At 41.8% G+C, this 69202-nt stretch overlaps 10 protein-coding genes across 10 annotated transcripts; 4 read left to right on the forward strand and 6 right to left on the reverse strand.

The window, feature by feature from the left end:
- The first annotated feature begins 933 nt into the window (after nucleotides 1-933).
- K441DRAFT_641789 (protein required for hyphal anastomosis) lies at nucleotides 934-4886 on the forward strand. The gene is made up of 6 exons (XM_067646664.1): nucleotides 934-2145; nucleotides 2206-2360; nucleotides 2416-3311; nucleotides 3361-3658; nucleotides 3716-3845; nucleotides 3894-4886. Exons 1-6 carry the CDS (start codon nucleotides 1232-1234, stop codon nucleotides 4648-4650), a joined length of 3150 nt encoding a protein of 1049 aa, XP_067500760.1. The 5' UTR covers nucleotides 934-1231; the 3' UTR covers nucleotides 4651-4886.
- A 407-nt stretch (nucleotides 4887-5293) lies between these two features.
- Nucleotides 5294-5738, reverse strand: K441DRAFT_664907 (uncharacterized protein). The gene has a single exon (XM_067649423.1). It carries the CDS (start codon nucleotides 5647-5649, stop codon nucleotides 5380-5382), a length of 270 nt encoding a protein of 89 aa, XP_067500761.1. The 5' UTR covers nucleotides 5650-5738; the 3' UTR covers nucleotides 5294-5379.
- Nucleotides 5739-5949: 211 nt separating this feature from the next.
- Nucleotides 5950-7754, forward strand: K441DRAFT_664908 (uncharacterized protein). The gene is made up of 3 exons (XM_067649424.1): nucleotides 5950-6154; nucleotides 6203-7516; nucleotides 7595-7754. The coding sequence occupies exons 1-3, from the start codon at nucleotides 6127-6129 to the stop codon at nucleotides 7699-7701; spliced, it is 1449 nt and encodes a 482-aa protein (XP_067500762.1). The 5' UTR covers nucleotides 5950-6126; the 3' UTR covers nucleotides 7702-7754.
- A 219-nt stretch (nucleotides 7755-7973) lies between these two features.
- On the reverse strand, nucleotides 7974-12354 carry K441DRAFT_616453 (ARM repeat-containing protein). The gene is made up of 4 exons (XM_067645744.1): nucleotides 11666-12354; nucleotides 9769-11528; nucleotides 8558-9709; nucleotides 7974-8441 (listed from the first exon to the last, which is right to left on the reverse strand). The coding sequence occupies exons 1-4, from the start codon at nucleotides 12009-12011 to the stop codon at nucleotides 8436-8438; spliced, it is 3264 nt and encodes a 1087-aa protein (XP_067500763.1). The 5' UTR covers nucleotides 12012-12354; the 3' UTR covers nucleotides 7974-8435.
- Nucleotides 12355-13182: 828 nt separating this feature from the next.
- On the reverse strand, nucleotides 13183-15753 carry K441DRAFT_688982 (uncharacterized protein; the record flags this gene model as incomplete). Its single annotated transcript, XM_067652254.1, has 4 exons — nucleotides 13183-13580; nucleotides 13667-14831; nucleotides 14905-15543; nucleotides 15619-15753. The coding sequence occupies 4 exons, from the start codon at nucleotides 15751-15753 to the stop codon at nucleotides 13183-13185; spliced, it is 2337 nt and encodes a 778-aa protein (XP_067500764.1).
- An 885-nt stretch (nucleotides 15754-16638) lies between these two features.
- Nucleotides 16639-17173, forward strand: K441DRAFT_221733 (uncharacterized protein). Its single transcript, XM_067640595.1, has one exon. The coding sequence runs from the start codon at nucleotides 16820-16822 to the stop codon at nucleotides 17096-17098; it is 279 nt and encodes a 92-aa protein (XP_067500765.1). The 5' UTR covers nucleotides 16639-16819; the 3' UTR covers nucleotides 17099-17173.
- Nucleotides 17174-17248: 75 nt separating this feature from the next.
- K441DRAFT_575193 (cyclin-domain-containing protein) lies at nucleotides 17249-17995 on the reverse strand (the record flags this gene model as incomplete). Its single annotated transcript, XM_067644147.1, has 2 exons — nucleotides 17249-17774; nucleotides 17829-17995. Coding segments are annotated over 2 exons (693 nt in total), but the record flags the coding sequence as incomplete, so codon positions are not given.
- Nucleotides 17996-19328: 1333 nt separating this feature from the next.
- Nucleotides 19329-20078, forward strand: K441DRAFT_664911 (uncharacterized protein). The gene has a single exon (XM_067649425.1). It carries the CDS (start codon nucleotides 19604-19606, stop codon nucleotides 19916-19918), a length of 315 nt encoding a protein of 104 aa, XP_067500767.1. The 5' UTR covers nucleotides 19329-19603; the 3' UTR covers nucleotides 19919-20078.
- Nucleotides 19669-21790, reverse strand: K441DRAFT_664912 (uncharacterized protein). Its single transcript, XM_067649426.1, has 5 exons — nucleotides 21036-21790; nucleotides 20902-20987; nucleotides 20740-20844; nucleotides 20142-20683; nucleotides 19669-20082 (listed from the first exon to the last, which is right to left on the reverse strand). The coding sequence occupies exons 1-5, from the start codon at nucleotides 21334-21336 to the stop codon at nucleotides 19977-19979; spliced, it is 1140 nt and encodes a 379-aa protein (XP_067500768.1). The 5' UTR covers nucleotides 21337-21790; the 3' UTR covers nucleotides 19669-19976.
- A 1303-nt stretch (nucleotides 21791-23093) lies between these two features.
- K441DRAFT_575655 (putative histone deacetylase) lies at nucleotides 23094-25989 on the reverse strand (the record flags this gene model as incomplete). The annotated part of the gene is made up of 8 exons (XM_067644175.1): nucleotides 23094-23447; nucleotides 23512-23627; nucleotides 23691-23770; nucleotides 23823-23914; nucleotides 23964-24056; nucleotides 24110-24221; nucleotides 24284-25298; nucleotides 25350-25989. The coding sequence occupies 8 exons, from the start codon at nucleotides 25987-25989 to the stop codon at nucleotides 23094-23096; spliced, it is 2502 nt and encodes an 833-aa protein (XP_067500769.1).
- Between the last annotated feature and the right edge of the window lie 43213 nt (nucleotides 25990-69202).

Genomic DNA, 69202 nt, shown 5'->3' on the forward strand with positions numbered 1-69202 from the left:
CTGGTCTGCCTACTTAGCGGGTCGTTGTTAAAAGGCCTGGAATGGATTGATGTCGTAGATAGCCCAAAATTTGGGTTCAAGTCATTCATAACTTCCTTGAGCCTGAGGCAGAAATAATTTCAGGCAGCAGGAGTATGACTGCGCATTTTTAGAGGATATGTTTGTGGTTAGTTCACCTCGCAGTCGAAGGATGTTCGTGTTTACCTCACCGATGACGCCGGAAGCAAGTTAGCGTATAAGTGGCTTTGAAAATGGAAGCACATAACCTGTTAGAGGGTCACGAGGCTATGAGTTGATTAAGCTGAAGGATTTCGTAAAAGCTGCCGCATGACCTCTCATTGCATCCTGGTAACACGAACAGTGGGCAGCAATCTTAATAAGTCCATGCGGCTCCTTAATCGTGTTCAGCGTTATACTGAAACCTCTTGACTTCAGCATTCCCTGCTGACGCAGGACTTGTCCTTAGTTCCAGCGAGGATATGCTCTGGGTATCGGTTTGAGAGGAACAGAAGGTGGCATTTTGTAGCCAGCCTGTTGCGTTCTCCACCCACCGAACTATGGTTCAGATCGCCTTCCGTCTAGAGAGCCGCTCAGTAGAACACCTATTTTGAGAGTAGCTAGTCCAAAACTGGCTCCTATAAGAGACAATTTATCCCTAGAGAACTATCCCCAAAAAGACTGTACCTGGATATCCTGCGTACTACACTATTCCGTAACGTAAAGTATACTTGAATAATGTTGGATTAAATTATTCTAAAAGGCGAAAACAAATTTCAGGGCCCTATAGCAAAGGGCAAAATGGAGGGGCTCGTTTTAGGAATAGTGGGAGTGAAGATGAGGATAACATCAAGTCATATGTACGTCCCGGGACTAAGAAACTCCGGCCCTGCATATCCTGAAACAGAAAAATATGAGCTCAACACATTTGGGCATAATGAATAACACATTTGTTGTATCATTAGGCCTTGGAGGGTTCTAAATTACTTATAAGTTCCCGTGTAGTTAGGCCGACACACCAAGGGTCTTGGCAACGCCTTGACTACTAGCTAGACGGCCCGCATTCGAGTCTCGAAACATCAACAAGACGCAGCACGAGACACAGCAGCAGGAGCCTCAGCTCAAGCACAAGGTGAGATGAGGCAACGCTAATATCCGCGCCGACCATGCTGTACGCTGTGGATTGCCATTCCAAACTCACCCTGCCTTCTCCGAAGAGTCCACGGGTGCGAACATGGACTTGAATTACCTTCCAGAGGCGCCAGAAGTACCGGGAGTCGTAGATGAGGCAGATATGCTAGGGATGCCAGAATCACCAGCTCCGGGCACAGAAGCATCAGCTATAGAAGGTGGCATCAATCCTGGTTTGGACACCGCTGAAGAACAAAGCCTCTTCCTCGACGATGGCGCCAAAGGCCCCCCACCAAAAGACGAAGATGGAGTACCCATATCTATGCCCACACGCCCGAACCTAAGACGTGATAACTCAGTTCCCGCTCCAGCGCCTCTTCATCTCCCACCGCCAGCGCCGCCAGCGCCGCCTACGGAAACCAACAACCAAACGGACTCGCTTTCTCTAGCGCAACTGAGAAGGCTGGTCACGAATATGCCCACCGTCGAGCCTACTCCATATGCGTTCGTATACCAGGATGCATCAACCTTCGGGGAGGAGTTGGAGGAGTGGTTCTCATACAACGTGGAGGAGCAGGCCATGATCTTGAAGACACAGTCTTCCTTTGCCGAAGAGTGGGGGTCATACAATGACCTGGCCCTCATAAATGGTTCGGGGTATGAGGAAGGAAGCATTGGCTGGACTAAAACTAATGCGGGGCGACGAGAGGAATTTATCCGAAAGTTACTCGCTGGAGTCCAGCAATCTAACCCGAATGCTAGACTCAAAAATTTGGAGGCAATAGTGTATCTTCTTCTAGGTTGCTGGCATGAAACTGCAGGTTTGATATTAAATCAAGGCGGAAATGCTTCTGAAGCCGAGAACGAGTCGCCGTCGCACAAAACCACTACAAATCTAAGCTATGCAAAATCTGCTGTCCAATTAGAATGGATCCAAACCAACGTTCAGCTCCTATTGCATTGTGAAGGCCTTCCGATAATTTTCGACGCAATGCGAGCATCTTGCTCGCGAACATGGTGAGTCGAAGAACTACACGATAAATAATGGCGCGCAAAGCTGACATTTCCTACTTTAAGCGGAGTGGACTTGTCGGATCAAGACTCTCTTCGCGATGGAAAGGAAGCAGAACGTCGGGAGTTGTGGTGTACAATGACGTCGATGTACCTTTTTCTAGAGGTCGCTCGCATAAAAGAAGAAGAAGATGGGAATTTGAGTATTCGGGAAGCAATTTGTAAGAACTTGACAAGTATTCTATTGTTGGCAAAAAACTTACACCGATGCTGTAGTTAATCTCAAGCCGAACCTTCTGATGACTTTGATTGATTTAATTTCTCGGTTGCGCTGGGACGAAACCCTTGGATTACCTTTAGCAAAAGTGACTCTTCTTACATGGAAAAGTATCCTGGTTTGCTTTGGAGGACTAGTCGAGGTTGAAAAAGCAAAAGCATCATTCCATGACGAAAAGCTCGACAAAGCGGATACACGTGGTCGACCGCTTATTACCGCTTCACCACTGGACTATCATCTGTTCCGCCAGGAGATAAGCTCCAAGTACCCTGCATATAATCCTCCGCCATCTCTCTTTCCTTTAGAACCTGAGAATAACTCTATTCTACCACCGCTTAAAAACCATCCCAGTAAAGTAGCTGGCTCTCATGTTTTCGGTTCCGGGCTAGCAAATCTAAACGGGAACGGTACTTCAATATTTCATCAGCCGGTTCACATTGCCACTCCTGCACCTTCGCCTCCTCCTTCTCCAGCAGGCCCAGGGGGCAAGGGGGGAAAGAAGCAGAACTATCAAACAAACCAGCTTTTCCCTTTTCTATACCCGCCTCTTGATGAAACAAGTAATAATCTCGGCGGAAAGGGTTCCACCGATTTGCAAGATTTGCTTGTCGGACGGAAATGGGAAGGCTCGGATATTCCTGCATCAATTTTAGAGGCAGCTGAGCTTTTTGCCAAACGGATGCGAGCAACTCGTGCCATGAAACAGCTTTGGGAAGAGAGGGTTCAGTTCATGAAGTATGAGAGAGGATGGGCTGGCCCAGATGCGAATAACGATGTAGACCTTAATCTATCGTTGGAACCAAAGGAAGAGGTGGAGGAGGTCCGAGTTGAAAAGGAAGAACCTGCTCCACCAGGAAGCGTTGAAGAACGAATACAGGCTGTTGAGAGATTTTATGTACGTTTTTGGAGTCTATTATACGCCTCTGAACTAACATCTTTCGTAGGGGTCGGTTCTGCCGCACTTACAGTCCTTAGTAATTGTCCTTATCAAGGTCATTCTATCTCACGTTACTACACTCGTTACTCAAGCAAATGGACCGAATGGTCTACAGAGCGGGTTTCAATTTCAAGAAAATCAAAACGGGAATGGCTCAGCCAAGCCAGATGGCAATGGGGTTGGAGGCGGTCAACATGATAATGTTCCATCAAATGAAGAACTCGACGCAGTGAGGACGCAAGAAATTCTCGACAAATCTGTTTCAGGAATCCTCATACTTCTTCTTAAATGGTTCAAGGTTTCCCGTAGGCATTTCCCTGCGACCCCGGAGCGCGACGAAAATGATAACTGAGCTACTATAGATATCCTTAAATACGAGTATCTGACGCAATTGCTCGTAGACTCAAGTTACATTCCTCTGATCCTAAAGCTACTACAATTACAAGAGATTGAAAGAATAGTTAACTACAAATGCGACCGAGAAGACCTCAAGTTAGCCATATAACAACTCATTCACATTCGATTGCTTACCTGCCATAGTTTCTTCCACTTCTGCCGCGCCCACTCCCGCCTTGGTATCGAAGAACCCGAAAAGGCCGACCCACCAGAACCCGAGCCAGACTCCGATGATGCCGTACCACCACCCATCAAATTTCGCCGTGACGAGACAGCAAAAGCAGAGCCCGAGACACCTTGCGTCACGCAACCGCCAGAAGTCGACGAGCTCGGCTTCCCGACCAACGAACTCCCTACCGAACCCATCACCAACTTCTCGTGGCGTGCGTTCTTTAGCAGCATCAACTACCTGCGCATTATGCAGAAAGTGTGCAAGAACAAGGCGCACCGCAACCTAATGCTCGTCTCGTACAAATCGTCGCAGTTCCTGCGGAAGAGCCTCAAAGTCCCGCAGCCGGAGCTGCGCCTCTACACGCTCAAGCTGTTCAAGAATCAGGTCCCGTACTGCGGCCGCAAGTGGCGCCAGTCCAACATGCGTGTCATCACGGCCGTCTACCTGCACTGCAGGCCCGAGCTGCGCGATGATTGGCTCGCCGGCAGCGATGTCGATGCCGAGGTCGACGAGAGCGTGCCGCTCGAGCAGGCGCTGCGTGCGTTGACGCATTGGCATAATTTGAAGAGGTATCCCGAGGGAATGGGCGCTAGGGGCGGTGTGTTGGAGGAGGAACAGGACTTCTTTAGGAGGGAGCTGGAGAAGATGGACTGGGGCGACGAGGGTTTGATGGATGATGGTGGGCAGGCGGAGCAGCAGGGCTGGGATATGCAGGTGGAGGGATGGTGAAGGCTGGGGGGTGGGTTGGGAGGGAAATTGGTATTTTGATTGAGGCCGGTAGAAGGAGTTTGGGGTTGGTGGCCTGGAAATGGGGTGTATGGCTGGAAGCTATTGATTTGTTTCGCGTTCCTATATATAGTTGTTCGATGGAAGAATTGTTAGCGTTTGGAGAAATGAAATGACTTTCCAAGATGACCGCCAATTGGTGAATTTAGTTGGCATTCTAAGATTTCGTTACTATTGACAGTGTTTGGGAGGAACAGCTTTAGCTCACAGTGCCGCGCTCTGCCAACTAGTCTAAGGAAGCAATGATTGACTTTAGCCTGCTTAATATATATATATATATATATATCCTCAAACAATAGTCGGTAATATTTTTGCCAGCCAGTAAATCCTGCAAGGTGAATAAATTGGAAGAATTTGGTTGCCAGATCACGTTCAAGGACACGATATTGTTATCCCACTGCGTTTTAAGTTTGTGCTGCAGAGCTTGCGGAAACTTCTACTGTGATAGGCGGCGTGATAGGTTAGTAAGCTTTATTCAATCAATCCAGCAGGATAGGCACTGCAAATATAACTTGATAGCCCTAAAGACACTCGAGAGTTTAACGTATGTTTTGTATCATCAGAAGTTATTTCAAGATGTCATTGCCGAATGGTTGAGCTTCCACTAAAAAAAAAGAGAAACACTTCAATGCTGCTCCACCATGTATCTGGAACGATTCGAGCATATATTCGCTATCTTCCGTGCCTTGACACCAGTTCTGAGTCTAGAAAACGATACAGCTCGGTAGGCTCGTCTCTATTGCCATCGACGTTCGGTAATCGCTGTAAGTGCTCTTTTCCGCTTAAAGAGCCCTGGCGAGAAATGCGGGAACGAGCTTGAAAAGCAGTACGGCCACGGATGCTAGTATTGCTATTGCGTAATTCAAATAAAGACGAGGCTTTTTGTGTTTTATGTAACACCTCCAGCAGTAGAAGGCTCGCAGGTAACGCCCTCAGAAGCATAAACAGACCATCTTCCCAGAGGACTTTCACGCGAGATATTTCGTCTCGTCAGCTGGATAAAGGATAGCAGCGCCACATCTACAGTTCTGATCAATGGTTAGACGCGTTAATAGAACAACGATTTGTGCAATAGAACAGCGAGATTTTTATGAGGTCTTAAAGAGTACTGACGCCAATGGCTGGGGTGTCGAACGGCACGCTCAGAAAAGAAACCCGGACCGGCTTTCCCAAGTCGGCGTTTGCGTGTTCGGCATTTGACCGATCTCCCCAACCGCACGCTATCGTAGTAGCTCTTCGCAGGTTGGCCTTGTAAACCGAAGGAGAGCCATTCTTCCAACATGGCTGTCACTCGGTCTTTTACTCCGCATTGAAACTTTTTCATAGCTTAATTGCTGCACGACTAACCATATCTCTTTCATATATGAGCCCTCTGGCATAACTTCTACTTGAGGGACTAATTAATGCCAGTTATTCAAGATGTCGAAGGTATTCGACTATGCTGAAGGTCAGACTATATTTATGAGAACAACAATTTAATTGCTAACCTGGATAGTGTCCAAACACAACACTGCAGAAAGCTGTTGGGTAATACTCTACGGCAACGTCTACGATGTCACCGACTTTATTCCCCACCACCCCGGCGGTTCCAAAATAATCCTCCAACTCGCTGGCACAGATGCTACGGAGGAATATGACCCCATACATCCTCCCGGTATCCTCGAAGAAAACCTGAAGCCTGAGGCTAAGCTAGGAACAATCAACCCAGATACCCTACCGTCGACTGAGAAATCCCCAGCGGAAGAATCTCCAGAAGAGTCTGGGCCTCCAGATCTCGAATCACTGCTAAACCTAGACGAGATAGAAGAAGTAGCCACAAAGCAGATCAGCCGAAAGGCATGGGCATACTACTACTCAGCCGGCGACGACCTGCTTTCAAAAACCCATAACAATACCGTCTACCGCCAAATCCTACTCCGCCCGCGGGTTTTCGTCGACTGCACGAAATGCGACACCACGACCAGCTTCCTCGGCCACAAAGTCGGCCTCCCCATCTATGTCTCCCCTGCCGCAATGGCTCGCCTTGCTCATCCGGACGGCGAATACGGCATCGCGCAGGCGTGTGCTACATACGGTGCTATGCAGTTGATATCGAACAATGCGTCCATGACGCCGGAGCAGATAGTGGCGGATGCAGCACCAGGACAGGTGTTTGGCTGGCAGCTATACGTGCAGAATGAGCGGGCGAAGAGCGAGGCACAGCTGGCGAGGATTGCGAAATTGCCTGCTATCAAGTTCATCTGCTTGACACTAGACGCACCAGTGTCAGGCAAGCGTGAGGACGATGAGCGTAGTAAGAATATTGTGTCGAATCTGCCAGTGCGGTCCGCGATGCAGGAGGGCGGCTCGACATCGCAAACGAGTTCCGATCCTAAGACTCCTGCGCCGAAGCCCGGTGGGATTGGCCAGAGTCTCTTTGCGGGTACCGCCACGGATCTGACGTGGAAGGCGACGCTGTCGTGGCTGGCGAAGCATACGAGTTTGCCGATCGTGCTGAAAGGCCTCCAGGCGCATGAGGATGCTTATTTGGCAAGCTTGTACACGCCACAGGTTAAGGGTATTATCTTATCAAATCATGGTGGCCGTGCATTAGACACGGCTCCTCCGGCTGTTCACACACTGCTAGAGATTAGGAAGTACTGCCCTGAAGTATTTGACCGTATCGAGATCTGGGTTGATGGAGGAATTAAGCGTGGTACAGATGTGGTCAAGGCGCTGTGCTTGGGTGCGAGAGGAGTGGGTATTGGCAGAGCGGCCTTATTTGGCCTTGGAGCTGGTGGAAAGGAGGGTGTGGCTCGGATTTTGGAGAGTAAGTCCATATTTTGTGGAGCCTCCGATTTATTCAGGTTGCCAAATTTTGGGTACAACAAAGCTGACTTTGCCTTAGTTCTCAAAGCAGAGACGGAGACATGTATGCGTCTTCTTGGAGTTGAGAAAATCGAAGAACTGGGCATGCAATACGTAAGGGCTTACCCACTGCTAGGTCGTAACTAACGGCTCTAGATAAATACCCGCTCCGTGGAACGTGATATTTACGATGGGCCCGCCGGTCTTGAAAGACCGACCATGTGGGCTAAAGCAAGGGCGAAGCTATAGACCGCCGAGTAATCCCAAACCACCATCCTTACATATAATAGAAATGAATTGGTGTTTGGTATTACAACATGGGTAGGTGCTCGTATTTTAGACTGTTTTCTAGACAATTTAGGTGGCATATCTGGGTGATGCGAATAAGGGTACCTAGGCTGTAGGCTGGGTGTGGAGGAAGAAGGAAAAGGAGATGTAGCAGGAGGCAGAGAAGGGATTAGGGTATGGAAGCCGCGCATTAGCGTACAAAGAAGTTTCGGTGAATTAGGAACAGTAGCGATAGACAAGTATCTCGGTAGCATTATATGTAGCACTCCAACATTTTTTTAATTAGCCAACCAAAGACATACACACCACACAATCAATTTCTTCGTTACTCAAAACAACCAAGCTCATTACGCCCCACGGAGCCCAACCCCAACTTTAACTCATGCACCAATACGCCACCCCCTGCCCTTCCCCGGAAACCAGCCGTCCAGTGCAATAAGGAAGGAAAAAAAGAAGATTCCAGTAGATGACGATAACGCCAGCGCCCATGCACCCGTCAATTTTCCACGGTAAACGTCCAGATCTGCAGCTCCCGTCATGCCTCCCCTCCTGGCTCTCGCTCGTCCCTAATCATCGGCGTCGATTAAACCCCCTCACTCCCCCTCCAACTCCTATGCATGCCCCCCAACCCCAACCCACCACTCAACCCACCACTCAACCCACCGCTCAACCCCGCTCCAACCCCCCCCCCAATCCCTCCCGCTGCTCCCCCCACCCCCTCCAACAATTTCCCCATCTGCTCCGCCGCCGTCTTCGCGCGCTCCCTCGTATCCAAATCCTGATCCTGCATCAGCAACCTCACCCTCTCCTCAACCCCCAAGGCCCGTAGCTCCGCCGCGCGCTGCCGCGCGTTCGCGGCGTCGCTCGAGTCGTCCATCCAGGTCAGGTTGTTGACGAGCCAGACGCACGCGACGCGCATGCGCCGGTCCGGGTGCTGGAACAGCGGCAGGATGTGCGTCAGCAGCGCTGTCTGCGAGATCAGCAGCGAGCGGTGCGAGGGCCGCCCGTTGGCGATGTGGATGAGGATGAAGAGCGCGGCGAGCAGGATCTCGGGCGGGGCGTGCGCCGCGAACGGGTGGGCGTGATGGTGGGTGTGGTGGTGCGGCGGGAAGGCGAGGGGTTGTTGCGGAGGTGGCGGCGGTTGTGCTGTCAAGCCTGGGTGTGGGGAGCGGTTGTGTGCGGGTGAGGAGGTCGAAGCCGTGGCGCCGAAGGGCTGGGGCGGCGCCGCGGGACCCTTGGGTCGCAGTTTCGAGGCCATGATTTCGAAGAAGCGCGGGGCTCCGATTGTGCTTAGGAGGTGGTCTATCATTTCGCACGCGCCGGATTTGCTTTCTGCGATCAGGTTGCGGATGAAGTCGAGGGCTTGCTCTTGGATTCGGAGGTCGTCTCTCTCGGCTCGCAGGCGGGGGTCTTGTTCGGTGTCTTTAATAGCTTTCAATCTTGCGCGAATTTGTGAGGTCGTAGTAAATTGTAACTGTCGTGGTCGGCGTAGTGAACCGATACTATCGGCCATCGTCTCGTCGTCTTCGTCATCAGAAGAGGACGTTACATCGTCGAGATCCATGCTGGGTTCATCGACCGCGTTGAGCAAGTCGACCTGCTCCCCAGCTGCATTAGGGGTGCCCATTCCAATTGGTGTTGAGACCTGACTCCTCTCTTTCGGTGGGTGCGAGAAGTCTCTTAATTCACCGGTAATAGCCTGGACTAACCAGCCAGTACCTAATTCTTCCAAGCAGCTAATCTTGATATCATTCGGTGCAGTCAGCACCATATGTTTGAGAGCCCACAAGCTATTCAGACGCATAGCCGGGTTCGCTGAATGCGCATGCTCGCATATTGTCTTTAGCGAGTCAGCCTCAATGAGATCCTATATCAATCGGTTAGCATAGCATTCAAGAATAGAACAGGACCTAGAGTAGAACTCACATCTCTCATTGGACTGAAGTGTAGCACCAGATTACACAGCACCTCCGTAGCCGCAATCTGAACATTCATGTCCGGATGTTTCAGCAGAGCAAGAATAGGCTTGGCAACACCATAATCGATCAAACTTGTTCTGAGGACACTGACAGACCGCGACATCGAACGAGCAGCATGGCAAGCCGCGATAAGAACAGGAATGGGGTTCCCATCTTTGGCGTTTGTTGAAACACCATTTTGCGCGCCTGAGGTCTCTCGACTCGACTCTTCGGCCGGGTTCTCGGGATAGGAGAGTAGAGAATCCGTGATACAAGCCACCGCACCATTCTCGATAATAATCTTCCTATACTGATCCTCTTTATCCGCAATGGCAGCCAACGCCTTCAACGCACCCTCCCTAACCTTGAGTGCATGGGAGATCTCAGGACTCAACCCCGACCGGCCTAACGTCGACGATGCTGGATCGATCGTGGGGTCCTGCAGTGTAGGCGAAGGAGGTCTGGGCGACCAGAGCGGTTTTGACGACGACGAAGCCGGATCGAACGACTTCTTCAAGATCTGGCAGAGCTTCGTAATCGCCTTGGCCTCGACCGCCGCCTTTTGCAGCGCCGAGCTCTGGTCGATCAGAGCAGCCAGAACAGCCGGAGCTCGCTCTAGGATCCTGCGGCTGTCTGCGGCCTCCTGAGGATTCGACACGCGTGACTTCGGCTTCTGGTCAGGGGAGGGCCCGGCCTCCTCAATCATCTTGACGGTGAGCGGCACAATCAGGAACGCCAGAGCTCGCTCCCGGTTCTTCAACGACTCGTCCGAGGGGTATGCTTCGCTGAATTTCTTCAGTAGACTGAGCACCCAAGTCGCTGTCAGTCGGTCGTGACCCTGACCTCTCCTCGCAACGTGGATGAGCCACGTAAAGATAGGACTCTCAAACTCATCGCCGGATATTATCCTAGATGCAGGCTGAGACTGTAGGTCGGAATAACTCAACACGCGTGCGAATTCTCCGGTTGCGGTGAAAGATCCTAGCGCGGGGAAAGCTTTTGAGAAGGACGATTCGGTCTTGCTCTGCACGGCCTGGAGTCGAGGTAGTAACCTGTCGAACGACGCTGCTTGCGGGGTACCTTGCGAAGTAGAATAGCTATCGAAAGATGGCATCACGCCCTCATATCCGGCGTTTGACTTCATTACTGGGAAGATGTTGAGGATAGCCGGCGAGTATAGGAACTGCGCCGTCCGATAGTTTGAGTTCTGCACGATTGCCCCAATTGCCTCCAGTATATCAGCTAGGTAGATAGACGGTAGAACATCCCGTGAAGAAGTCCTAGGATCAGCCCCAACCGCTCTCAGCAAACTATCTCCAGAGGTAGCTATGCCCGCGAGCTTCGTCGCGAGCAGCTCCAGTATCCCCGCATTGAGCAGCATCCGCTGCTGCAGATCCTCCCGGCACGTTCTTGATATCAGCTGGGCCGTCAGGGAAATCTGTTGATGCACAGTCGGCGAAGGCGATGTCTGGGCCAGGATCTCCGCCAGACCATCCACCACTAGCTTCGTGTAGAGCTGGTCCGGGATTGACGCCGTAACAGAGGGCCGCAGCGGACCGTTGGCCGTCCCCACCCACGGCTTATCCAGAGCCGTCGCATCCACAATGAGGATCAGCGTGCGCAGCGTAGCCACAATCAGCTTCGGCGAGACCTCGCTCGGCGAGAGGGTTTCGAGTAGCGGTGGTAGGATGCCACCCGCTAGTAACGGCGCAACGAACGCGGGGCCACCTATTCAAGCAACGCAGTAGTTAGCAATCAGCTCTCCTAAGCCCACAACCATCCCCAATCCACATCAGCCAAACCCCCCCCNCCCCATCTCTTCCCCCCCCTCAAAACTCCCTCGGCTCATCCCAAATCTCACTCACCGAGCGCCAAACTCCCCACCACCAACGTCGCCTGCAACCGCATCTCCTCCTCACAACCCCACTCCCTCTCCCTCCTCTCCGGCCCCCCCGCCGAACTCCCCGCTGCCGCCGCCACGGCACTCCCATTCGCCACACTGCCCCTCGCCCTCCTCTTCCCCCCGCGGCGCGCTTCGGCCCGCAGGATCCTGGCCAGCGGCGCCACGACCCCGTGGCGCACCGCGAGCTCCTTACGCTGATCGTGGCCGACGATCTCGTTCTTCAGGTCACGCAGCGCCTCGACCTGCGCGGATGGCGACGTCGGGCTGCGCAGCTCCAGCAGCGCGGGCGGGATCGTACTGCGCGCCATTGTGGCTCGCCTGCCGGCCCCCCGGGGGTTTCCGCTTCCAAGGACGCTGCTTGCTCGGCCCGAGGGCACGCTTTGGTGGTGCTAGTGCTGGGGCTGGGGCTGGGGTTGGGAGAAGTGGGTTGTGTGCTCTTCGCCGGTCGTGGAGCTCTCGTGTCGGAGCTGGGTGGAGCTGGGTGGGGCTGGGAATTGCTGTGCTTTAGATGATGCAGGAGAGGCCGGCAGCAAAAGCGGCCATAGGAAGCTGGCTGGTAACTGACGAGCGGCTGCGTGTGAATGTGTGGGTGAGGAATGGGCAGACCCTGCACAGCTTTGCGGCAGGCCCGGGTGGTGGTTTTCTGGTGAGGCAGAGGCTTGGCTCTCGTAAGGTTCGCCGTGGGTTCTTTACCGGAGAAACTGCGGGTAGAACACCGGCGGTTTTGCTCGTCAGTCACCGCTTTTGCCGCCGCTCAGGCACCCGAGCAGAAGTCGTGGCAGACTTTTAGTTAGCCGGGGATCCCCACCAAAATCACAGGGGTTCTCTAAAACACGAAAATATCACCACAACGTAAGCCAAATAGGATGAAGCTTTATAGATCTAATCGCGATGGCTGCTTGCATAGAAATCTAAAGCTTCATCTTATTTGGCTTACGTTGTGGTGATATTTTCGTGTTTTAGAGAACCCCTGTGTGATTTTGGTGGGGATCCCGGCTAACTAAAAAGTCTGCCACTTCTGCTTAGATGCCTGCGCTACAGCCCACTATTCAGGCAAAGCAAAGCAAAACATGCACGTCCCAGCTAGGACGAGCTTGTGATTCGGAGAGAACTCGTGCATGCATAATTCCAGGACACTACATCCGCCGCCTTTCAGATATATAATATTATCACATCAATAAAAGAGAGAAACACAGACACACAGGCATACAGAGAGAGAGCGAGAGCACAAAAGATCCAAATGGTGACTTTTCCACCCAAGTTTCCATCCGCCGAATGCATCCAGAAACACCTCCTATACTTCAAAGTCCGCGTTCCGCCGTTGACCGTGGTATCATGTCGCCAAGTGCTCGCTCAGAGATTTAAGAATCGAATCCTAAACTTCTTCAGCCGTTGCCAATATATCTCTTCCTCGTCCAGAATAGCCATCGGGAGTTATTCTGCCAAGGTGGAAACCTGCTCGTTCATTTATTCATTCATTTATTCGTCTCTCTCGTTCGGTCGTCCACCTTCGGTGAAAATGACTACAGAAATACACGCTGCGTAAGCTTCTCTGATCGCACATGCCATACATGTCTCTTTAATGTTCGCAATGATGGCGCTGTGGCCCCAATGCGCGCACCAGGCTCTTGCAAACACCTCGTTGTCGCTGACGCCTAGCGCTTCTATCGCAAGGACTTTCTTGACCTGCTGGTGAGCGAGTTCGTTTGACGCTACCGATTTGCTGGTCGTGGTGACAGCCATTGACTTCCTTGCAGACGGGGAAGAACGCAACGAGGGAGGTGAAGATGTACGACCTGACTGGAATGCCCAATCGTGTATGTCCACTAGGCCACCGTCCACCTTGATTGCTTTATAGGCGTAATCGTAGTAGAGCACTGTCCCAGCATCTATTAGCAACCCAAGCCGAATATAAGTTTGATTAAGTTTGTCGTTTGAATAAATAAACGCGTTGGGCACGTACCATGCGGACCCTGGTGACAAGGAAATGCCGCTACGAAATCAACATCATGCCGCAACCTCATTGGCCAACTCTGGCCTCCACAGGCGAATATTATCGCCGCATCCCACGTTAGCGGTGCGCTTGCACCNATACGACTACTTGAGCTTGGTTGCTCCTTTATAGGCTGGAAACTTAGCTTCTCCATGCGAATGATGTCTGTGACATCATCCAAATCCGGCATCACGACTTCATAGTCGCCAACAGAATAGGATGTGTCCTCTGGGCCCAGAGGATGTGTCCGCACGTCGATGGACTCGACGTCTTTGGGGGCAAGTCTAGGTTCCGGGGGTGTAGACTGCCTGATCCTTACGCACTCCGTGCGTTTCAAGTCCGGGGTATAAATGCAAGGTCCGACCCAACCTGCAATCTGGTTGACTCCCCTTCCTGCGCCGAGGACCTTACCAACGATACACTGGTAGGACCAGTATGTATTTGCGCGATACTGAAAACCTGCTTCCGGGTGCATGTGGGTCAGGTACTTCAGCGTTTCTCCCGTGTCCCGATCGCAGTCTATTAAGGAATTCATGAGCAGCCACGGCAATGTTACTCCCGGCAGTATCACTCCTGTGAACCAGGACATGGCGTCTGCGGAGCGGTCCTCAACGGCTTTCTCCTTCTTGTCTCGCTCATCCAGGACGTAGTCTAATTCATCCATGTTCGGCCACTTGAGGGTTGAGGCAAAAGTCCGGAGTGCCTCTTTTTGCCTTTTCTTACTTCTGAGATCAAAGCTGAAAGTGCTTTGATTAGATGACGTACGAGACTTTGAAATAGACATGTTTTCCAGCCAGCGCTGGGCAACTGCAAGATCCCAAGCGATCTTTGGAGGGAGTTGAAGAAGTAGCTTTCGCTTTGCCTTGGCGGTATGACCACTGGAATGAATCCGTAGATAGAGTTCAACAGAAAGTAGAAGTTGATGAAAGAATTGTTGTTTTTTGCTGGCATCCGGCGAGTCGAAGAACTTGGCCACAACCTGATTCTTGGGTAATGTGAAATCAATCCAGTCCGGGTGTGTCAACACGGTGATGAGGTCCGCTATCTGCTGCTCCATTCCGAAGTGCGGGTTCTTATATCTTTCTGGGTCCTCAATGAGAACACTATACAGGTAGCGGTAAAGCTCGTCAGGGTCCTAAATAAAAACCAATTTGTCAGAGTAATGTACTAAATTTTACCTCGCTGGATTGAGAAAGGTGTGGACGAACGTCTTCCTCAAGCCCCGTTTCCAATTTCCGGAGGCGGTCCAAAATTAACAGAAGCTTGAGTTTCCGCGGCTTGACATTTCCAGCGAATTTAGTCACCGGGTGGATGCTGCCGGACTTGCTGACTCGAAAATTCAATGTTGTCGTCCCTGGGCTCTTTCCAAAGCAGTACGCCATGGACGGCTGTTCCAAAGATATCCAAGGAAATGTGCTGTCTACAGGCCCCGTCATAATCAAAGAGACTTCCTTGAAAGCGTCGTGCTGGACCCTCGCGCGGTCCGTTCTGCTACTGTGATCCGCATCCATGACGGCATAGAAGCGGTCGTGACCGGGAGGCGTGTTTGGTATCTCATCCCAGTATCCCTTGAATGTGGAGGCTCCCGAACAAATCAAGTCCTCCGCTTCTTGGGGGTTTAGCGTTTGGTTTGAGCTGTAACCTCGCGGCGGCCATCTTCTCGAGCTCCGGAATTCCTCGAGCGTTGGTGGGTGCGAATAGGACTCAGATCTTCTCGGTGGCAGAGGCGGTCGGAAAGGCAGCAAAGCATCTCCGCCGCTCGAGGTTGGCCGTTCTCTCGGGACATGGCGCTCAACTCGCGTGCGGGTGATAACAGGGCTCGTCCGAGTTCTTGGGACCTTCTTGGCCTGGTCCAGCAGCATAAGACAGTCAGCGAGTATTCTCCAGCGGTGAAGCTATTATACGGCGGGTGTAGTAGGTACCTGAGGGTACTGCGGCTGAGTCCAATGCGAATCGAATTCTCGTCGACTCGGCTCCCACCGACCAATGTCGCTGTTCATATCGTCTGCATAACGGTCGTCTATAGCACTACATACGAGCGAGGATCTGTCGGACATTAGCGCGTGATGGGGCGTCAAGGCCGTGAAAGTCTAAAGAGGATTGTTGGAGAGTGTGAAAGCACCAAAACGTCACTCTTTTGCTACGGACTCTGCAAGACTCGTGACGTGTGGTTGCAGGCGAGAATATGTCATTTCAGAAGAGCAAGAGGCATGCGTGGACGGAACTTACTCTCATCATACGGGGAAGGCAATGCGGCGCTCTTGAGTCCCGGGCTGCCTGTCCGTGGTTGGGTGAGAGGCGCCGTAGTTAGAAGACCAGAAGCCCTCGGATTGAAGGCTAAAACGTGTTCCGCAGGTATGGTATAGAGCCGAGATTAGCAAATTCTTTTGTGGAAGGACACGGGTGGTGGGAGGCTGTTGTGGTTGGAAAGTGAGTAGAGGGCTGTTTGAGCACGAACCGTGTAGATGGCTCGTTTCTGGGATCGGTCCAGATGGTCAAGGGAAATGGTCAAGGCAGAATGGTCAAGAGCAAATTCTCGAAGCTTGAAGAATGCCCACACAGAATTATCTTGGGTTCCAAATTCCTTCGCCTCACTTTTGGTTACAGCGATAGAACAGCAAGCAAAGTACGTGGAACTACTCGAGGCGTAACCAACCATTCACGTCGTGCCGTAGCAGGCGAACAAGGGCAGACCGGGCTAAAGAGTAAGCCGTGGACTTCATTGGCACCAACGCATACATTACGATTTAGCTTTTCTTAGCATTTTGACCACCGACAACAGGCCTTGAGAGGTTGATGCAGCAAGGGCATCTTTTTTTCACATGCGAGTTAAGACTCATAACTTAGCCCTAAGAGCAATTCTGGCACTGAGCACCCTTGATCCATGTTGTCTCTATACTCCACTTCCCGGAGAAACCGTCGGCAACCGCATGTCAAGTACATACACATATACACATACACGAAACGCTAAGGGAGCACTCAAACGACTGATCGCCGAAGCTGTTATCAGTCACTTCTTCACCAACTGAAAACTGGCCCTACCGGAAGAGGTGCCGTCTGGAGGAACGGGCCGCAAAAAGTAGGTCCGGGAAAACCCAGAACTGCTGGTTCGTCGGCCGCCGAATGCCTATCACGGCGTCGCGTGGGAGCACGAGGTTCCCCTTCCCTCTCAGTACCTGCGCACCTCTCACCCTCCACCTAAGCGCAGAGGCGAGAACACTCTCGTTCCGGCCGCGGACCGCCACAGTTGTTGAGTCAGAAACAAAGCGTGAACGACCAGCTCATTCCTCTCCAATCTGGTTCTCATCCGCTGGAACCACGGAGCAGTGCGCAACTGGAGTGGAGGAAGCGACGGGGTGTGGCCCTTACGAAAGCGGCGTGAGGGATGAGGGAATCCGGTAAGGGGGGAGAGCTCGAAGTACATTGAAAAGAACAAGGCAAGATGTAAAAAAATATCTGAGGGAAGCGCTGATGCCAGTTGCTGCGCGATGATGCTACTTGACCTAGTCGCCACCGTTCCTTTGTCCCTTTGCTCGAAAATGCCGCTCCGCTCTATGCTGTCCATCCTTGCTGCGCTGACCTGCCCGGTACCGGGCTGTCAGTCTCCATAGTGCTCGTCGCGAGTGACGTCTGCCGGTTGCCTCCCGCCACCGTGATGCTTTGATCGTCAGTAGCCATGTGCTGTGGCGCCAGCTCCGTTTCCTTTTCCATCGTGTATCCTTCCCCTCTTTCCACTAAGCCCCTGTAGTAGTCTACCAGCACTTCCGGTTTCGGGACTATGCGCCATTCTAATCGTCGTAAAAACTCCAGTTCCAGTAACGCCAATTCCCTCACGCTAACCCCGCCCACTCTTGCATATGTATTGTTGGTCCAAAAGCTATCGCTGAGTCCCTTCGCTGCCACCGTGACGGCCGTAATAAGAAACCGATGCACCGTAAGACTGCTGATGGTAAAAGCAGGGTACAACGCACATAACCTATCGACATAGTACACCATAGATAGAAGAATAGGAGGAGAAATCGTAGCGTGGACGATCAAACGGGAGAGGTAGTCGCGGACCGAGATGCCAGGAGGAGCTCTGTTGATTCTATAATCAGAGTCAATATTTCGAAGGCAGGAAAGCGAAAATTACCTTGAATGGAATCTCGTGAGCTGTCCATCCTGCAGCGGAATGCCATCATTCAGCCGCACGAGTTCCATTAACATATCGGATACCAGGACGCCCAAGTCCTTGATGTCGCACGTCTCGTATTTAAGCGGCATGACCTTGACGCTAGGGTCCTGGGGTCTTGCTCGCTTAGATGAAGAAGAAGAAGACTGTCTATTAAGTGTAGTATCCCCACTCTCTGCCTGCCCGGTCTGTTGTTGCCCCGCCTGTTGCGTGTCTCCCCCAATGGAGCCCTGTGATGGTGGGGCAACATCCTGGATAATTAGAGGCTTCTGCGGGCCCGCCCGCAGTTGGGGCTCTGGAGGCTCCGTGACTACAGGGTCGGAGGTTTCCCTCCGCTTTGCGCGTGTTCGTGTAGATTGTGGGGATCGCGTTGGCTCACATGCACTCGTTTTGGAGTTCGGAGGTGCAGACGAGGAGGGCTGAAAAGTCGGAGGGTAGCCTGGAGGGGTATATTGGGTACCTGCATCGACGGTTTCTCTCTTCCGCAAATGGGGTGACCTGGCGACACTCAAAGCTGGTGAATGAGCGGATACGGCCGCTGTAGGAGTGTCTGGGCGGCGAGACGAGCTGGTACCAGCCACCTGAGGGTGGAATCGTGGAGAGTGGGTCGCTGAGGATGAGGAGGGCCGGTGGGAGGCATGGTATGAACGGGCGTGAGGGTGGAATGGTGCAGAGGGAGAAGGCGAAGCAGAGAGAGTGGGAGAGGGGGATGAGGTTAACATGTCGATTTGATCGGCTTCTCAGCGGACTCTCCGAGTTCTTTTTGGTTCTCGCACCCGCTAGTGCCAAAGACGCGCCGGGGTAGAATCTCGGTGGGCATATTATTATCAAGGTGTGTTCTTAGGGCTGGAGGGAAGGAAAAGAGGTGGGAAAGCCATTGCGAAATGCCAAAAGGTTAGAATGCTTGGGGTGCTTGGGGTGCTTGGGGTGCTTAGGGTGTTATTGCGATGGCGGGACTGATTAGGGCTAGGTCTGGCCTCTGTACAAAGCTAGAGGAGCCTCGCCGTTGCGACTCTTGAAATCGCCAGTCGATACAAAACGTGATATTGAAGCAGCTCCCGTATTGGCTGACGACGGGAGTATCAACCGAGAGAGAAAATCAGGGCGCAGATTTGAGTTTGAAGCCTTGGTGGCGGCTGGGCGAGGCCTGAAGCAGCAGCCGGAGGTGAGAATTGGAACGTCACATTGTGTAGCAGGACTGGTGCTCCGCTCCCATAGTTTACGTGACAGCATTGTATGTAAGGGAATCGGGTGTTGGGGGCCACGCGAAAGAGGGCCCTAACAGCCAACGTGCCCTGCTCCGCGCCTGCCGCTTTTGGTGCCCCTGTCGGAGCTTTTTCCGCTAACTGCTCTGCGCTGTTTTCGACTGAGGGTTTAATCCCTCACGGGACCCAAGCCTTGACTGACTGTCCTGTGAGCCAAGGTGAAGGGTTGTCTTTGGACCTTCATCGTGATACAACAGCCCGACAACGCGACATCAACGCGACCTCTTGACAACAACAACAATGCGACAGCGCCAGCAGTTTGTGCCGTTCTTTTATTCCGCCTGAGCATGCAATTGCCATTTATGAAATATCTAAATTGTTTTCGAATTGTTCACCTGACTAGACAGCGCATGCCATTGAGGTATTCGTCTAATTATCATCTAGGTAGGCATCGCATATGGATCGGTATCTTTATTTGTAGGGGAATGACTTTCGGATTTTGTGTCTATTTCCAAGCAAAGCAACAAAGATATGAACTTGAAGAAGCTCATTACCAGCGTAACGCGACAGAAAGTCTTAGTACTGGCAATTGCAATTGTGGCAGAGCAACTCGTATTTGATTCCTTGACATGGCATTCCCCTGCCACTGATCTCGCTCTCTATATAATACAGTTAGGCCGTACAGTCATCAATGGTAGTGCAGCAGAGACTACTCAGCTACACCACCGAACTAAAATGATATTACCAATCGATGATGAAAGGAACGATGGAGTGCACAGTCTGATCGTCCATAAACCCTGGAGAACCACACTACCCTTCAAACAGCCTTCCCACCGTCTATGCTAACATCTTTTGATCCAATCCGCTCAAACGCCAGACGCTAGAAATCCAAACAAAATATCAGTCACATTCCGGTATCGTTGCGAGGTTGATGCACCGCGGCTGTACCTTCAAGCTCGTGAGGGCCCGGTGTTCGCGTGGGGCTGGCCAACTCGGTCTTCTCGGCCATTCTGTGAAATCATTAGCATCCGTCTTTCCATTCGCAGCCACTTCATATACGGCAACCTACTCGTTCACCGGACCCCCAAACTCCGACTGATTCGCCTCTGATGACGGTGGATAATTTTGGTATGCCGGCGGGTAATTTTGGTATGCTGGCGACTGGCTGCCCGTATTGCTGTTCCTAAAGTCATGCGGCTGCACAGGCACATACCTATGCCCGTACCCACCGCCCATGTATTGGTCGGGAGGCACTTGGTTGGCAGTGACAACAGTCCCATCTTTTCGGTCAATCACTTCCTTTAGTGTTTTCAACCTGCCGATGTAGAAGAACAGGGCACCGCAGAGCACAAGCACTACAGCTCCAATCGCAATTCCTGTAATTGCTTCACTGGGAAGACTGTGGTGTGATGAGGGCGAAGCTGGTGCTGATGCTGCGCTGCTAGTCACTGTAGTTGCTGAAGATACTGTAGCGGGAGAAGTCGTTGATGTAGGCACTTGAGTCAGGCTAGCCATGTCCGAGGCTTCGGGGGGGAATGGTTCGCCGGGATTCAACATATACGTCGAGTTTTTAGCATACGCTTTCTGCATATCTAGCGTTTCTATCTCGTTCTGTACCTGCATTAGCGGACGCGAGAGACGATGCTCGCAGCTCCTGACAGTCTTACCGGATTAATCACTCCTACCATCTGCTGCCTAATGCATGATCCAACCGCTGAGCAGTAGAAGAATATGGGCGAAGTGTCATTAATGGTCAGGTTCCATAATGGAGGCTGTTGATAATATTTAGCAACCAAACACCACCAAATATCAATATAGAATATACTTGCCTCCTCGGTTACACTAGGTACATAATGGAAGCCAGAGAAAAAGCCAGTTTTATGCGGTCCCGTCATCTCATAAGGAATACATGGGTCTTGCACTGGTCAGCAACGTATACAGAGCCAACGCGGTTTACACTCACATTCATACTCGGCACGAACCACAGTGTGGTTCGGCGGGAAGAACTGAAATTGAACAACATCTCCAACTTTTGCTATTATAGTGTCTGGGTTGAATTGCCAAGATAGATACCCAACCGTGACGATATGGACTTGTGTACCATTTGTAGCAGTGGCGGGGGGGCTCGCCGAACTCGATGTGGATGAAAGTGAGCTGAAAGGTGATGAAGTGTATATCTCCGGAGAGCTCTGCGCTACAACTACCGCGACAATCTGCGCAAGGGCAAGGAAGGTTGCGGCCAACAACCTGGTAATAAGAACCATGGCGGGATGCTGATTAAACGATTGAAGACTAAGGTGGACTTGAAACTCAAAGGATAACGTTTAACCCGCTTTCGCATGAACTTAATGTGGAAAGTAAGGGATCATAGCAAGACGTCGAGAGAAAGACAGAAAACGGGGATCAAATTCATCTATTGGGTCGTTAATGTAATCCATACCTCTACTGTCTGTTGCCAGCCCCAAACCAACTACGTGAAGGCCCAGGGCTAGGGCCAAAACGCTCGCAGCACCTCTCACAGGAATGTTGGACAGAAACGGGCTTAGCATAATATAATCCGCTAACATCGCAGGCGCCCTCGAGCACCACTAACGGATGCTGGCTAAAAAGGCTGAAGAGGTAAACGCTCAATGGATCGCTGTAACTTTCACCCCGCCCGCTGCGCGTCGCAGGAGGGGCTGAGCGGACAATATGCCACCAGGGGGGGGAGGGGGGCTTTGCCCCGATGCACCCGCCGGTCTCAGCTATATGTTAGTAAACTTTAATAGGTGTAGGGACACAAAGCAAGCGCCTTCCTCAGCAAATCTGCGCACCCTTTGCGTCTCCGCATTGCCGACAGGCACCCTCGAGAGTTGGTTTAACGAGACGCACAGTGTGGTGCTAGGGTTGCTGGGGTTGGCTGGGGCCGCATAGCGCCGAGAAGTGGACATCTGCGAAACGTTTTTCCTAGGTTGAAGTGGTTGTTTGGCGAGTTTATCCGTCAAGAAAAGACGGCTCTCGGCTGACGGGGTTGTACCTGTACATGTATTCCCAAGGACTCGAGGCTGTTCGTATTCTTCGCATTCGCTCGTAAGTTTGAGAGGGCTCACTCAAGATCGTAACTCGATTGATCTGCCTTTTCCGTAGCCGAAACGCATCCATAGCCCGACAAGCCCGATTACATTAAGATGTGTGATAGAGATATTATAAAGGCGAGAGAAAGCAGGAGCCGGGAGCCGGGATTGAGAGTCATTTCTCAGGAACCCCCGCGTCCTAATTCGTATTTCCACGCTTCCCCTAGAAAAGAAAGATAAGAAACATACATTATTTTGTGTCTTCCATGGCGTACTCCTAAGCCAGCCTCAAGTGCAAAAACTACAATTCCAAATTCCACCCATTAAGAAGATGCACGCGTTGCGTACTTTAGGCCTACCACTTAATTAATTTGAGGAATAAATAGGACTATTTAGCCTTGCGGTACTGTGGTGGAAGTAATATAACCACACCACTCAGCCCCGTTGTCTGAGGATAGAGTGACCGATTGGCTACGCTTTGAAGGGATGAAACTAGCCTCATAATCCCATGACGTGAAGGTGGGTATCCATTATATCGTCTTATATGTTAGTACAAAATTTTTAATTTTTAATTTTTCGTTTCTGTCATCAGAAATATTCCAGTGGACTGTATTACCTATTTACAGCCACATACCGTACAGAGTAAGGGTTCAGTCAATTTCAATATGCTCTCCTAAGCTTACTAAGAGCAAAAGAGAGTACTCTGATATTGTTTGTGGTAGGCAATGAATGAATTAGTGTGAGGTATTTATCCATTCCTCACGATCATCTATGCACAGTAGAGAAGGAGAAATAGGAAAGAAAGATCGAATCGTACTCGCTGAACGCATTCCTGGGCCAAAAGTTGTGGCATTCCACTGTCCACTTTGAAGCTTGAAAGCATCAATCAAAACGCCACCAATGCAAGGAACATTTACTTCATCGCATAACAGAGCTGCCTTCAAGTTGGTCCTTCGCCTCACCGTGGACTACCGCTTGACCGGGCTACGCGGACTTGAAGAAACAGTGAACATTCCCACTGGTGGCATTCCCGGGCTCCTCAAAGGGTTCGGGACGCTTGCTTCCCGCATGTCTCTCTCTTCAAGTCTCAGAGCGACGCTGTTCGACGCGCTTGTCTTGGCGTTGTTCTGCTGAGCTTGCAACTTGCGCCAATCTTGGGTTTCCTCCATCAAAAGCCTGGTCACCTCATCTTTGTGCTCCACAAGCATCTCGTTGAGGTTCGTGTGCGGCGATCGAACTAGTCTTCCGTACTTTTTCCTTAACTTGCGAGTTCGGGAGGGGTCCCATGCAGCATGGTTATTGGCAACAAAGACAAGGGAGTGCTGGCATCCGTTACGTTAGCAACATTAGTTCCAAAGAGGGACACTTTCTTTTATCGTGGCTCACCTGGTGGTACCAATTACCGATGTAATCATCCGCTGGTCGTTTCACAGATTGGAGAGCATTCTCCGCGACAAAAGAAATCACGCATCGAATCGGACTCGAGTCATCCGTACAACTCTCTGTAAAAAATCTCATATTAGAAACAAACCATACATTCGGGATAACAGTCAGAGATTCCTTACCATGGCGGCCTAGGAGATCGATCAATCCTGAATAGGCAGCTCCGATGCCTATGAGGAAAACATCGGTAGAATCGCTAATTCTAAAATATCGTCAGCGCTAGTCATTACGTCAAGATGCGGAAGAATAAATACTCAATGTAGTTCTCCCATAGGTACGTCGCCAACTCGCTCGTAGCGCTGGCGCGTGCCTCAGAGTCATCTCCTTCCACATAGCCTCCATCATCCTAAAACAAGTCAATCTACATCCTAATAGAGGAATTAGGGCCGTCCCACTTCTGGGTCTGTGATATGCTTCGGTATGTTTACGTCAATCACAGCAAAGTCATGCTTGACAGCCCAGTCGACGTATGTCTTAGCAACATCAGTCTTGTGAATCCGGAGTCAGCGGATTTTCAGCACATCTCTGTACCATCACTCACCAGCCATGTATTGTGAAGTTCAATTTTATTAGTTTGCGGATCAGGAACGTGCGTGACATCTGGAGGGTCATGGAAAATGACTAGAAGAGGACGAGCGTCGAAATAATTAGGCCTGTGAAATTTTAGCATAGATTTAAAAGGCAACGTTCTTGGTAGAGTCTGGAAAGGACTTACGTTGCGAGAACTTGATTTTCGAACGATTTCGATATTTTTTCCCGCAGGATGAAGAGCGATGTCATAGTAAATTCATCAAACATGACTTTACTCTGCCATGCACGAATAATATCATGCAAGCGCTCGCCTCCGACCCGGCCATTCGAACCCTTCCCCATTTCTTTTGGATACATGCACTTCCAAAACTTCGACTGTTGTCTCATGACCAATTGGACCGTACTGACGCCCAGTGGAGATGGTTCGATGGGGTCCAGCCGATCCGGAGGCTCTCCCATGAGAGTTCTTGTTACAGCCAGGGCAGACTTCGCTATTGACCTGAGATTGTATCCACCCTCAAGGCAAACCGCTATTTTTCCTTTCGCCAAAGACATCAGCATATGCGTCATATGCGCATAGCACGGAGGCGTGACGTGGCAACCTCCAAGTTTGTCGCCTTCAGCGGCATCAAAACCAGCCGAAACAATGACAAAGTCAGGGTCAAACTCTGCTGCAATGGGCATAACTACTTGCTGAAATGCAAACATGTAGTCGCCATCGCCCATACCATGGTCAGCCCAGGGAATATTGACGTTTTTACCGATGCCCAATCCCTCGCCACAGTGTAGGTGATCACCATCTGGCTTGCCAGGATAGAATTGGCCATTCTTGTGGACATGGAGGGAAATGTAAAGAATATTAGGGTCGTCATAAAATGCGTGCTGGACACCATTGCCATGATGGACATCCCAATCTAGTATAAGTATTTTTCGACATTTTTCGGGGAAATTATCCTGGCAAACCCTGGCTGCAATGGGAACGTTGTTGAAAAAGCAAAAGCCTGCTGGCTCGTCGTGCTCGGCATGATGGCCGGGGGGACGGATGACTGCAATAGCATTCTTGACATGTCCCATTACAACAGCTCTGCAAGCCTCGATGGCACCTCCTACTGACAGGGTAGCACATTCGAAGGTGTTGTGGTGCAGATAGACAGAATCTAATTTGATAGACATGTAGTTTAGCTCTTCTTCTGTTTTTTCTGTAAAAGTGTCAGCGTACTGTATCCTAAAGATTCTCATGTGTAGCCTACCTTGCAGACTTCTCACCCATTCATAATGTTCCCGACTATGAATGAGGCATATTTCGGAGGAATTTGCATGACGCGCATCAATTCTGAAAAGCTGAAAGTCCGGATCAAGATTGGGCATGCGCTCAGCATCTTGAACTAGCCCAGCGAGGCACAGTTCTTCATATATCTCGAAAATACGGCGCGGGTCTTCCGGATGGATGTCATCCTCGTTGTCCATAGAGGAAACTGGCTCAGTATGAAATCTCATTCGTACGTCATAGACCAGCCCTGACTTGGTTGACGAATATGGTAAATGAGAAAATTTAGGCGGTGGAGGAATAACCACCTGAACGTAAAGCTGAGGTGGAGTGATGACATCCATGGGATCTGAGCTAAGGTCGGAAGAGGATGAGGATGAGCTGGCTTCTGCAGGAGCACTGTGTTCTAAGGATGCTGGAGGCATAGAATATGATACTGGTCTTGGGGAAGACGGCGGTGTCTCGTGGTAAGATAGTATTGGGAGCTGTTCTTTTCTTGGCGGCGTAGAATGAACAGCTCCGTCAAGCACAAATACTGAAGGATCAACAGTTTGATGCCCATTCACCTCCGTCGATCCCAAAATCGTCCCTTCACCCATGAGGAAGTCTGCATCTCCGTCCATGGTGGGCTCTGGCATGCATGGAACTTCATGTATGCGTGGCCGGGCCGTTGCCTTTGAGGGCAATGTATCCTTGTTAGAGGGCTGCCGAATATTAGCTTGTATGCTCTATAAAGGAAGGTTAAAGGCGGTATATGCTTGCGAGATAGAGAAATTAGAATAATCGGATTTTTCGAGATTATACGAGAAGGGTCGCCTCAGTTGCCTCGTGAAAGATGGATTCAGGCCTCTTGGATTACTGATGGAAATCAAGTCTTGGCTTATCATTGCCAGAGCAAGTCAAAGTAGTCAGGTGCTTAGATAAAAACAGCGAAGGAATTTCACAGAAAATAGGACCCACAGAAGGAAACTCAAACTTTGTCAAATTTAAGACTATAAAATGCAAATCAGAATCCAAAGCTTACCAAATCAGAGGAAATGCATATTCCGGATATTGCTTATTCGCTTTGCGACTTGAGGCAAGCCAGCCGTTTAATGCTAATTGAGCAAAGTTTAGTCAACGTTATCTTGAAGATAAAGCAAGTTTTAGGAAGAAGTGTAGTTAACGGCTAGAACACGAAACTTGTCAGAGAAAATGACTGTGCCAAGTGGTTGAGGCGGTGTGGATAAAGAAGGAATGTCACCCAAAGCGCGGCTGGGGGCTCTCGAACCAGCATCCGAGCAAGTGCCACCGCTAGGTAGTCGTCGGCAACACGAAAGAAAGTAAGAAGAATAGTACAGGACTAAAGAAAGAGAGGCTTACAAGTTGACGAAGCTTATAGGTCGAGCTTTACAATATAGCTGACTTATAGCTTTGAATGAGGTTGAAGGAGTAGGGATTCAGTTGTGTTGCAAGCCGAATCGCTGCGTAGGTGTTTTAGAGTGACTAATCGATGGCTAAACTCATTAGTGTTAATTAATACAAGTCTTAGCGCATATTATGTTTTCTCGATCCTAGACCTTCTACCGAGATTCACCCGCATACTAAGCTATTTTAGGTTTTACCTTCGCCCGAAGGTCTAGTACACGACCTAGGTTTTACGCGTAGAAAGCGGAGTTGTTTAATATAAAATATACCTTCTCTAAATAATCTAGTTAATTCCGCAATTAATTAAGCAATTTTTAATACTATGGGTCTTTACTAATGTTTACTCCTTTATAAATTTTTTAACTATAGCCTTTTCTATTCTGTTCTAGGCCAATCTAGCTAAATTTACCTTATTATCTTCTTATCCCTTATACGGATAAACACGCTCTATAAAATACGGCCCGTACGCATATATAAAACTTTATAGACAGTATCTTAGCTACGCCCACGTAACTACAATATCTTATAGCTAGCGTGTACAGTCCACATTTTATACGGTCTATATTTTATACGGCCCTATCTATATAAGGGATATATAGGATTAAAACGCCGTAATAGAGTATATTCTTATCTATTCTAATATATATATTTATTATTTTATTTTATAGAATAAATATAAGTGACGATAATATATAACGAGGTAGATATTATTAAGCTATATATTATATAATAAAGTTAAAACATTATATAAGGAAAGAAGGTAGAAAATAGGAGAGAGGGTATATATTATTTACTTAATTACTAGGTTAATAGGTATTATACTATATATAAGGTAGAATAAAACTTAGGTAATATTAGCGACTTAGTTAATTAAGGTATAAGTACGGCAAGAGGGTCGCGCAAGCCTATATAATTAGTAGTCTATAAATAAGGATCTAAAGCTAAAGAAAGAAAAGGAGGCGGAAGGTAGCGCCGCTTAACGTTATATATAATCCTCTAATTATATAACAGTAATTATCTAAAACTATATAAAACTGACTGCGACTATCTACGACTATCTACTATAATCTATTAATATCTATTAGCCACAATCTACTGGTTTCTACTAATATCCATTAGCCATAATCTACTAGTTTCCACCAGCGCCGTAACATTACCCCCCCCTCTAAAAAAGCCTACCCTTAGGTTTTATCCGTCCGTATTATATCTATAGGGTATTCTTATCTTTATACTTAATAGGCAGCTTATTATCTTCGCTATTCTAGCACTCTATCTACTTATTAAGGTACTTTAGGGGTCTAGGTTTATTAGGGTCGTCAGGAAAAAATTTAGCAGCATTTTGCCAGCATTTTTAGCATTTCGCAGCATTTCGCAGCATTTCGCAGCATTTAAAACAGACCATACGCATTAAGCAGCATCTAGGCAGCTATATATATATATATTATATATAAAAAATTTATTTTTAGATAGATAATTGGATATAGTATATTATATAAATTTTTTTTTTATAAATTACTTATAAATTACGTAAGTTATTCTACTTCTAAAAAAAGGGGTTTTTTTTTATTTTTTTTAAAAAGTAGAATAACTTACGTAACTTATAAGTAATTTATTTAAAAAAAATTATATAATATACTATATCCAATTATCTATCTAAAAATAAATTTTTTATATATAATATATATATATAGCTGCCTAGATGCTACTTAATGCGTATAGTCTGTTTTAAATGCTACGAAATGCTGCGAAATGCTGCGAAATGCTGGCAAAATGCTGCTAAATTTTTTCCTGACGGTAATGACTATAAAACTCCTAAAGCTTATAGGGACTACCTATAAAGTTTTATATAGGGTACTAAGTAGGGTCTAGGTTATACCCTTCCCAATTAACACGATATTTTAACGTTCCCCTTATAAGCTTATAGGCTAGTATTTCTTTAATTTCCTATTTATCGTCGCTATTAACTTAAATCGGTAGGGGAGGTTTATTCTTTTATCCAGGTAATAGGTCGTTTGTGGCTTTTTATAGTTTATCTAAAGAGAAAATAGGGTAAACTTTAATTGAATTTGGGAGCTTTACTTTATATAAGTTGCCTATCTTCTTAAGAACCTTATATAGTCCTGCTATTTAATAGTCTAGCTTATAGCTAGGTCATTCTGTCTTTTAGTTCTTTATTATAACCTAGACTATATTTTCTACGGTAAAGTCAGGCTCTTACCTATACTTATTCACCTACTATTATATTAATTTTTAGGCCTTTTCTAGATTTACACGGCCTACCGTCTAGGCTTCTTCTAAGCGCTTAGTGTACTGCCGTACTTTCTTATAAGATAGTTTTTTATATACGGTTTAGGGTCCTTCTAGTCTTTTCTAATTAAAGCTTATATAGGGTAAGTAACCTATTTCTAGTTAAATAGGGGCAAATCTTATAGAGTTATAGGGTAGGGTTGCCTGGGTATAGTCTATTAGGGGTAGCAGTTTAGCCTAATTATTTTAGAAGTAGTTAATAAAGGACCAAAGTCTCTAATCTAAGTATTAATTTACAACTTCCGTCTAACTATCTATCTAGGGGTAGTATACTATAGAAAGCTTTAGCTTAATACCTAAGATCTAGGTAAACTTATTTTAAAAAGCTAATATAAATTACGGCCCGTAATTAGATATAATAGTATCTAGTAGTCCGTAGATTTAGTAGACGTAGTAGATATATAATTAGGCCGCTTCTTTAGTATTAATATTCTTATAATATAGGATTAAGAACAGGCGTTTGCCAAAGCGGTTAACTAGAATTATAACTATATTATATCCGTTATAGTCTATAGGTAGCTTATAAAAGTTTATAGAGATATATTGCTAGGGGCGTTCTAGTATTAGAAGTGGTTTTAATAGTCTTAGGGTCTTATCTTATAGGATTATAGATCTACGGCAGCTGTCGCAGTTCTGTATATAATAGTTAATATCTATAACTATTCCGGGCTAGTAGTAGCGGTCGCTAATAATCTTATAGGGTTTTTTTATAGGGTAGGCCGTAAAGACCTAGGTATAGGCTTTAGTAATAAGCCGGGTCCGTAAGTTTTATTTCTTAGCTACTACTAGCCGTTTCTAGTGCTTAAGTAGTCCGCTTTTAAGGGACTATAGGCTAATAACGTTCTTTACCTTTTTACGGTACTCCTGTAAAGAGGGGGTTGTTTAGTTAGTCTATAGTAGTTTATTAATAAGGTTAAGTTTAGAGAAGTTAATAGGATATATCTCGGCGCCTAAGGAGTCCGTATTTAGTTCTGCCCATATTTAGGGGTTAAGGTATTCTAGTTATAGTGGCATCTAGGTTTATAATAAAATCTTTATAGTCGTCTAGTTATTTAAGTCTTATTTACACCTTATAAGAGCGTCTATATAGTTTATATCGCCTGGTCTATATATAATTAAGAAGTTAAACTAATATAGGGTATCCGCCTAGCGTGCCTGCTAGGCTATAAGGGCCTTAGTTATTATAAAGTATTCTAAGGCCTTATAATCTAAAACTACCTTAATTGGCTTAGGGGTCACCTTTAGCTATATACACTAATGCTAAAAGCTAGAGATAATAGCTAGTATTTCTTTATTATAGATATAGTAGTTTAGCTTAGCATCTATTATAGTCTTTAAATAGTATATAATAGGGTACTATTCTCCGTCCGGTTGCTTTTAAGAAAAAATACTAGCTATTATACTATCTAAGGTATTAGTTTCTAGTATTAAGGGCCATTTTAGGTTAAAATGGACAAGTAGGGGAGCCAATACTAGCCGTTTTTTAAGCTTATTAAAGGCCTGCCTATATATAGCGTTAAAGTAGAAGGGCTAGTCTTTTCTAGTAAAATGGTTAAGAGGCCAGGTAATTCTACTATAGTTCTTAATAAAGTGTTAGTAGAAGTTATAAAAACCTAAAAATAATTATACCTTTTTTACAGTCTATAGAGGTGCCTACTAGTTAATTACGGCCATCTTCTTTAGGTTAGATTTAATTCCGTTTATACTAATAATAAAACCTAGGTACTTTATACGCTTAATACTAAACTTTAACATCTTAATATTAACCTAGAGGCTAGCCTCGCGGAGCCGTTATAGGATTTTATAGATATGCTCCTTATATTCTAGCTTATTCTTAAAGTAGATTATAATATTATCTAAATAGGCCGTATAGAAGTTGTTAAGGTAGTTAAAAAGTATATTATTTATATACCGCTAGTATATAGCTAGTCTGTTAATTAGTCTAAAAGGAAGTACCTTATATTTATACGTTCTATAATAGATTTAAAATATAGTAAAATCCTTAAACCTAGGGTTTATTCTAATTTAGTAAAAGGCTTAGCAGATATTAAGCTTTATAAAGACCTTAGCTCTACTTATTTAGGCTAGAGTCTTATTAAGTAGGGGTAGTAGATAGCGGTCCTTGCGGGTTATATTATTATTATTTATTGCTTAACGTCCGATTTGGATCCCTATTAGGCCTACGCGGACTACTCCTTATATACATATAGGGAGAAAACTCTATTTAAGAAAACCCCGTAATCTATCTCCCTGCCTTTTAGGACTCGCCTATAAGGCGCCTATAAGGCGCCTATAAGTCACCTATAGTGCTCTACTACCTTACTTTTTAACCTCTTTAGGAACCACTGCTGCCGTAATAAGCCTACGGACGCGCTAGTATTATAAACTTTACTCTACCACTATAGAGTCATTAGGGGGCGCCCGTTGCTCNCCCCCCCTACCCTCTATTACTATTTCCCTTATAACCCAGAACTGGTTTAGTATATTTTAGCTAATAAGCCACTAAGTAACCGCCTTAAGGCCTTTTTATATTAAGAGTAGTGTGTTATAGTTCTCTGTGCTAGCTACTAAAAGCATTACTTCTTAGTTAGTGCGTAAGGGGCATAATAGTATTATATATTTTGGTGTCTGTCTTAGCCAGCCATATTTATATCTNGGGCTACCTACTAGGACACCCACCTAGTAGAGCCAGTCTTTTAGTCCTATTATTCCTGTTCTTAAGAGTATTGCTATTATATTTTCTACCTTTATTAGGCCTTTTTAGAGCCCTAAAGTATTTACCCCCTATAGCGTTAACTATACTACGGCTTGGGTTCCTTTTGCCTTAGTTAGCCTCTATACCTTTAACTCCTATATACCTCTCCAGCGTTAGTTCAGCCAGTGTTATATTACAGTAGATAGTTTCCTAGCGTTCTTTTATGCTCTACTTTAGCTCCTTTCTCTCTCTTACTATTATCTTTACTAGCCTCTTACGCGTCTCCCTTTNTCCTTTATATAGGCCTAGGCCCTAAAGCAGCACTATTCTTCTTCTGCTTTCTTTACCTGTTTCTCTAATATATCTTCCCTACTTTAGGGTTGTTAGTTTGTTCTCCTATAGGGCGCCCTAGGGTCCCTTTATAGTTTATTTAGGCGTGTCTTAATATACTTTATAATATTAGAGTTGCGTTTATTTTGCGCCCTTTATATTGTAGCGGCTTTAATATATAGTTATAGGGGGGGAATATTGGCTTCCTTTTTAAGCAGTGCTGTGGCCGTTCGCTTATATCCGCCTATTATACTTTAGAGGCAGGCTATTTGGACCTTTTAAAGTAGTTTAAGGAGCGATTTAGGGGGGCCTTTCTTAGATTCTCTAATGGCCTAAATACTAGACCTATACGTTATAGTTAGCCGGACAACTGCTGTATATAGTAGGCGTAACCTCTAAAAGTATGGACCCTATATAGAATTAACGATCCTAGATAATATAATATACTATACTTAGCCCTTACGGGCCGCTTGCGCTATATATACGCTCCACTAGAGCTTACTATCTACCTATACTCCTAATACCCTTAGGCCCTAAACTGGTTAACCCCTAAAGCCTTAGATGTAAATTATGTGCTAAAGATCTATAGATTGGTTGTGTTTTCTTATAAAGTAGATTAGCTGGTATTTCTCTGGTAAGAATTAAACTCTATATTGTCTTACCTATTCTATATAGGTGTTATAAGCTTTCTCTAGTGCTCTGCAATTCTCTACGGATGTTGGCCCGTATATAATTAGGTTTGTATTATTAATAAAGCCTATCCCCTAGGTTGCCCCTTCCTTAAAGGAGTTAAGCAGGTTACTTATAAAGAAAAGGAAGAGTATAGGCGAGAGGGGTAATTTTTATAGTATTTCTGTTATAACTATAATAGGGGGGCTCTGGTATCCGCTAAAGACTAGTAATATTTCTTTCTAACCTATAAACCCTTAAACAAATTATATAATCCATTCTGGGAAGCCTTTTACCCTAAGGATATATAGGAGACGCTTATAGGGTATGTTATTATAGGCGCCGCTAATATCTAGGCTAAGTATTAATACTATAAAGTCTCTTCGCATCGCCTATGCGGATTTAATAGTGGTAGCGAGTAGCGTAAGTGCTAATAGTGTTAAGCGGTTCTTTCTTGCCCCTATTTAGCTTTATGGTAATAGGTTGTATTCCTTAGCCATATTTACTATATAGTCCGCTATTACCTTTTCTAAAATCTTATTAAGGGTATTTTCTAAGGTAATAGGGCGGTAGCTTCCTAGGATTAAGTAATCTGCTTTACCTTCTTTCCATAGAATAACCGTCGTTATAGATCTTCTAAGTCGCGGGTAGTAGCCTATAGTAAAGCATACCCTAGCTATATCTGTAAGCTAAGGTGCTATAAGTGGTCTATAGGTTTTTAAGGCCTTATTTAGAATCCTATCTAGTCCTAGTGCTATATTATTTAAAAGGCGGCTAATAGTTCTGGCCATTTCCTCTATTATTATATCGCTGTTAACCCTTAGGCGAGTTACTGGTGTTTTACCTATAATATCGCTGAGGTCTGCCGGAGCCGGTTAGGGGAAGAACCTCTCTATAAGGATCTTTGCCTTCTTATCGTTGTTATTAGTAGCCTATAATTCCCCTACTCTTTATAGGGGTGGTAGGTATAAGTCTTCTACTAGGCGCCCTACCTTTTTCTTTACCTATTTTATTATAGCCCAAAGGCCCTTATTATAGGGGAGGCTTGGGTTAAAAGTATGCTCGTTTATAAACCGTCTCTAGTTATTCCTTACTTCTTTCTTTAGGGTATTCTTTAACTGGTTTCTCGTGTCTTTATATTATCTCTTGTCTTTAAGGTTATAGCTGCTTATATATTTCCTTCTTGCTCATTATTAGCTAGTAATAAGAACCGCGTATTATACGGACTATGCGTATTACGTATAGGGGCCCAGTTTTAAGACCGGGCAGTACTCTTTTAGCCTATTTTTAATTGCTGCCTAAATCCTTTCTAGTCTTTAGTTAATTTCCTTAGGGGTAGCTAATAAGCCTTACTTGTTTGGAATTAGGTGGATTTCTTCTAGGTCTTAGAGTTGTTGTTTAACTATATTAAGGAAACTGTCTATTTTAAGCTTCCTTATTATATATCTTTTACTACTTAGTTACGCCTTAATATCTAAATCTAGCTATATCTAGATGGGGATATGGTCTAAGGCGAGTGCCTATTCTTCTTTAGGGTTGCACCTTTTAAGTCTCTAGTATAGGCCTTTGTTTATAAATATAAGGTTAATTATACTTCTAGAGGTTCCTTATTACTATATAGTTGCTCCTAGGGGGGTGGCCAACTTAAGGCCCTAGGTGTCTATAGCTCTCAGTAGGCACTCTATTTATCGATTAGTAGTAATATAGATACCCCCCTACCGCGGGTAGTAAAGGTTTATATCTCCTAATAGGATAGACTCTATGCCTTTGGTTTTTAGTAAGCTTATTACTAATATAATATTCTCTATTTATAGGACCCTTTCGACCCTAGGGTTATATACATTAATAATTTATACCGGTCCCCTATATGTCTAGATTATTATAACTGCAATATCTAGGTTAACTGCCTGCTATAACTATAAGGATAGGCTGATAGCCTTGCTAATTATAAAGCATACGCGTGTAGCTGCTTTTGGTTTGTATAGGAGCTAGAATCCTTAGGGGTAGTATATTAATTATATATAGGTATTATAGTACGGCTCTTATATAGTAAGGATATAGTATTTCTTTAGGTCTAGACTATCTAGTAAAGGCCTTATAAGACGGTGGTTTATATTGCCGCAGTTATACTATATAATGGATAGGTGGCGGACCCCTAGCGAGGGTCCTTTACCTCTCCTTTATTTCTCGCTTCTTCTATTTCTACTTTCTCTAGAATATTTAGAACTTCTATCTTTTGTGTTTATACCCTAGTTACTACTTATTTTATATAGAGCTTTCTATTCCCGTATCTTATATTCTTACTAGCGCTTCTATATCTAAATCTATTATTATCTCCAGTTCCTCCCCTATTCTTACTAGCTGGCTATACGCCCTTTATAGGTCGGCTGTAAATGTTATATTTACCGCGTTAAATCTAATTCTTAATTATCCTGGTTTTAAGCTTACTATAGCTGTCTATAGGGGTTTTCCTACTAGGCGTCCTCTTCCTTGTGTCCCCTATGACCCTTATATCCTTATACGGTTTAGTAATATTATACGGCGCCGCTTCTAGCCCGTTAAGGCTTAGGATGGCTAGCCTAGCCCCCTAGTGCTAAAGGTAGGAAACGCTAAGAAGGCACCTGCGTCCTCTTAGCTTATTACCTGTTGTAGGTAGTTATATATTAGCTATAATATAGTAGAGTTTAATATGCCTGCTTATCTAGGCCTCTACCCTAGTTTTTAGTGGCTTATTTCTACCTTTAGGCATCACTACCTTTACGGTTAAGGCTGGGCCAAAACCTCTCCCGCCTAAGTAACTCCTATTTACTCCTTAAGCGTACCTTACTAGCATACTGCCCTAGTAAGCAGCCGTACTGCCCTAGCGAGTAGCCGTACTGCCTAGCAAGTAGTCCTATCTATTAGTACACCGACACGCGCATCTATTCTCTTAAGCTATATAGTAGTCTCTTTAGCTAGGACGTAATCCTACCTACTTACTAGGTATACTGGGGGTTAGAGCCTAGCTAAGGGGTAAAGTCCCTAGAGCCAGTAGTGGCTACTATATACTACGCCCTATAGGGGCTAGTAGTAATATAGGGGCGTAACACCCTATATATACTACTAGCTCCTATTTCACGTTGCCTATAAGAGTTTCCTTATAATAGGCCGACCGTGTTTTATAGGAGGGGGCTATAAACTAGGTCCCGTGCTAGGCAACCTACTTCCCCCTCTCCTACTAACTAAGCTTGTGTCCCCCCTTCCTATAAACTAGCCTATATCTCTAACTGTTAAGACCTTGTCTAACTGGCCTATGTTTCCCCTATAGCCTCCCCTATATATATATATATTAGGTTGCGTACACTACGCCTATTAAGACCCTCTTATAAGTCGCCTTATATATATACATTAGGTTATATGCACCACGCCTATTAAAACCCTCCTATAAGTTACCTTTTAACGCTATAGGGCTGTTAAAGCTGGCCTGTGTTTCCGCTACCTAGAGCTTTACCCGTGTTTTTACCTCGTTAAGCCGTCTGGTCGCCGTCGCGTCGCCGTCGCGTCGCTATCACTGTCGCTGTCGGCTAGGTCGCGCGCACTACGCCTATTAAGACCCTCTTTTAAGTTACCTAGGTGTACCGGATACCAAATAGGCCCTAATAAAGGGGCCTTAATGAGTTCTCTAAGTAGGGCCTTAATAAGTTCTTCGCGGTAGCCTTAGGGCCTTAATAAGTTTTATACGAAGTATCTGTAACGCGTTAACCTTAACAAGTTCTTATAAAAAGAGGATCCCTACGCCCTTGTCGCGTTCCCTTTGCGATCTTAGAGCTAGTATAAGCCTAAGGGTGTCCTATTGTACGCCTAGGGCGCGTCTACGTTAACTAGCTAGATAAGGCCAGTTTCGGGCCTAGCTGCGAGCTAGGTAGTCGTACGTCGGGCGGTTTTCGTATCCCAGTTTCCCTTAATGGCCCCCCTGGATGGTATAGCAGGAGCCCCAAGTGGGGGCAGTAGGTCTCCTGGTGTTATTAAGGGCGATGCTTCGTACGATGCGTTGTACGCGTCGCGAGCTCAACACCACAGAGTCGCCACGACAGCGCTGCGCGCGCTGCGACAGCTCTCTACCATCGCCTCTGCACTTGGCCATCAAGAGGAACGAATTCCAGATGATGTTTTCACCCGCGGCGACGTGGACGCGTGCAGTAGGGCTTCGCGGGCTTGCGGGTTATATTATTTAGCTTATAGTAGTTAATGCAGAAGCGGAGTCCTCTATTTAGCTTTTTAATAAAAAGAATAGGCGAGATAAAAGGGGCTTAGCTAGGCTTAATAAAGCCCTTATTTAGGTTATTAATAAAATACTACTTTATAGCCTATAATTTAGTAATAAATTACTTATAGAGGGGGCTAAAGCTAAGGGTATTCTCCTTGCCCTGCTTAATCTTAATCTTATAGTTATATAGTTAGTAAGGTAGAAGTATATTAAATACTACTTTAGAGAATATATTCTTAAATTTCTAGTATTAATAGGGCAGCTTTTATTTTACTAGTTTCTTATCTATAAGCTTACTTTTTTATCCACTAAGCTCGCCTTCCCTTCCCTTTCCTTAATTATTTAATTAATTTTATATAAGCTAGTTATAAAGGTAACAGTATTAGGCTAAACTAAGTTCCGGTAGAATCCTACGGCACTAATATAGTAGATATTAACCAGTGGGAGGTCCGCTGGTTTCTTTATAGATATTTATTAGGTTATATTTTACGGTATAAAGTTTATAGTCTTGCTTAGCTTACGTTCCATTTTCTATAAGTTATCTTTTCTATCTATTAGTTTAGTATAGCGTCCGATATTCCTAGCTTTCCTTTATAGCTATATAGGGCCTAAGTTCTCTATAGTTAACTTAGCTAGGTTACTACTAGCTTTCTAAGTCTTTAGTGCGGGTGGCGTAGTATAGCTAGTCTGGGGGTAGTATCCCTTGCATAGATAGTATAGATGCGATTGTGGCCTGTGCGCGACATTAAAGAATATTAACTTCTTTAATACTAATATAAACAATTAACTTTACTTTATAAAATAGGGCTAAGTTAGGAGACCTATATTAAATAGGTTAACGCTATAAATTAAATGTAGATAGGTCTTTTCTATATATATTTAAAGCTTTGGGCGGATATTTAGTATATGGCAGAAAGCCTTACTAAAGCGATATAATTGGCTAAGTACGGGCTATAATCTTAAGCACGAATCTATCTATGCAAGGGATAGTATAGAGATCTGTTATAGGTTAAGCTATATATCTTTCTTAAAGGCCTAGTCTCTATATATAGCATCTGCCTAATAAAGAGTATTATGTCAGGTGACGAAGTCACCTCGCCTATATGTATTGTTCCGCACAGCCGTGCCTAGCATCAAGCCAGTCACTCGTTTACCTTTTATGGGTTTGTGTGGCTGAGTAGTGCGGAGCTTATCACCTCACATATTAATTTAGGGCCGTATAAGGTTTTCTATTATAATGCTAATTTCTTTTATAAAAGAAGGGGTTAGGGGTAGGGTTTTAGGCTAGATAAGCCGCCTACTCTATATATTAAGTTATAAGCCTAAATAGGCTAGCTATTTCCTTTTTAAGATTATATTATAGCTTCCTAGGTCCATAATAAGGAAAGGGACATTATATTACTTTTATTTATTAACACGGAGGTAAATCTACAAGATAGTTATAATAGGTGGCCCTATTTACCCGTTATACCCATAAATAGGAATTAGTTTAGGTAGTTCTTTAATAGATACGTTTAAAAAGTTAGCCAGCTTTATGGTATACTGGGTGTCTATTAAGGTAAAGGTATTTACTTTAAAGTTAGCTAAAGTAGAGGTTAAAACTTAATATCTATTACGGAATAAAGTATAAGGAATAGTGCAGCTTTTTCTACTAACTAGCCGACCTAGATTAATATATAATATATTAATCTCTTTTAACCCTAAAGAGGAGTCTTTCTCTAGGGTTTCTTTTTTTCCGACTCTACGCTGTCCTTCTAGATTAATAGGACCTTATTTACTTTTACGTTTATTAGGTAATCCTTTATATAGTAGCCTTTTTAACTATAAAAGAAGTAAGCTCCTTAATTACTAAGGGCCTATATATAGGGGTTGCTATATATAGGCCGAGCATTCGCTAGACTTATAGTAGGACTAGCTGTATAGCTAGCTGCTAAATTAGCGGCGGGCTATATAGGTGGTGCTATAAGGGTTACTAATCGTGCTAGGACATTATGGGCCGTTCTTATATTGCTTATAGTTTAATTTAAAGGGTTTCTAGCCTTATACCATTTGGCATATACCTTAATTTAGTAGAGGCCTTAGTTAATAGCTAAGCACTAGTCTATAAGTTCCTTTAGCGTCTATATAGTAGTAAAAACTAGCAGTACGGCTTACTGCAGGTCTAGGGTAAGCTTATTAAATAGGTCTAGCATTAAATCTTTCTAGGGAATTTGAGCTTAGCTAGCTAGGTATAGAAAGCGGATCTAAAAGGCTAAAAAGGTCTCTATCGTTTTTATATTTAGGCTTTTATAATTAAGGCGGGTGTTTTATACCTTAAAGGGGTCCTTATAAATAGAAGATAGGTAGTTAATTATCTCTTCTTTAAAGAGGAAGAGATTTGCTAAGTCTTATGCGTATTGCGGACGTAGGTATATCTATCCCTTAACCCGTTGAAATTGGTCCTCATGTTATCGATAAGCGTCCACCAATCGGATTGGCTGAATTTAATGCCCGTGTGGTCTTGATTCCGGTGTTCGCGCACAGACCACCTCCTCTAAGGACCTCGACGGGTTAAGGGATACATCTCTACCGGTGTAGCCGAAGACGTAGGCCATTTTAGCTCTACTAGTAGGGAAGTAATCCGTATTAACTTTAAGCTTATTCTATAGTTAAAGCTTCTAATTATTAAATATAGGATTAGTTCCGTTAGTAAGTAATAAAGGGGTTATAACCTTCGCAGACCGTAATAATATTAATGCTATACGCTAGGCTAGAGCCTTAAGGACTATAGCAAGTCTCTAGGTATTTAATGACTTTTTACTAGGTATAGGGGGTTCTTTAGCTTTAAGCAGCTCTCGAAGTTATTTAATTTTAGCATTAGCTACTATAAGCTCCACCTAGAAGTTTAAGTTAGTTACTATTTTACCATTAGAGGTATTTAAGGGTCTTATAGCTACTTTCCCAGCTACTGTATTTCTTAGCATAGTAGTATAGTTATTAGGGTAACTTTTTATAGGATTTTATAAGGGTTTTAGTCTATACGTGTTCTATAGATCTTGTTATTCTTTTTTATTCTTTTAGTTCTGTTCTATTCTTTAAGTTTTAATAATAGTCTTTAGGTCTACTTTTATGTTCTATTCTTATTTATAGTCCGTAGATATTTTTAAGTTCCTTTTCAAAAAGAAGAGTAGGTAAGCTTTAGATAATATTAGCGACTTAGTTAATTAAGGCACAAGTACAGCAAGAGGGTCGCGTAAGCCTATATAATTAGTAGTTTATAGATAAGGATCTAAAGCTAAAGAAAGGAAAGGAAGTAGAAGGTAGCGCCGCTTAACGTTATATATAATCCTCTAATTATATAATAGCAATTATTTAAAACTATATAAAACTGTCTGCGACTATCTATAACTATCTATACTTATCTACTATAATCTACTAGTTTCTACTAGCGCTGTAATAGGTAGCGGTTCTAGTTATTAAAACGCTAAGGCCCTAAGGGTATATAGTAACGTAATAATAGTAGCGGAATGTAATAAGTATCTAGTTCTTAATAAAGTAGAATTATAAAACTAAATTCTGCTGTTCTCTAATACGGGGCGACTATATTTTATAGGCGCCTCGCCTATACCTTACCTGCGCTAAGCCGGTTATAGTAAGTGCATCTTTACAACCTATTAATTACCCCCCTTTTTTAAGCAGCTATTTTTAGCCGACGCTATTATATAATAGGAGTGCTATTATTATCCTTTACTAAATAAAAAGCGTTTAATAAAACTTAAGTAAATTAGATAATAGGATAATAGGATAATAGGATAATAGGATAATAGGATAATAGGACCCTATAGAGATCTATAAAGGTAGGAGTTCCCACCTAGGTAGAATATTAGATTTCCCTTTTAATTCTATTTTAATTTATTTAGCCTATAACTCGCCTTCTTTATAATTTCTAATTAACTATAAATCGCAAGCGCTATACTGCCGGTTTACCTACTAGTGAGTCTTCCGTAAGTATTCTCTATACTAGCCTATAGCTGTTACTAACCTTATTAAGCGCCACCTAAGCCTCTATATTATTCGTAAGGTACTCCCCTAGCCTTCCTTAAACCTATTTACCTCCGCTACGCTAAGCGCGTAGCTACCGCTAGGTAGGCTACCTATAGTAAGTAGGCTAACCGCAATTACGGTTACTGCCAACGACTAAATAAGTCGTGCTAAGTAGTAAGTTTATATACATTAGTCTAGGCTCTAATAGCTAACTAGACTAGGTCCCTAAGGCCTTTTATAGCCGCCTAAATAAGCTACTTACCCTTATTAATAGGGTTAAGCGCTAATAGGTTGCTAGCGGGGACACAGCTAACCTTAACGCTCGCGTCACTACTGCCTAAAAATCCTTTATAAAGGATATTAAGGTCTTAGTACACACTAGCGCTAAGTATGGTTTCCGCCAGCGCCTAAAGGGTAAAGACTTTTCCTTACTCTAAGTACAGGAATTATAGGCTATCTATTATACCCTTAAAGGGATTCTTAATATAATATATACTTTAGTATATATTATAACACAGGTGTTTCGCTGGCGTAGTATATGCTAATAGTACTTATAGGCTAATATACCTCCTATTATAAGGGATAAAGAGGAGAATAAGGGTAAGGAGGATAAGAAGGAGGGAGAAGAGGAGGATAAGGGTAAGGAGGGAGAGGAATAAGAAGGAGAGGAGGAAAGGGAGGAGTTAGTAAAGCTATAAAGTATCTATATTTCTATTAACGTACTACTATTACTCCGCCATTATTCCGTTATTGCCCTACTAGTAGGGCGTAATCCTAGTTATAATTAAAAGTTTTTAGTTCTTCTACCTACTTTTCCGTTTACCCCTTAGGGTAAAGTAACTATTATATATCTCCTTTACGTCCTTATTAATGTCCTTTACTAGGACCTATTAGTTATATTCTTTTAGCTAGCCTTTTTACTTAATTAGGTACTATAGGGTCTAGTTACATCCCTTTCTTCTATATATTTCTTCTACCTTATACTAGTCCTTTTAGTCCTTTTAATTATCTAGCTTAATAGGCCCTAGTAATAGGTCTCTAGTAATACCCTTATATTATTTATATAGCTTTAATAAGCTAATATAAAATATAGGGTAGATATGGTAAGACGTAGGTAGATATAGCCGGTATACTTACTTTCCGACTAGTTTAGCTATACTAAAAGGTCTAATAAAGCGTGCCATAAGCTTCTTATTCGGCCTTTCCTATTTAAGGTTCTTAGTTAATAGTAGGACTAGATCCCCTATATTATATATCTGTGGTTAGTAATAACAATTATAGTATTTTACCTACGCCTTAGCGACGCTTTTTTAGCGTTTCGCTAGCGCTTTATATTTAAGGGATATTTTTTTAATCCTCTTAGAGGCGGCTAGGATAGAACTATTATTATCTACCTTAACCTTATATTCTAGACGTAGGTAAAACCTATAATAGGTATAGAACGGGCTTATACCTATTATACTATATTTAGTATTATTATAGGCAAATTTAGTTAATAATAAAAGCCTACCTAGTTGCTTTACTTTTTATTATAAAATATATAGAGGTAATACTCTAGGGTTTAGTTCTAGCGTTCTATTTACCCATTTATTTACGGGTAAAAGGCTATACTTAGCCTATATTTTATCTTTATAGCAAAGCATAGCTCCAACTAGAACTTACTAGTAAAGATACTACTATAATTAGATATAATCCCTCTAGGGATTCTAAAACGGCGTACTACTTTATTAAGGAAGAGATCCGCAAGTTTGGTTATAATAATAGTTTTTACTATTAGTAGATATAGGGCTATCTTGGTATAGTGGTCGACTACTATATATATTACGTTATATACCCTATTACCTTATCTACTAGGTAGTAGGCCTATAATAAAGTCTATTATAATCTTCTACCACGGCTATTTTAAGTAAGGTAGTACTTAGAGCTCGCTATAAGGGCAATATTAAGGCGTATATATACGTTGGTATATATTATAGGTAAAGATATAGTTTATAATATCTATATTTATACTAAGCTAGTAGTACTTATATAAAAGTAGATCTAGAGTCTTTTTCTTACTAAAGTAGCCAGCTAGGGTATTATTATAGTAGATTTATAGAAGCTTTATATAAACTATTAGGTCTAGGGGTATATATAACCTCTTATGGTAATAAAGTAGTCTAGTAGAATTAAACTACCACACTAGCTTTAAGCGGGCGCGTTAACGGCGTCTTGCCGTATCTACGATATTGCTACACTTTTATAGTATAAAGTTATCTTTAGTCTAAAGTCCTTTAATAAGCTTAATAACTGTTTCCGTACTAGACTTATAAGCACTCTCTTAAGTACTTACTTCTTTAACTTAGGTCCTTGTTACGCGCTACTTAACGGTATATATATAGGTTGCCTAGTTAAACTATAATACTATATTACCCAGGCGTACTACCGTTGGGTCGCTAGCTTATAGCTGTAAAAACAACACCTTTATAGAAGGCTCGCTTTCTTATATACCTAATAAGACTTTTATTTTAGGTTAGTGGCCCTATATTCCTAAAGTCCTTTAAAGTAATAGTAGTATAGTATCTTCTTCTGGCGGACCCGCTGCGCCTAGGGGTTACCTTAATAGCGTATTTATAGGGTTTATTTTTCCTACCCTATACTTAATTATAAAGTTATAGGCAGCTAATACTATAGCCTATTTAGCTTACTATTTATTAAGGGCTTTTACTTTTATAAAACCCTTTAGATTATTATAATCTATAAGTACTTTTAAGCGGCTTAATAGCCCCTTAGTATAGTATCTGTCATAGTGCTGCAATAAAGTAGACTAAATAACTACGTTATGGTATAAAGAGGGGAAGAAGGTAGAAAGGGGGTATTGTATACAAATAGTAGGGCCAGCCGTTAAGTCACTAGTGGTGGGCTAGCTAATAGTAGGAAATAGTATAAGACAGTATAAAACAGTATGCGTTAGATTAGTGCCGTAACAATACTCCTCTTCCCTAGATGGTTTAGTCCCTAAACTAAATAGATAACTTAAAAATAGGCAGTGTACGGGGTTGCCTATTTTTTTTTTTTTACCGCAAAGATGTTAGTTCCGCTTACCGCCCTTAACCGAGCTAATAGCGATTTTCTATGCCGGGCATGGAAAATCCTAATTAGTTAGTTTAGTAAATAAGGTCGGTAGAACTCCATACTACTACCTAAATTAATCCGCGTGGCATTTTTTAGCAAGAATTTGGCTAATTAGATAACTTTAACCACTAGTTAAAGTTCTATAACATCTTAACCACCACAAATTTTAATACGGTGGTCGGTCGCGACCTTAGCGTGACTTTTCCTTATCTTGTACCCAGTCTGGGGGTCTTAGCTTCTTAGGGTGTTGCTTATAAAAGCGCTATATAGCTTATCTATAACCCTTTAGGTCTTCCTCTAGCTGCTAGGTTATATTCTTATAATATTTCTATTTAATTTTATAAGTTAGGCCCTAGGGGTCTTTGTTATATACATTAAGGATTTTCTTAAACTCCCATTTATCTTCTATGTTACTATTATTATCTCTCTCTACTACTTGTCCTTGTATATTACGGCGCTCTATAGTATTAATATTTGCTTAGCTAGGGATCTCTTTAGTAGCCTAGAGGCGGACCTTAGATATATAAAAGGATTTATTTACTTAGATATAGTCTAGAAGGTCTACTACAACTGCCCCTTAGTATACTGCGAGTACGGGGTATGGGCCGTCCTATTTATTGTCCCATTTCTTCTTAAGTTTGTTTATCTTTATATTTTCTAAGCTAACTATAACTATATTGCCTTTATAGAATAACGCGCTTTTATCCCTATAGGTATTAGTATTATTTTTATAGCGTTGCTGTAAAATCTAGGCTAGGGCCTTAAGCTATGTTAATATCCGCTTAAAGTGGTTGGCCATAAAGTCTACGCGGAAGAACTTCTTCTTTGCTTATACTAATAGTGTTAATAGGTGGGAGCTAGCAGGCTTAATTCTAAGGTAAGAGTTAAAGCTATAGTTTGTAAAAAATGGGGAGATGCCTATACTCTTATTAACTTAGTTATTTATAGTAAACTTAGTAAGCGGCAGGTAGTTAACCTAGTTGTCCTATATAAAGCTAATAAAAGTATAAAGGTATTTATTTACGGCAGCGTTAATAATTTTAGTTTGGCCGTCCGTTTTTAGGTATTAGGCTAAGCTTAGTTATAAGGTTATCTTAAGGTGTTTACTTAGTTGTTACTAGAAGTCGCTAACAAATTATATGCCGTAATTAGAGATAATTATACTTAGTATACCGTAGAGCTTATATACGTTATTAACAAAGCTATTAACTAGCTCCTCTATTAAGAGTCCTGTTACTAGAATAAGGTATTATATTTTAGTTAGGCGGTCTATAATAATAAGGATATATTTATATACCTTACCGTGGCGTTAGTATACTAGTAACGTTGTAATATAGTTAATTAAGATATTAGTTTATAGGCGGGCGGGTAATTTTAGTAGCTTTAGGAAACCGGGTGGGATAGAATAGGGGGTCTTAGTGCGAAAGTATAGGGCATAGTTTTTAATAAAGGTAGCTGTAAACTGGGAGATTCCTAGCTATTAGTATATTTAGTTTAAGAGGTTAAAAGTCTTAACCCGGCTAGGGTAACTAGTGGGGCCGCTGTTATAAGAGCGATAGGTAACTTTTAGGTGGAGGTCTAGGGCGTTAGGGATAAAGAGACGTTAGCGGAAGTAGATCTATTTATTAATGATACTATATTCTAACTTATTATAACAAAGTAATTTCCTAATCTTCTTTAGTTAATAGCGAGCTTTCTAATTATATAGGGCCGCTACTATATCTCTTACGAGTTTGTTCTCCTAGTATTTTAGCTAGATTAACTTATCTAGTAACTTTTCGGCTATTTTAGGGTCTAGAGCGGCTATAAACTCCGCATTGTTATAGTTACGGGACTTATATAGTAATTCTTTTAAGATTATAGGGTTAATTTTCTAGGGCGGTATAACGACTTAGGCTTAGTGGCGGAGGCGTTTATTATTAGCGTCCTTAGGCCTTATTCCTAGTAGCTAGCTTAGGGCGTTAGGGAGCGTAGCTTTACTACTAGGTCTATATATAATTATAAAGTTAAACTATAAAAGGAACTCTGCCTACTAGACTTAGCGCTAATTTAGCTGCTTAGTAGTTATAAACGTCTATAAGTTCTTATAGTTAGTAATAATTTTAAACAGCTCCTTAGTCCCTTATAGCTTAGGACGCTATTCCTCTAAAGCCTTAATAATAGCTAAGAGTTCTTTGTTATAGATCTTATAGTTATACTTTAGTATAGAGTGCTTTACGGAGAAGAATGCGACCGGTTTTAATTTTCCGTTATTATTATACTGGGAAAGGACTCCGCCGGAAGCCTAATTTAATACATTTATCTCTACCACTGTTTTTTTCGTGTAGTTATAGTATGCTAATACTGGTGCTAAAGTAAAGGCTCCCTTAAAGGCCTTAAACAATTTAGCTTATTTTAGTCCCTATAGCTATCTAATATCCTTCTTTAGGAGTTTTATTATAGGTATAGCGATAGTAGAGTAGCCTTAGATAAATTATTGGTAGAAGTTCGCGAAGCTAAGAAATTATTATAGTTTTTTAATTAATGTCGGGTCCTTCTATTCCTGTAAGGCCTGTACTTTTTTAGGGTCTATAGTTATGCTATTAGTTAAGATAATTAAGCCGAGGTATTTTATTTTAGTAGAGTAAAACTTAGACTTATTAATATTAATCTAAAGTCCAGCATTACTAAGTCTTTAGATGACTTTATTTACATACTTAGTATGCTTAGCGCGTGTTTTAGAAAAGATAAGGACGTCGTTAAGGTAGGTAGTGTAGTAGTTATTAAGGGCGTTATATAGAATATAGTTAATATAGTTTTAAAACATAGCGGGTGCGTTATAGAGGCTAAATAGTGTAACTAGTATCTTATAGAGTCTAAACCGGGTAATAAATGCTATAAGCCACTTATAGCCCTTTATAATCCGGATCTAGTTAAATATAGTAATTATATTAAGTTTAGTAAAGTACTTAGCACTATAAAGTGCGTTAAGTGTCTTATAGATTAGTAATAGTGGGTACTAATTCTTAATAGTAACTATATTTAGGCCTTGGCCGTCGAAATCAGACTCTACACCTGTACGTGGTGACGGCTACGAACCTAGTCTTCGAAGTTCAGATCCAGAGCCAACGCAGAGACGTTGCACAGCGTGCGGACAGGACCTGGTGGTGGTTGTGGGCGTCAAGGGCGGTGGTGAAAAATTTTCGGATGGTAAGATCTTGAAAACCACTACTGTTGGCCCTCTATAATACGACAACTACTACACTGTTCTATCTAGGGCACCTATATAATCTAACATGGATAAGCAGTTTTCGATAACATCCCCAAAAACCCCAATGGAAAGCATTAATGACCTTATATTAATGAATAGATAAGCGCGAACGAATGAACGAACGAGCAAATATACGGCCCCTCTTAACCCCCAGGGCGATCGCCCGCGGAGCATGCGGTCACTCGCCGTACTGCCGTAATACTACTGAAGCGATAGCCGGATACAACCCCGTATGGTTTTCCTTATCTCCTCTTAACGGAGTAGTGCCCCTAGAGAGGGCCTAGTGACTGGGGCCTAGGCATAAAAGATACCTAGGTACATACATCCCACTTTTAGCTTTTAGTATTAGGATGGTAGAACGGATAAATCCCCCTTACGTCTTTGATAGGCTTTAGGGGGGGGGAGGCAAGGCGTATATAGCAATGGTTAATAAGAGATAGTATATAGGGGGTGGTTAAGATATGGGACATAACTATATATAGCAATTAATCGGCAAGGCCTAGCTAGGACGTAGTGAACCCTAGCTCTAAATAAGCTAGAGAAGGAAGTAGTAGTTCCCAAGGAGTTTAAAATATCTAAGGAGGAGGACGTAGCTATAGGCCCGTAGGGCCGCTGCTACGTGCAGGCATGGCAAATTGGGGTTTTTTATCCTACTGAGGTGGCTTATAGGGTTTTTCCTTTCCCCCCAATAGCAAGGGTTTTTTCCCATTAATATTACTTTTCCCTTATATACGGAGTAGTCTGCGTAGGCCTAGATAGGATCCGTATCAGACGTTAATTAAAGAATCTACTACTACTATATTTAGGCCTTAGTAGTTATAGTAAATTTATATACCGCCGCCGGGCTTAGTAGTAAGGAGGAGTAGTATAGTAGCTAGTGAGGTTAATTCGCGGATAAAACCCTTATTTAGCATTTTATTAATCCACTTCTTTATATACCTAAGTTTAGTAAATAAGAGTGGTCTGTTTTTATAGTATAGGGCCTAGTTTCTGGGGATGATTTTAATTTTATGGTCCTATAGTTGGTAAGGGGGCAGCTTATCTACGTTCTTAGGGAGGAAGTGCTTAATATATTTATAAAACTCCTTTAGTAGGCGTTGTAGAATGTCTTTATAGGTTAATCCTAGTTTGCCTTTTAGGAAATTTTTAATATTGGTATTAACTATCTTCCGATATAAAAGCTTAGGTTTAGTTTTTAGATTTATTTTAAGGAAGTTATAGAAATAGGGGGGAAGCACTTTATGGGCTTCCTTTATTATATAGTCGCCTTCTACTAGCCGGCAGAAAGACTTTTTTAATAGGTTTAGTACTTCTATTAGGCCTATAGGCAGCTCTCTAAGTAGCTATTAGTGCTTATCTTATTTAACTAGTTCTATTAGCTCCGCTATATAGATCTTTATTACCTTTACGTCTTTTTATTTATAGAATTAGGTAAAATTAATAGTATAAGTGTATTTAATATTGTCTAGGTTAGGGCGTATCTGGTTCTCCGGTGCTATAGCTAGGCTAGCATAGCTTAATTAGCCTAGGGGGGCGGAAATGAGGCGGTAGCCCTATACGGTACGCGCGGGAGATAGGTATAAGGTTAGGTGTTATGGTGGCGCGGTTTCTATTATCTAGGTCTTAGTAGTTTTATAGCCAGTCCTTGCTATAATACGAGCTATAGTGTGCGTATATAGTATATAGCTTAGTTCCAGGTGTTAGGCTAGGCGGCTAGGGTTTAAATAGTGCCTGGGTTGGGGTTGAATTCTTAATAGTAGCGGCGCGAAGCAGACCTTCTTCCTTGGTTTTAGCAGGGCTGGCTAGCCCGTTATTTTGGTCTTAAGTGCTAGGGTAGTCCAGTCTTCCACTATCTTATTTCTTTGCAGCTATATAGGCTCCCCTTTATTAGGAATGTCTTATATTATTAGGGCTTTGTATATAGTCCTAGGTACTAGGCTTAGTAGTGCTAAGTATCTATATAGGGCGTCCCTATTACCGTCGGTTATCCCCTACGGGAGGTAGTGCCTAGAGTAGTAGTCTAAGTTAAAGCGGATCTTAAGTTTCCTAAAGCTAGGATGGGGCTTGTACTTCTGAAGCTAGGATATACCTAGGATAATTAGGGTAGTAGGCGAGAGTTTAGTAATAAAAAAGAGCATGGCTTTAGTATAAAGGCTGATTAATATTTAGGTGGTAAAGTAGTCCGTAATAAGTAAAGATAGGATGCTATTTATAAGGCGTAGTGGCCTAGGTGCTAGCAGCTTCTTAGTTATAATATTATACTTTCCTATAATAGACTCTGCGTTAGTAAATGCTATTATAGTACTACTAGAGTCTACTAGGCTTATTGTATTAATATAAACTTAGGGGTATAGGTTACGCAATAAGGAGAGTTGGGTTTAAATAAGGATTAATTTTTTATTACTGTTTACTAATCTAAGATTAAGTGGCAGCTTATTAATAAAAAGGATTAATTAATCTAGTAATAGGGACCTAATCTTCTTGTCTTCCTCCTTATATAGTTTAGACCCTTAAATGTAACTTAGTTTAAGGGTCTGCTTTTTAATAACTAGGGTATAGGGCTGTTTTAGTAGGGCGGTCTAGTGTCTATCTGGCTGGTGGTATTAGTTTTAGTCTTGGTTAGGGTATAAGAAGATAATACCTTACTAATAACGTGGCCGTGTTTATATTCGCTAGCGCGGAGTTGCTAATACTAGACGTTATTAACGGGTTAGGCTCCTATATAGGGTATAGTTTAGAGTAACTAAGCCGTAGGGTTAAAGGGGGGAGGTTACCCGCTACGGCTATAATAGGCTCCGCGGTCGCCGCGTTTATAATAGACTCTATAGTTACCGCGTCCGCGGTTATTAGTTCGCGTTATTTAATAAGGTGGCATTAGGACTAGGTTTACTATCTTAATAGGGTTATAGGCGTCCTTTTAGTAGCCGGGTAGGCTATAGGCAAGGTATAGTCTACCATTAACGCGGCGCTTACGCTCTATATCTAAGATTTTATTAAGGTTTATAAGTTTTCTAGTTACTACTAGGGTTGGGGTTAATATAGGGGCAGGGGCTTAGGTAGGTAGGCGGTGGTTAGCGTTCTTTTTAAGGTTGGCTTAGTGTGTATAGTTTGTAAGGTTTTTAGCAAATATATCTATCTGCTTACTCTAACCTATATAGTTACTATTATTAATTTTATAGGTAAGTCCAAGTACTAGCTCTTCTATCTTTAGAGAAATAAACTTTTAGAGTAGGTCTACCTTTTATTTATTTGTTTTCTTAGCGTGGACTATTAGCTTATTAAGCTCTCCCTTCTAGGACTAGTAATTACGCTCGCCCTAGGGGAAATAGTTAAGCTTATTCTTTATAACCTGGGTTATATTAAGGACCTTATAGTAGGTAGTAAGGTCTTTAAGTATATCTTCCTTAGTAGGCCATTTCTATATAAATATATTATTTAGGTTCTTATGTATAAGCTTTAGGCCCTACTTAATAAACTTATAGGTCTTGTTCTCTAGTATATTTAAGATATAAAGGATCTAGGACTAAATTATATTAAAGTAATCCTAGTCCCGGTTAAAGACTCCCTTAATTTTAATATGCTAGGTCTTGAAATTAGCTTATTATTCTAGCAGGGTGCCTTTTCCGCTAAATATTGGCGGGTCTTTAGATCTCCGTTTTTTCTGCTAGGTTACTACCGTTGTTATAAGGGTTAATTATTTTAGAATGGCGATAGTCTTTGCTTAGGAGTTAATAGTTTCTATCTAGGAAGTAATAAGGGCACTAAGGTTTTCGTTAGCTTTCTTATTAGCGGTGTTTATATTATATATATACTATAGTCCTACTTTAATATTATTAAGGAACTTATTAGTATAGTTAATAGGGGTAAGGTAAGCTTTGCTAGGCTTAAAGGTCTTAGGGTATAGTGGGGAGCGGCGGATTATCTACGTGATATTAGGGTATATCTCTATAAAGAGGTTTATAAAAACGTCGCGGGGGTTCTAGGTTTTAGCCATTTCGGCGTCGTTAGTGTCGCCTATTTAGGCACTAGGTAAAAACTAAGGATTATTTTAGGACTGTACTAGGGACGTATTGGTTTTAGTAAAGGCGCGTATAGGTCGCGATTGCTCTAAGGCGGAGGTTAATTGGCTAGGGTATAAGGAATTAGTGATTGCGATAGGGCGTAAATTAAAGATACTATAAACTGTTACAGTGCTGTAATAAAGTAGACTAAATAACTACGTTATGGTATAAAGAGGGGAAGAAGGTGAAAAGGGGGTATTGTATATAAATAGTAGGGCCGGCCGCCAAGTCACTAGTGGTGGGCTAGCCAATAGTAGGAAACAGTGCGAGATAGTATAAAATAGTATGCGTTAGGTCAGTGCCGTAACAGTATCTCTAATGCTTAAAAGCCTTTATAATAGCTAGTAGCTCTTAATTATAGGTTTTATAGTTATGCTCTGCTAGCAAAAGCTTTCTAAACTAAAAGGCTATTAGATACTAAAGGCCGTCTTTAAATAGCTGTAATATAATAGCTGCTAGGCCTTGCATTAAGGCATTAGTCTCTAACTAGGTTAGTAGGCCCGGCGTATAGTATTGTAAGAGCGGCGCCGTTATAAAGGCGTTATAAAGCCAGCGTATTACCTACTCCACTTCTTCTAGCTAACTAAAAGGCCTAGCTTTACGGCCGTTCTTTACTCCCTTTAGGAGATTAGTAATAGGCTTTATAATAGTAAAGTACTTATAGATAAACCGGTAATAGAAGTTAGCAAAACCTAGAAAGACCTAGACATCCCTATATAATTAAGGGCTCTCCTACTTAGTAATAGCTTCTACCTAGCTAGGATCTATTGCTACGCCTTTAGGACTAATAATATATTTTAGGAACTTAACCTCTTATACGCTAAACCTATACTTCTTAAGGTTTGTATATAGTTAATATTACTATAACCTATATAGCACTTTTAGTACGTGGCGCTAGTATTCCTCTAAAATTTTAAAGAAAATTAAAATATTATTAAGGTAGACTATATAGAAGACGTCTACTGGTCCTAATAAGGCTCGATTAATATAGCCCTAAAAGGTCGCTAGTCTGTTAGTTAGCCTAAAAGGCAAAACTAAATACTTAAAGTAACTATAACACGTATGGAACGCTATCTTTTACTTATCGCCCTAACGAATATAAAGGCGGTAGTACGTATTTATTAGGTCTAACTTAGTAAATATCTTAGACCCTATTAAGCGGTCTAAGGTCTTACTAATTAATAGTAATACAAGGCGATTTTTAATTGTTACCTTATTAAGGCTTTTATAGTCTATATAGAGCTACAGCTTCCTATCCTTTTTAGGTATAAATAAGATAGGTGCCTCTATAAGACTAGTACTTAGTTAGATTTAGCCTTTAGCTAAGGTGTTGTCTAAGTACTCCCTTAGTACCTCTAGCTCCTTGACTAAGAGGTTATAAAGCGGTCTATATAGGACCTCCTATCCCTCTTTTAGGTTAATAGTATAGTCGCCTTAGTAGTATTAGGGTAGCTTTCTTGCTTCCTTATATAAAAAGATATCGCTAGCTTTTTTTAACTGTAGGGGAAGGACTAGTAAGCTACTGTTGTTTTACTTACTAGGTATTAATCTAGTAATTACTAGGGCGAAGACCCTAGATTTTATTTAGAAAAACTCCGTAAAACCCTTAGGGGTTTATAGTAATAGGGACGAGCTATCTAGCTTTTATCGCTACGCCTTTACTTTACAGTTAATAAGAAGTTAGGCCTTTTTTAACCCTAGTATACCTAGGGTAATAGTAGGGGATGCGTTAGCCATTCTATAGTAGATAAGGGTCACTTCCCTAATCTTGCCCTAGCTGTCCTTTATTCTTAATAGTATCTTATAAGCTTTATAGTAATATACCTAAGTTTTATTTAACTAGGAGTAGGTAGGCAATTCTATATGTTAGTATTACCTAGGGGTACTGCAATTGCAATATAAGGTAACTAGTTCTTGATTTATTTATGTCTTTTTCTCGTCTACCAAAAGAGAAAGAAAGGGGTAGTAAGGGTCGGGCTATCTATCGGGCTGTAGGTAGTTAGGTGACCTACGCTACGCTATACGGCCCCTGCCGCATACGCTCTACGTATAACGTTATTTACAACCTCTACTTATACAGACACTATAGCTAGTATTTTAAAGTTACACTCTATAGCGAATCGCTAGTTAATTATATTTACTTTAGTGCTAAAATTAAGCATTGCTAAGGTCTCCTTTTAAGTCTGCTTAGATAGGACTTTACCTAAAACAGTAATAGCTTTCTTATAATCTAGTAATAGCTTACGCCCTAAGGGTATAAGGGACTTTAAGGGCGCTTACCTTTTTCTAGCGTAGAGATAGCGCTTATATTATTAGGAGGCGGCTACTATTACTAATACTGCTCTGGGCACTATCGCCACTAATATCCTAGCTTACTATAATTTTTTTAGTTTCCCTTAGGTTAGGTTAAATCTCTAGCGGTATTACTTTACCCCGCTATCGCGTTACTAGTAGTAGTCTTTAAGTTTACTTTCCCTAAGTTACCTAATAGGGTAGTCTTTATATTTAAGTTCGCGGCGCGTCTATTACCTCTAGCCTATAGGGCGCTTACGCTTTTCTAGTTTTCCTCTAATAAGGTAGCTAAAGAAACTAGCTAATTTTAAGTCTATAGGAATTTCTAATAGTTAATAATAGTAAGTTGTAGCTCTGGCTATAGTTTTATAAATAGGTATATTATTAGATGCTTTATATTATAAGGAGGGTTAATTTGCGCTTCTAAGGAGGTTAGGTAAGCAGTAAACTCGTTTATAGGTTAATTAGTTCACTATATTACCCTTAAATATATTAGGGCTATATAGAGTTCTATAAGAGGCCAGTTTAACTAGAATATATAATTATCTAATTAATAGTATAGTATAAGAGTTATAGGTAAGTAGAAGATAAGTTAAAGTAGAATAAGCTTTACGTAATAAAGGACAAATACTTTCTAACCTCTTCTATTTAGAGACTAATTATTAGTTCTTCTCTAAAGGAGAACCAGCTCCCTATATAATCCTTTTAAGACGCTAGTAAACCCTTTACCCCTTATCTATCTAACTATGTCTTTTAAAACATAGATAGAATATAGATAAAACCTTCTTCTATCTTATCTAATATATACCTTCTAGGAAATTCCGTTATAATTACCTCCCTTTTAAGGGGTTTGGTCCTCTAAGACTTCGCCTTTACTAAGCTTTTATAGAGTTCCGGCTAAAACCACTAGGGAAAATTCTTAGTAGAAAGGTACTTTATAATACGGCTTATAGCTAGTTCTTTATCAGCGTGGAACCTTACTTTATCTTTAGTTCCTCCGCTTTTCTTCTACTATAGCTCTTTATAATGCCTTTATAATAGAACTGTAATAATAATAATAATAATAATAATAATAATAATAATAATAATAATAATAATAATAATAATAAAATTAGATAGGATTTACCTTTTTTATTATAAGAGTTTGTTATAAGTTAATCTAGAGGTTGTCCTATACAATATATCTACTAGCTATTATCCCTATTTACCTAAAATAGGTTCTAGTAATAACGTCTTTATTTTAATTTTCTTCCATTTTATAAGCTGTCGCCTTTTATACATCTTTTTATTAATAATACCATTTATCTCGTCTTTTAGTAGACTGTTTTTACCCTATTTTAGCTTTTAGCCTCTATATCTCTAGCTATTCTTTTCTTATAATACGTCTATAAGTAATAGAATCCCTATTTTATCTTCGTTAATAATATTAACTTCCTATAGTATTCTCTTATAATAGCTTATAGTTATACTACACGTCCCTAAACTAGCGGCGGTGTTATTTTAGTACTACCCTAGACTACCTCTGTTGCTCCTATGGTGATTTTTCTAAAGTACTGCCTTCTAGTTCCTATTATTCTAAAAAGAATATTAGTAAAAGTGCTAATGCTTTTAGGGATGGATGTGCCGATAATACCATTAATAATAACGTTAAGATGGAAGAGGAGGCTCCTATTGCTGCTACTAGTATTTAAGTTATTATCTAGTTCTTTCCTTCTTTTTATAGAATAGCTTTATATAGTGCTTCTCGGGTGCCTCTAGAATGCCCTATTATTAAGAATTAATAATAATTTATTGCTTAACGTCCGATTTGGATCCCTATTAGGCCCACGCGGACTACTCCTTATATATATGTGGGGAGAAAACTCTATTTAAGAAAACCCCGTAATCCATCTCCCTGCCTTTTGGGACTCGCCTATAGGGCGCCTACGAGGCGCCTGCGAGTCACCTGTAGTGCTCCTACTACCTTACTTTTTAACCTCCTTAGGAACTACTACTGCCGTAATAAGCCTACGGACGCGCTAGTATCGCAAACTTTACTCTACTGCTATAGAGTTATTAGGGGGCACCCGTTACTCGCCCCCCTACCTTCTATTACTATTTCCTTTGTAACCCAGAACTGGTTTAGTACATTTTGGCTAATAAGCCACTAGGTAACCGCCTTAAGGCCTTTTTATATTAAGAGTAGTGTCTTATAGTTCTCTGTGCTAGCTACTAAGAGCATTACTTCTCGGTTAGTACGTAAGGGGCATAGTAGTATTACGTGCTTTAGTGTCTATCTTAGCCAGCCATATTCGCATCTTAGGCTACCTACTAGGACACCTACCCAGTAGAGCCAGTCTTTTAGTCCTATTACTCCTATTCTTAAGAGTGTTACTATTATATTTTCTGCCTTTATTAGGCCTTCTCGGAGCCCTAGAGTATTTACCCCCTATGGCGTTAACCATGCTACGGCTTAGGTTCTTCTTACCTCAGTTAACCTCTGTACCTTTAACTCCTATACGCCTTTTCAGCATTAGTCTAGCCAGTATTATATTACGGTAGTTAGTTTCCTAGCGTTCTTTTATGCTTTACTTTAGCTCTTTTCTCTCTCTTACTATTGTCCTTACTAGCCTCTTACGCGTCTCCCTTCCTCCTCTATATAGGCCTAGGCCCTAAAGCAGCACTATTCTTCTTCTGCTTTCTTCACCTGTTTCTCTAATATATCTTCCCTACTTTAGGGTTATTAGTTTATTCTCCTATAAGGCGCCCTAGGGTCCCTCTATAGTTTATTTAGGCGTGTCTTAATATACTTTATAATATTAAAGTTGCGTTCCTTTTACGCCCTTTATATTATAGCGGCTTTAATATATAGTTATAGGGGGGGAATATTAGCTTCCTTCTCAAGCAGTGCTGTGGCCGTTCGCTTATATCCACCTATTATACTCCAGAGGTAGGCTGTTTAGACCTTTTAGAGTAGTTTAAGGAGCGATTTAGAGGGGCCTTTCTTAGATTCTCTAATGGCCCAAATACTGGACCTATACGTTATAGTTGGCCGGACAACTGCTATATATAGTAGGCGTAACCTCTAGAAGTATGGGCCCTATATAGAATTAACGATCCTAGATAATATAATATACTGTGCTTGGCCCTTATGGGCCGCTTAGGCCGCATATACGCTCCACCAGAGCTTACTATCTACCCATACTCCTAATACTTTTAGGCCCTAAACTAGCTAACCCCTAAAGCCTTAAATGCGAATTATGTACTAGAGATTTATAGATTAGTTACGTTTTCTTATAAAATAGATTAGCTGGTACTTCTCTAATAAGAATTAGACTCTATATCATCTTACCTATTCTATATAGGTATCATAAGCTTTCTCTAGCATTCTGCAATTCTTTACAGCTATTAGCCCATATATAATTAGGTTTATATTATCAATAAAGCCTATCCCCTAGGTCGCCCCTTCCTTAAAGGAATTAAGTAGGTTGCTTATAAAGAAAAGGAAAAGTATAGGCAAGAGGGGTAATCCTTATAATATTCCTATTATAACTATAATAGGGGGGCTTTGGTATCCGCTAAAGACTAGCAATATTTCTTTTTAGCCTATAAACCCTTAAATAAATTATATAATCTATTCTAGGAAGCCTTTTACTCTAAGGATATATAGGAGACGCTTATAGGGTACGTTATTATAGGCGCCACTAATATCTAGGCTAAGCATTAATACTACAAAGTCCCTTCGCATCGCCTATGCTAATTTAATAGTGGCAGCGAGTAACATAAGTGCTAATAGTGTTAAGCGGTTCTTTCTTGCCCCTATTTAGCTTTATAGTAGTAGGGCGTGTTCCTCTACCGTATCTGCTATACGGTCCGCTATTACCCTTTCTAAGATCTTGCTAAGGGTATTCTCTAAGGCAATAGGGCGGTAGCTCCCTAAAAATAAGTAGTCTACTTTGCCTTCTTTACGTAGGACAAACGTTATTATAGCTCTTCTAAGTCTTAGGTAGTAGCCTATTATAAAGCATACTCTAGCTACATCCATAAGCTAAGGTGCTATTAATAGTCCGCAGGTCTTTAGGGCTTTATTTAGGATCCCATCTAGTCCTAGTGCTATATTATTTAAAAGGCGGCTAATAGTTCTAGCCATTTCTTCGGTTATTATGTCACTGTTAACCCTTAGGCGAGTCACCGGTGCTTCGCCCGTAATATCACTAAGGTCTACTAAAGCTAGTTAAGGGGAAAATCTTTCTATAAGGATTTTTGCCTTCTTATTATTATTACTTGTGGCTAGTAATTTACCTAGTCTTCACAGGGGCAGAAGGTATAGATCTTCTACTAAACGTCCTACCTTTCTTTTTACCTATTTCGCTATCCTCTAAAGACCTTTATTATGGGGGAGGCTTAGGTTAGTAGTATACTTATTTATAAACCGTCTCCAGCTATTCCTTACTTCTTTTTTTAGGGTATTCTTTAGCTGGTTTCTTATGTCTTTATAATGTCTCTCGTCTTTAAAATCGTGGCTGCTTATATATTTTCTTCTTACTTATTGTTGGCTAGTGATAAGAACCGCGTATTATACGGACCATACGTGTCGCGCGTAGGGGCCCGCTTTTAAAACCGGGCAGTGCTCTTCTAACCCATTTTTAATTACTACCTAGATCCTTTCTAGTCTTTGGTCGATTTCCTTAGGGGTAGCTACTAAGCCTCGCTTATTTAGTATCGGGTGGATTTCTTCTAGGTCTTAAAGTTGTTGTTTAACTATATTAAGGAAGCTATCTATCTTAAGCTTTCTTATTGCGTATCTTTTGCTATTTAATTATGCCTTAATATCCAGATCTAGCTGTATTTAAATAGGGATATAGTTTAAAGCGAGTGCCTATTCTTCTTCGGGGTTACACCTTTTAAGTCTCTAGTATAGGCCTTTATCCATAAATATAAGGTTAATTATACTTCTAGCGGTGCCTTATTACTATATAATTGCTCCTAGGGGGGTAAGTAGCTTAAGGCCCTAGGTGTCTATAGCTTTTAGTAGGCACTCTACCTGTTATTTAGCAGCAATATAGATACCCCCCTACCGCGGGTAATAGAGGTTTATGTCTCCTAATAGGATAAACTCTATATCTTCGGTTTCTAGTAAGCTTATTACTAATATAATATTCTCTGTTTATAGGACCCCTTTAACCCTAGGGTTATATATATTAATAATCTAAACCGGTCCCCTATATATCTAGATTGTTATAACTACAATATCTAGGTTAACTGCCTGCTATAACTATAAGGATAGGCTAATAGCCTTGCTAATTATAAAGCACACGCGTATAGTTGCTTTTAGTTTATATAGGAGCTGGAATCCTTAGGGGCAGTATGTTAATTATATATAGGCATTATAATACGGCTCTTATATAGCAAGGATGTGGTATTTCTCTAGGTCTAAGCTGTCTAGCAAGGGCCTTACAAGACGGTGGTTTATGTTGCCACAGTTATACTATATAATGGATAGGTAGCGAACCCCCGGCGGGGGTCCTTCGCCTCTCCTTTATTCCTCACTTCCTCTATTTCCACTTTCTCTAAAACATTTAGAGCTTCTGTCTCTTATGTCTGCATCCTAGTTACTACTTATTTTATATAGAGCTTTCTATTCCCATATCTTGTGTTCCTAGTAGCGCTTCTATATCTAAATCTATTATTATCTCCGGTTCCTCCCCTATTCTTACTAGTTGGCTATATGCCCTTTAAGATTCGGCTATAAATGTTATATTTGCCGCGTTAAGTCTAATTCTTAATTATCCTGGTCTTAAGCTTGCTATAGCTGTCCATAATAGTCTTCCTATAGGGCGTCCTCTCCCTTATGTCCCCTGTAACCCTTATATCCCTATACAGTCTAGTAATATCGCACGGCGACGCTTCTGGCCCGTTAAGGCTTAAGATGGCTAGCCTAGCCCCCCGGTGTTAAAGGTAGGAAATGCTAAAAAGGCACCTACGCCCCCCTAGCTTATCGCCTATTGTTTCCATTTATATAACCTAGCGTACAGTTATTCCCGTAGCTATTAAGCCCTTACCTTCCGTCTCCTATATTTAATACAATCTCCTCTCTCCCACGCCTTATATGTGCTTTAGTGGCAGTTTACGCATTTTATTTAGTCTTAATTTAAGCAGTTTCTTGTATCGTAGGGGCCTGTATAGTAGCCGCAGCACACCTATACTACACATATGGATTAGGTATATCCCCATTATATACAGCGGTAGTATTATTTTAGGTGGAGTTTATAGTTATAGAGCCTTACGTTATATATAAGGCTATTTATAATAATATCTTTTTAAATAAGGAGTTTTTGCATTCCTAGTGTATATATGCTAATAATAAGGGAGCTATACGTTTAACCGGCGTCTCCCTAGCAAGTCTCTGGCGACCCTTATATTCTTTTATTATTCTTATTATATACTTAGTTTACATTTTCCTATTAAAGCTATTAGATTTGGGTAATCTTAAGTCCTGGTATAAGGCGTTCCGTTTATTTTACTATCTTATATATAGTTGCCGTATTGTCCACCTGGCGTCCCTTTTCTACCCTAAGGCTTAGGGGAACCGCTAGGACTTTAACTAGGTAATCTTTATAAAGCACTTTTATGCTAATACGTTCTCCTAGCCTATCCCCTACCCTTATAGCTTATTCCTTTACCTATTAGTCCCTTAGGGTAACTCTAATATCTCCGCTCCTAAGGTATCGGACTATAACGGCGTTGTGGACCTCTTTGCGAATTTCTATAAGGACTTCTATTTCTAATTATCCCCTAAGCCCCTCTACTTTCTCTGTATTTAGTTATATTATAATTATATATCCGGATATTATCTTTAGGGGAGTAGGCTCCCTATACTATAGAGGCGTAGCTACAGTAGCCTAGGTACGGTTCGCCGGTAGGGAGGGGTTTTATTTATTTTTAATTTTACTTAGCCGTTAGAGGATTTAGTTAAGGGTTTACTAAAGGGGCGCCTAAGGTACGCTAGATTGGCGGAGCCATTCTACTAGCTGTATTAGTTCGTTATGGCTAACAGTTACTCCCCCGTAACTGCGGATACTAAACACGTCTAATAGGCTTTATATTTTATTAGATGCCTTCTTAATAAAGGTCTTTCCGTTTTATGGTGTAGTATTCGCCCGTTCTTATTATAGAGGGCCATTGCTAGGCGTGGTTCTGGTGGGCGCGCGCGAGTGCAAACCACCGTCGTTTGACGTGTGTCTCCCCTACAATGCATGCATCTCAGGGGGATTCTCTGGGTGTTTTTCAGGGTTCTTTTGGTTGTTTTTGGTCTTTTTAGGCTGGGTGCAGCAAGAGCTCCTAGGTACGTTTAGTTAACTATATAACTTTATATTTTAAGTTAAGGCTACCCTATATAGGGATTGTTTATTAGCGCTTATAGTAGGCCGACCTTTTAGCGTGGTCTGGCCAACCTATAACTACCTCTATACTAACCTAGTACTAACCTAGGCCTTAAAAACGCGTCTGAAAAGTAGGGGCTACTACTAAAGGGGGGGGGTAATATGTGGACGATCATTATTAAGAATTAACTTTATATTTTAGGGATGCCTTTATTTTAAGCTTTAGTAACAATTTATATAAAGGTAGTATACTACTATAATCCCTATATATAATAAACGGATAGTATTCTTATAGGTGCTTTATAATTTTTTAAAACTTTTAATTCTTTATAGGCTGTCTTTTTACTCCTCTTTATACTATTAACTTTACTACGTATCTCTGGTGCTAGACTAGATACTCTCATTTTATCCCTAAGAGGTCCTTTTAAATCCCTAAGACCTTTTCTTATATTGCTACTACTTATTCTTAAACAGCGTCTTCTTTAGATAGTATCCCTAGTAGTTCTCCTATAGATACTATAGGCTTCCCCTTATAGGGTTTTAGGATCCCTATTATAATAGTAAAATATTTCCGTTCTTAATACCTATACTTAATCTTACAGTTTTAATTTATGGGGTCTTCCCTATTATTTTATCTGTAGTATATCTAGAATTATTACCAAATCTTTACCTTTAGTCCTTAGGAAGGGTTTAATTACTATATTATATTCTAGCTAAAGGTGCTTTTTAGGTTCCCAACTATTATACGCCTAAAAGTATCCTTTCTAATAAACTAAAAATTCGCGCTTCTTCTGGCGCTATCTTTAGTCTAAAATATCTTCTATATTCCATTTTAGTTCCCTATTAATTTTACTAGGTAGTGGCGGTTCCGCACTATCATTTCTCTAATATAGCTCTAGTAAGGAAACATAAAATATGGGATATATTAGATATAATTTTAGCAATTCTAATTTATAGGCTTAATTTCCTTTAGTTTTCCTAACTATCTTAAAGGGTCTAAGCCACTAATAATCCAGCTTCTTCTTAATACGTTTTATTTGGATATTTTTTATAGATAGTAAGACTTCGTCTTCTATCTTAAATTCTTTCGGCATATATTTTTTATTATAGTACCTTTTTTACACGGCTTAGGTGTTTAGTAAGTGCTTTAAGTTCTTCTCTACGAATTCTTATTTACTTAATTCTCTTAGATGCTGCTAGTGCCTCCTTTTTAGGAATAATATCCTTAACGTTCTATAGGTTATTTCCTTTTACCCTAAATAATGCTTTATAAGGGGTTATTTTTATACTACTATAGATGCTTATATTATATATATATTATACTAAAGCCAACTATAATATTTAATTATCCTATTGGTAATTAATATAGCAGTAAAGGTAGTGTTCTAATAACGTATTTAGACGCTTTATTAGCCTATCTATTTACAGGTAAAAGGCGGTACTTATTCTTCGCCGTATTTTTAATAAGAGATAGAATAGAGACTAGAATACGCTATTAAATATAGTACCTCTATTAGACATAATTCCCCTTAGTATACTAAATAAGAGCCACTATTCTAAAAATAGGTCTGCTAATTTTACTACTATAATTATTATTATAACAGCAAAGTACCCTAAAAACTTTATATATCTATTAACAATTACTAGAATAGCGTTAGCAACCTCTCCCATTCTTATTTTAGTAGGGGGTAAGCCTATTATAAAATCTATTGTTAATTCTAATATAGGTCTGTTCGTACTAACTTAATAGTATAAGTGAGTCGTATCCACGGGCACGAAATACATGTAGTATCGTATGCTTGTTTGGATGGTGACTTGTTCTTCTAATTGTATATAAAGAGGTAGAATTTAAGGGGTTTCCTAAGCTCGCTTAGCTTACGTAATTGTGTCTATAAATACCCGTTCAAACTTATTCAGACACTGGCGGTACTTAAAAAATGAAACCACTTGTGCATAGCCTCCGTACTTGCTTTAGTAGAACTGTAAAATATAAAGAAAATATATAGGAAATATATAGGAAAATAAAACTATAAAATACAGAAATATATAAGAAATAAAACAATAAAACATAAAGAAATATATAGGAAATTCCTCCGTATAGTAGGTGCTGTAATTATATACTGGCGGTACTTGAAAAATAGAACCGCTTATATATAGCCTCTATAATTTGCTTTAATAAAACCATAAAATATAAAAGAAATGTGTAAAAATAAAACTATAAAACATAAAGGAAATGCGTAGGAAATCCCTCCCGAAGTGCCTTTTTGGTTGTCTTCTAAACGGTGCTTTAAGCTAGAGTAAGTCCTATTTACGGTCGTAAAATAAGCCGTGCGGCCTTTTAGACGGGCCGTAAATAAACCGTACGGCCTTCTAACGGACCGTAAATAAACCATAAGCACTCTATAAGGCTAGGTAAGCTCGCTTAATAAGCCTAACGGGCTAATACGCCTTAACTGGAACGGCTTTTTGGCTAACGGGTGGTCGAAACGGCAGTATAGGCGGTAGGTTTTGGTACTACTGGCGGTAGCGGCGGTCTATAAAGAAGGTAGTATATGCTCCTTAACTGGGGTATTCCTTCTCTTATATAACAGCTAAAGACTGGGTAGCAAAGGGTAGATTAAATAAGGCCTTTAGTTGGCAAATAGACGTGATATACGCCCCCAGGGGGTTATACGTAGGTTGGTCCATATACAGTAGGGGGAGGGTAGAGGCGGTTGCCGCAGGCAGTAATTGCTGGGTAGGTTGCGGAGGTTCGTATAAGCTTAGTAAAGCTAGCGGAGCTTACGCGGAGGGAGCTTGCGCAGACGGAGCTTGCGCGGGCGGAGCTTGTGCGGACGGAGCTTGCGTGGGCGGAGCTTGCGTGGACGGAGCTTGCGCAGACGGAGCTTTTAGGGACGGAGCTTGTGCGGACGGAGCTTGTGGGGACGGAGCTTGTGTATGCGGAGCTTGCGCAGAGGGAGCTTGCGCGGGTGGAGCTTGCGTGGACGGAGCTTGTGGGGACGGAGCTTGCACGGGCGGAGCTTGTACGGGCGGAGCTTGCGTATGCGGAGCTTGCGCTGACAGAGCTTGTGCTGACGGAGCTTGTATAGACGGAGGTTGCGCGGACGGAGGTTGCGTAGGCGGAGCTTGCGCGGACGGAGCTTGTATAGACGGAGCTTGCGCGGACGGAGCTTGCGCGGACGGGGCTTGCGTAGGCGGAACTTGCGCTGGCGGAGCTTGTATAGGCGGAGCTTGGGGTGGAGCTTATGCGGACGTAGCTTGTACGGATAGGGCTTGTACGGACGAGGCTTGTATCAACGGAGCTGTTATAATAGCTAGGGTAGGTAGGTTGGGTAGAGGATCGTTCTTTAAGGCTTGCGGGCTTATTATATTCTCTTAATCGTTCGCTTAGTCTTGATTTCCGCTGGAGTCCACTTATTGATTTCCACTGGAGTCTACCTGAGTCTCGTTCTTATCTAACGTCTTAATAGTCTCTTCCTTTGACGTTATATATGGCAAGGGTCCTACTATTTCTCTTTTGGGTAGTGGTGGACTTATATATATCTCTGGTCCTATAAGACTAGAGATCCTATTAAGGTTAAAAGCGGCGAAGAATCCATTGGTATTAATGTAGTCTAGGATTTCTTCTTTAGTCTATTCCATTTGGTCTTCCTCGTACAGTGTATCGTATAAAGATTGTGCAATAGTGACTTGCTTGTTAACCTATACGCCTTGGTTATATAGGAGGGTTTGTAGGTTATAGAGAGCTATACGGTCGCAAGCCTTAAAGGTAGCTTCCGTAAAGTCTGCAAAGTCTTCCTTGTATAGTTCCCATATGTTGTTATTTAAAAAATTATAATGTCCGTATTTAATGACTTTAAACTTAATGTAGTTATTAACGTCGTTTATAGACGTAAGGTCAACTCCCTAACTCCACTTCTCTTAACCTTTGTTAATTTGCTTTCTGATGTCTGCCATACTATATAGTGTAGTAGCGGGTAGTAGTGGCTTGTAGCGGGTGGAAGAGGTCTTATGGTGGTCTGTAAAGGTAATTGGCGGGTCCGTAACGGTTTGCAAAAGGGTAGGGGGTTTCCGTAAGGGGTCTTGATAGGTCTGTAGTGGTTCGTAGAAGGGTAGGGGGTTTCTATAAGATCTTGTAACGGTCCGTGAAGGCGATTAATAGGTCTATAGTGGTTTGTAGAAGGGTAAGAGTGTCCGTAAGGGGTCTTGAGAGGTCCGTAGTAGTTCGCAGAAAGGTAGGGGGTCTCTATAAGGGGTCTGAAAAGAGGTCGGGGGTATTAAGGGAGGGTGTAGTAGGAATAGGGGTTTGAGGTTTGAAGAGGTTAAGGGTAGGGGGTTCTGTACAGGTCTGTATTCGCGTCTATAAACTTCTGGTAAACCGTACTAAGACTTAAATAAGTATACAGAGTTGGTGATAGGTCCGTAATCCCCGACTTCTAACCTTCCAGCAGGTCGTACTAGGAGTCTGAACAAGTGGTCGCTGTCAAGTATCGCTTGGGGGGAGGTGTTGAGTAATTGCTGATCTGTGCGCGCTCACTAATCAGTGTTCGTACTAACTTAATAGCACGAGTGAGTCGTATCCACGGGCACGAAATATATGTAGTATCGTATGCTTGTTTGGATGGTGACTTGTTCTTCTAATCGTATATGAAGAGGTAGAATTTAAGGGGTTTCCTAAGCTCGCTTAGCTCACGTGATTGCGTCTATAAATACCCGTTTAAACTTATTTAGACAAGGTCCCTATGGAATAGGAAGCACTAATAATTTGCCATATAGGCGATGTTTAGATATCTATACCATTTAGCACGTATTATATCTTAATATATAGTTCTTAACCTCTTTAGATATTCTATCCTAAAAGTATTTCCTTTAAACGGCCTTAAGGGTTCTGTTAGTACTGTAGTAACCCCTAAAAGGGTTATTATAAAAGACCTTTAGAATTTTGTCTTAAACCGCTTAGTTCTTTAAAACATATATAGTACCCTTAAAGCGTAATAGACCCTTTTGGTTTTACTACTGTAGCTTTTTAATAACTCCGGCTAAGTTAGTCTTTACTATATCTTTCTACCTCTCCCTAAAAATAAAGGCGTCTCTCTATTATACTTAAAGAAGAAAATCTAAAAAGGTTTTATGTAAATCGCTTACTTCTATTTTGCCTACCGCTATTATAGATATAAGGCGTAGCATAAGACGTTTTAAACTATTAGTGCCAGTAGATTCTTCTACTGTTATGCAGTATACTATGCTATAAATAGGTATTTTACCTATTCCCTTTAGATCTAGACACCTGCAGCTAATACGCCGTTAAGTTAAAGGTGCTATAATACCCCTAGTATATCCCGCAGAATTCTTGCTAATTTTAGGGTATACTAACTTTATAATATCTGCCTGGCCTATAACCTAGTCTATAACTATATCTATAATTATAGCGCTTTATAGCTATATTATTAGGACCTCTACTCTACTACAAAATTCTATAGTTCTAGGGAAAAAGTTTTCTTTCTTTTTAAGCAAATTTTATAATATAGGGATTATTTCCCCTATACTGTCCTAGATCCTTTCTATCTTATAATTTAAATATTTTAATAACCTATTAGTGGGATTTATCTTTCCTAGGCGGTACGTAATTTTAAAGTTATACTATAATAGTACCTCTGCCTATCTAGCTTATTAACTACTTAATACCTTTATAGTTATAAAGTATTTTAGGTTATTATAGTCTATAAGGACTTTAATAGGGTAATTACTTCCTATATAATAATGTTGCCAATACTTTATTACTGTAACTATTATAAGTAGCTCCTAGTTATACGTTATATAACGCTATTTTATAGGGGTTATTTTCCTTAACTAAAACGCTATAGGATACTATTCTCCGTCTTTTAATTAAGATATAATTACCCCTAGGGTAAAGCCGGATATATCTGTTTTTGTTACGAACGCTTTAAGTACAATATTACGACTACTAGGAGAGGAGTTAGAAGCAGCTAGTTAGTTAATTAAGGCATAGCCTAGGATAGAGCCAATAGAACCATATAATGAAGGATAGTAGCTAAGGTTATATAACGTGCTACGTATTAAACGAGAGGAGCGAGAGGAACTTACGTATCTTGTATATAAGACGTACCTTACGTATAAGGAGGATTTCTTAGAAGTACGGTTGTGTATTTAAAGGACCATAGTCCCTACCTAGATAGTTCTTCTCTCCTTATAGTAAATCTTAGAATATAATTAGAGTTAATCTATTAGGCAATCACTCTACTAGTTATTATTACGTTGTTAACTTCTTATTTACCTATATACCTAGCCTATTAATAAGTCCACTATAGTTCCTACTACAAGGCTTCGTTATATATTCACTACTAAGGTTACGGTATTAATAAAGTTAAATAACATATCACCAAAAGCATTAGCAGTATTATACTATAGTAGGAAAATAACACCACTAAAGTTAAACTATGATGTCTATAATAAGAAGTTATTAGGTATAGTTATAGTATTTAAGAAATAGAGAGTATTCTTATAAGGCGCGGAAAAGCTATTTATAGTTAAAACGGATTATAAGAACCTAACGGGGTTCCTAATAATAAAAGAACTTAATCGTAGATAAGTTAGTGTAAGAGTATATATATTAGATCCCGCCGTGCTTATAAATAAGTTCGCAGGCACTCCGTGTCTTTTTGGCCGAATGGCGACGTTAGGGCGGGAAACGTTATAGTTAGATAGGTAGAGATGCTTATAGAATACCATTTCAAGACCTAGTATACTAAAGGAACTAAGAATTTAAAAGTAGACGCACTTAGTAGAAAAGCTAAACTATAAAATAATAAGAAGCTATTAGGAGCAATACTACGCAGAGATAAGGATAGATAGATTAGATATAATTACCCTAAACTAGTAGTAACTTAAGAGGATAATAAATTAGAAAGAATCTATAAGATACTAGAGAGCTTTTAGGTATAAAGAATTCTAAAAGCATAGCTAGAAGATCTATAGATAGATATATATAAGAATTAAGAAGCAAAGTATATTCTAAAGAGTATAGCAGAGTATTTTATAGAAGATTTTTATAAGGGAATAACTTAAGGACATAATGGAGTAACAGGCTTAGTGTTAAGACTTTAGGAAGAGTATATTATTAACAGAATCTAAAATATTGTAAGAAAAGTAATAAAAGAGTATTTAGATTACTAAAGGAATAAACTAATAAGATATAAGCCATATAGAGGGCTATAACTTATTAAAATACCAGAGAGACTATAGGAGGTTATATTATAGGACTTTATTATTAAGTTACTAAAGTTAAGAGATCCTATTACTAGATAAGAGTATAATGTAATCTTAGTAATAGTAGATAAGTTAACTAAATAGGGCTACTTTATAGCATGTATGGAAGAAATCTTAGCGGAGGATGTCGCTAGAATCTATATTAAAGAAGTATTTATAAGACATAGAGCACTAAGTAAGATTATATTAGATAGAGATCTAAGATTTATAGTAGTATTTTAGGAGGTATTCTTAGCGGAGCAAGGAGTTTAAGTAGTAACTTCTACCGTATATTATCCACAGACAGACGGTTAAATAGAAAGATTAAATTAGACGCTAGAATAGTATCTAAGGTATTATATTAATTATATATAGAATAATTATATATCGCTATTACTAGTTATATAGTTTATATATAATGCAACACCATAAAAAGGAATAGGTATATTACTATTTAAGGCAAATTACGGGTATAAGCTAAGAATATCGTTGTTACTATAATAAGTAAAGAAAATAAGTAGCATAGCTAAAGAAAGAATAAAGATATTAATTAATCTTTATATAAACCTTATAGAATTAATAAAAAAGGTATAAGAAAGAATAAAAAGGTACTATAACGCTAAGAGATTTAAGGGACTAGATCTTAAGGAGGGAGATAAAGTATAGCTACTATACAAAAATTTTAAGAGTTAATAACTAAGTAAGAAGTTAAACTATATTAGACTAAGACCTTTTAAAATTATATAGAGGATTTTACCGGTTACGTTTAAATTAAACTTACTAGCTAGGATAAAGATCTACCCTATATAGTATAT

The sequence above is a fragment of the Cenococcum geophilum genome, assembly GCF_001692895.1.
Source record: "Cenococcum geophilum 1.58 unplaced genomic scaffold K441scaffold_40, whole genome shotgun sequence".
In the NCBI taxonomy this organism is placed as follows: domain Eukaryota; kingdom Fungi; phylum Ascomycota; class Dothideomycetes; order Gloniales; family Gloniaceae; genus Cenococcum; species Cenococcum geophilum.

Bases quoted from the DNA above. Each gene is read 5' to 3' on its own strand.
- K441DRAFT_641789 (XM_067646664.1), top strand. From the start codon at position 1,232: ATGGACTTGAATTACCTTCCAGAGGCGCCAGAAGTACCGGGAGTCGTA. The intron at 2,146-2,205 runs GTGAGTCGAAGA...TCCTACTTTAAG, and splicing joins GCATCTTGCTCGCGAACATG to CGGAGTGGACTTGTCGGATC. The intron at 3,312-3,360 runs GTACGTTTTTGG...CATCTTTCGTAG, and splicing joins AGGCTGTTGAGAGATTTTAT to GGGTCGGTTCTGCCGCACTT.
- K441DRAFT_664907 (XM_067649423.1), bottom strand. From the start codon at position 5,649: ATGCTTCTGAGGGCGTTACCTGCGAGCCTTCTACTGCTGGAGGTGTTA.
- K441DRAFT_664908 (XM_067649424.1), top strand. From the start codon at position 6,127: ATGTCGAAGGTATTCGACTATGCTGAAG. The intron at 6,155-6,202 runs GTCAGACTATAT...TAACCTGGATAG, and splicing joins GGTATTCGACTATGCTGAAG to TGTCCAAACACAACACTGCA. The intron at 7,517-7,594 runs GTAAGTCCATAT...ACTTTGCCTTAG, and splicing joins TGTGGCTCGGATTTTGGAGA to TTCTCAAAGCAGAGACGGAG.
- K441DRAFT_616453 (XM_067645744.1), bottom strand. From the start codon at position 12,011: ATGGCGCGCAGTACGATCCCGCCCGCGCTGCTGGAGCTGCGCAGCCCG. The intron at 11,529-11,665 runs GTGAGTGAGATT...TTGCTTGAATAG, and splicing joins GGTGGGGAGTTTGGCGCTCG to GTGGCCCCGCGTTCGTTGCG. The intron at 9,710-9,768 runs GTGAGTTCTACT...CGATTGATATAG, and splicing joins ACTTCAGTCCAATGAGAGAT to GATCTCATTGAGGCTGACTC.
- K441DRAFT_221733 (XM_067640595.1), top strand. From the start codon at position 16,820: ATGCCTATCACGGCGTCGCGTGGGAGCACGAGGTTCCCCTTCCCTCTC.
- K441DRAFT_664911 (XM_067649425.1), top strand. From the start codon at position 19,604: ATGAACTTGAAGAAGCTCATTACCAGCGTAACGCGACAGAAAGTCTTA.
- K441DRAFT_664912 (XM_067649426.1), bottom strand. From the start codon at position 21,336: ATGGTTCTTATTACCAGGTTGTTGGCCGCAACCTTCCTTGCCCTTGCG. The intron at 20,845-20,901 runs GCAAGTATATTC...TATTATCAACAG, and splicing joins TACCTAGTGTAACCGAGGAG to CCTCCATTATGGAACCTGAC. The intron at 20,684-20,739 runs GTAAGACTGTCA...ATGCAGGTACAG, and splicing joins TGGTAGGAGTGATTAATCCG to AACGAGATAGAAACGCTAGA.